At 44.5% G+C, this 72,089-nt stretch overlaps 2 protein-coding genes across 2 annotated transcripts; one reads left to right on the forward strand and one right to left on the reverse strand.

The window, feature by feature from the left end:
- Positions 1–2,309: 2,309 nt before the first annotated feature.
- Positions 2,310–20,843, forward strand: LOC132385949 (nuclear factor 7, brain-like). The gene is made up of 7 exons (XM_059958181.1): positions 2,310–2,330; positions 4,733–5,266; positions 5,910–6,005; positions 6,416–6,649; positions 8,320–8,342; positions 8,430–8,548; positions 20,129–20,843. Exons 2-7 carry the CDS (start codon positions 4,856–4,858, stop codon positions 20,686–20,688), a joined length of 1,443 nt encoding a protein of 480 aa, XP_059814164.1. The 5' UTR covers positions 2,310–2,330; positions 4,733–4,855; the 3' UTR covers positions 20,689–20,843.
- A 30,823-nt stretch (positions 20,844–51,666) lies between these two features.
- LOC132385958 (zinc-binding protein A33-like) lies at positions 51,667–71,230 on the reverse strand. The gene is made up of 6 exons (XM_059958190.1): positions 69,893–71,230; positions 69,331–69,426; positions 68,687–68,920; positions 66,863–66,885; positions 66,658–66,776; positions 51,667–56,503 (listed from the first exon to the last, which is right to left on the reverse strand). Exons 1-6 carry the CDS (start codon positions 70,301–70,303, stop codon positions 55,950–55,952), a joined length of 1,437 nt encoding a protein of 478 aa, XP_059814173.1. The 5' UTR covers positions 70,304–71,230; the 3' UTR covers positions 51,667–55,949.
- Between the last annotated feature and the right edge of the window lie 859 nt (positions 71,231–72,089).

The raw sequence follows: 72,089 nt of genomic DNA on the forward strand, positions 1-72,089 counted from the left end.
TCAGCTCAGAAAGGAAGGAGGTGAGTAGTGATAGGGGATTCGATAGTTCGGGGGACAGATTCTAGGTTCTGTGGAAGAGATCGAGAATCCCGGATGGTCTGTTGCCTCCCTGGAGCCATGGTCCGCGATATCTCGGACCGAGTTCTCAGTATTCGCAGGAGGGATGTCGAGGTCCATGTAGGGACCAATGGCGTGGATAGGAAGAAGGAGAAGGTCCTGCAAAGAGAATTTAATGAGATAGGTGCAAAGTTGAAGAACAGGACCTCCAGCGTTGCAATCTCAGGATTGTTACATCTGCCACGTGTTAGTGAGGCTAGAAATAGGAAGATAATGCTGCTAAATACTTGGCAAAGGAGTTGGTGCAGGAGGGAGGGCTTCAAGTTTCTGGATAATTGGGCCGTGTTCCAGGGAAGGTGGAACCTGTTCCGACGGGACGGGTTGCACCTGAACGGGAGGGGACTAACATCCTTACCGGAAGGCTTGTTACCTCTGCTCCGGGGAGGGGCGTTAAACTAGATTTGCAGGAGGAGGGGAACCAGAGTGTTAGAGCAGATAGTGAGGTGGAGGTGGATAAAGGTCATGTGAGAACTGCAAATATAGTGCATGGAGAAATAGCCAGATCCAACATATAAAGAAGCTTTGAGGAAAGAAAAACAGGAAAAAGGGTGTAAAGTTAGTAAGGTAGAAGGGCTAAAGTGCGTGTAATTCAATGCAAGAAGTATCGGGAACAGAGGTGATGAACTGAGAGCTTGGATACACACGTGGAATTATGATGTAGTGGCCATTATAAATACTTGACTGGCACGAGGTTCAGGAATCGATTCTCAATACTCCTGCGTTGGAGACAGCTTGGGAGATTACATCTGCTGACCCGTCTGACAGTGACTGCAGGTCAGGGTAGGAGACAGCCGGAGAGACTACATCTGCTGACCCGTCTGACAGTGACTGGTCAGGATAGGAGACAGCCGGAGAGACTACATCTGCTGACCCGTCTGACAGTGTCTGGTCAGGGTAGGAGACAGCCGGAGAGACTACATCTGCTGACCCGTCTGACAGTGACTGGTCAGGGTAGGAGACAGCCGGAGAGACTACATCTGCTGACCCGTCTGACAGTGACTGGTCAGGGTTGGAGACAGCCAGAGAGACTACATCTGCTGACCCGTCTGACAGTGACTGCAGGTCAGGGTAGGAGACAGCCGGAGAGACTACATCTGCTGACCCATCTGATAGTGACTGCAGGTCAGGGCAGGAGACAGCCGGAGAGACTACATCTGCTGACCCGTCTGACAGTGACTGGTCAGGGTAGGAGACAGCCGGAGAGACTACATCTGCTGACCCATCTGATAGTGACTGCAGGTCAGGGCAGGAGACAGCCGGAGAGACTACATCTGCTGACCCGTCTGACAGTGACTGGTCAGGGTTGGAGACAGCCGGAGAGACTACATCTGCTGACCTGTCTGACAGTGACTGGTCAGGGTAGGAGACAGCCAGAGAGACTATATCTGCTGACCCTGTCGGTATCAGCCCCAGGACACTGAAGGCCTGTGTGAGTCTGTTCTCTGGTATTTTGTCTCACCTTTACAAACTGAGACTGAGTCAGGAAAAAAATAAACGGTGCTGTGGAAGACTTCCTGCTTGGTAGCTTTGCTCAACAAGGCGACTCCATCTGAACTTAATGACGACAGACTAACTGCCCTCACATCTCATGTGATGAAGGTGACCGAGAGGCTGGTTCTGACTTACCCTGGATGCTCTAAAGTTTGCCTACCAATCTCATGCGGTTGTGGATACATAATCTACCTGTTGCAACGAGCTCACTCACATTGGTATTGTGAGAATTGCTTTTTTTTATTTCGCAAGTGCCTTCAATACGATCCAGTCGCGTCTTCAGTGCAACAAGCTGCAAAGGATGGGCGTAGAGAAACTCACTGACTCCTGGATTACTGCCTTCCTGACAGACAGAACCCAGTTTGCACACCCGGTGGTTCTCTGCCGGAAGTGGTGATGAGTGGTACTGGAGACCCACAAAGAACTGTCCTGTCCACGTTTCTGTTCACACTATCATCTCACCTTCCCTCACATTCTTACTCCCTCCCTTCCTTTCCAGTCCTGAAGAAGGGTCTCGGTCTGAAACGCCGACTGTTCTCTGCTCTCCAAAGTTGCTGTCGGCCCCTCTGATTTTCCTCCAGCATTTCCCGTCTGTTGATTTGAATTTCCACATCTGCAGATCTCCTCCTGTTTACTCGCATGCGCATGCGCGGAGGTCGGAGGCCATCCCGAATATTGCGCGTGCGCTCAGTAGACGAGAGGATCAGAAGGACCGGCCGCAGGTAGGAGGGTCTCCGGGCGGGATTTAATCTCCGGTGTCAGAAACGCGATTGAAGGGTTATTACCGTGAGCTCCTGCCGCACTGGTCCTGCATCCCAGGACAGCCCCGGTCCGTTCCCTCTTCCTCAGCCCCACGATCCGTACCCGGGTCAGCTGATGAGCGCTGGAGCCGCCGCCATCTCTGCGGCGCATGCGCATCGTAGATCTTTCGATGGCGGACTGCAGCTTTCTCGTTCGTGGAGCCTTCTGGGTAAAGAGGCAGCCATGCGTGACTCTGCGAGCGTTGTCCCGGTACAGTCAGAGGAAATGTGAGCGAACGTCTCTCTCAAACATTGCCAAGGTCCAGCTGTATACATGCAAGGATTAGAAACTCGGAACAAAAATATATTTCCGAGTTAATCTTGGATGAAAAGTCTCCCTTCCAATCAGTAAAAATGTCTTTTAGTGCTGTATGGCAAAAATAATCCTTCCGTCAGATTTAGTTCTCTCTGGGTAAAGATGGATGCAAAACAGCTTTGTCCTCGATGCCAGCTGAGTTATGGCTTTCACATCACAAAAGTGCCATTGCCATCAATGGGTTTATCATTGTCAATTAGCTAGGAGGAGGGAATCCAAGGAATTAGAACATCTCCAGAATTAGACATGTAGGAACAAGTGCTCTTTGCAGTGTTGTGGGACATGAACAGGACTTGAAATAATACCAAAGAACAAATTGAGCCAAGTCACAGGTTGATTAAAGACAGAAATTGCCCATTCTCATGCAGACAGGAATACAATCAGAGAATTTGATGGTCAGTCAGGATGCCTGATCCTTGCCTTTTTAGAAGATTAGGAGTTCATACAGAAACATAGAAATCTACAGCACATTACATTACAGACTGAACCGGGCTAATCTCTCCGGCTTCATTTCTGTTCTGCTTCTCCTTCAGCCCATCACGCCTACAGGTCGCCAACAGCAGCTCGCCAGAGACCCCAATCCAGGGCCCGGGTTGATCGGCCCTGTGGCTTCTTTTTTCACCACACGACCTCAATCGTCTTCCAGGGGATGGTCCTTCTGATCCCAGGGATGGTCCTTCTGAACCCAGGGATGGTTCGTCTGATCCCGGGGATGGTACGTCTGATCCCGGGGATGGTCCGTCTGATCCCAGGGATGGTCCTTCTGAACCCAGGGATGGTCCGTCTGATATCAGGGATGGTCCTTCTGATCCCAGGGATGGTCCGTCTGATCCCGGGGATGGTCCTTCTGAACCCAGGGATGGTCCGTCTGATCCCAGGGATGGTCCTTTTGAACCCAGGGATGGTCCGTCTGATCCCAGGGATGGTCCTTCTGATCCCAGGGATGGTCCGTCTGATCCCAGGGGATGGTCCTTCTGATCCCAGGGATGGTCCTTCTGATCCCAGGGGATGGTCCTTCTGATCCCGGGGATGGTCCGTCTGATCCCAGGGATGGTTCTTCTGATCCCGGGGATGGTCCGTCTGATCCCGGGGATGGTCCTTCTGAACCCAGGGATGGTCCGTCTGATCCCAGGGATGGTCCTTCTGATCCCAGGGATGGTCCGTCTGATCCCGGGGATGGTCCTTCTGAACCCAGGGATGGTCCGTCTGATCCCAGGGATGGTCCGTCTGATCCCGGGGATGGTCCGTCTGATCCCAGGGATGGTCCTTTTGAACCCAGGGATGGTCCGTCTGATCCCAGGGATGGTCCTTCTGATCCCAGGGATGGTCCGTCTGATCCCAGGGGATGGTCCTTCTGATCCCGGGGATGGTCCGTCTGATCCCGGGGATGGTCCTTCTGAACCCAGGGATGGTCCGTCTGATCCCAGGGATGGTCCTTTTGAACCCAGGGATGGTCCGTCTGATCCCAGAGATGGTCCTTCTGATCCCAGGGATGGTCCTTTTGAACCCAGGGATGGTCCGTCTGATCCCAGGGATGGTCCTTCTGATCCCAGGGATGGTCCGTCTGATCCCGGGGATGGTCCTTCTGATCCCAGGGATGGTCCTTCTGATCCCAGGGGATGGTCCTTCTGATCCCGGGGATGGTCCGTCTGATCCCAGGGATGGTTCTTCTGATCCCGGGGATGGTCCGTCTGATCCCAGGGATGGTCTGTCTGATCCCAGGGATGGTCCTTCTGATCCCAGGGATGGTCTATCTGATCCCAGGGATGGTCCTTCTGAACCCGGGGATGGTCCTTCTGATCCCAGGGATGGGGCCTTTGGAGATTCATTTGACATTTCTTGTCACACAGGGTTTTTATGGGATGGGGTTGCTAGCCTCATGCATGACCCTTCTACTTTCGTATCCAGGCTTAGGCAGTCTATGGCTGAGTTTTCATTCTGTTCTGACTTGCTTAATCTGTTTCTGATCCCCCACTGATCTGGAAATTACCACAATTCCTTCCCACAGAGAGCAACATAATGTTCACTCCATGAGACTACAGCGCGCGTAGTGGACAATCTCAGTGCTGCAGGGGATCATTAGCTCCCCGAAAGTGAAAGCATTCTGAATCAGGAAGTGTCGGGAGTTAACATGGCTTCGAAAGGACCGGCCGAGAGTTTGAGCGAGGAGCTAATTTGTCCTGTCTGCCTGGATTTCTTCACCGATCCGGTTACACTGGAGTGTGGACACAACTTCTGTCGCTCTTGTATCACACGGTATTGGGAAAGGGAGCGGAGAAACTCCTGCCCGGAATGTAGAGAGGTGATTGCTGACCGCACCCTCAGGGTGAATCGGGCCTTAGCAAATCTGGCTGAAAAAGCTCGAAATCTAAACCTGTATCCGAAAGGGAAGGAAAGTAAACGTCACTGCGAGGAACATGAGGAAGAACTGAAGCTGTTTTGTGTAACGGACAAGACACTGATCTGTGTGATCTGTGCAGTGGCGGAGGAACACAGAGAGCACCGCTTCAGGCCGATTAAAGAAGCTGTTAAAATCTACACGGTAAAACTAACATTAATTTAATACTTAACGCATTTCCTTTGTCCTACATACCATCACATGTTGCCATCTCCAACGGGATTCTAGCAAATCTCCATCCAACAGCCCACGTCCACACCCCAGAACTCTCCGCTCTCTATACAGATCGCGCTCTACGTACTGTATTGCCCTGATCCACTCGCTCCTCCCGACTGATCTCCCTCCTGGCAGTGACACCTGCAAGTGGGACAAGTGCTACACCTGACTCCTACCCTCCTCCCTCGTCACCATTCAGGGCCGCAAACAGCCCAGTTCCTCCCGTTTCTTCCATGCTCGATTAGATTCCTTCTTCTCCAGCCCTTTACCTCTTCCACCTGTCCCCTCTCAGCTTCTCACTTTATCACCCTCCCCCACGTTCCCCCTCACGTTGTCTCACCCGTCACCTGTCAGCCGGTTCTCATCCCCAACCTTTTCATTCTGGCTTCTGTACCATTCCTTCCCAGTCCCGATGAAGGGTCTCATCCCGAATCACTGACTGTTTATTTCCCCTGAATAGATGCTGCCTGACTCACTGAGTTCCTCCGGCATTTTGTGTGATAATCGGGTTTGATCACCTGTTTCTTTTGATGCATCTTTGTTTCTATTTCCTTCACTCTCTGACTTCCAGGATCAGCTAAAATCTTCCTTAGACTCTCTCACAAAAAAGATATTAGACTTCCAGGAAAAGGAGCAGCAACAGAAAGAGAAGATTTCCGGAGTTCAGGTGAGGCTTCCTGAGCGGAATTTCTGATTTTACTGTCGAGTTTTGCTCCCTTTAATGCAGAATAGCCGAGTATCACAGCTCCAGTGCCCTGGGTTCGATCCTGACCTCTGGTGCTGTCTGTGTGGAGTTTGCATGCTCCCCCTGTGACAACGAGAGATTCCGACACATCTCAAGAACATGCCGGATGAATGGCTAATTACTGTTAACCCTGTAAAGGTGGGGAGCATGTGCGTGAATCAGATGGGAGTTTATGGGTCAATAAGTGAGAATAGGTTTCAGGAAAACGTGAGGGAATGGTGTTGACGGGAATGCCCTCAAAAGTAGCATGGACTCTAACAGACTGAACTGAACGACAAAAGGAAACAGAGCACAGCAATGCAGTATATTAATTTTCACCTTTCATTCGACAGGAACAGTCACACAGCCTTCAGTCCCACATCACATCCCAGTTTGCTGAACTGCGCCAGATTATCACTGAGAAAGAGCAGAGCTTACTCAGGGAACTCAGGGAAGAAGAGAAGAGGATTCTCAATCCAATGGAGAAAAATCTTCGGGAGATTCAAGAGAATATAAGGATTATTCAGGAGGAAATCTCAAAGTTAAAGGAACAGATGGATCAAAAAGACAGTGTGATGTTTCTCAAGGTGAGGAACAAGGTTCTCCAATCACTCCAATAATGACATTTCAAAATGTCCAAGATACACTTTCAGTCCTTCATCAGCAAAATACAATCTTAAAGCGATGAAACTTCAGGGTAATTCATTGTGAAGTAAGCTGCAACACAGCGGTCAAGAACAGAATGACATCCGCCCGTCCCCAGCTCAAAACTGCCCAGAACAAAGTACAGATGTGTAACTTTTTCCCTTCACTTTTACCACGTCCCCACTCACGTGACGAGTTACCATAATAAACAAGTAACACAGAATACAATGCAGACAGAAAACAGATGTGTTGCCCCTACACACAGCATTTACAAATGGCAGTAAACTGTTTCTCACCAGACAATTGATGCAACTATTCAGGGTTGTTATTGTCTTATAATAATAAGATTATTAAGGTTTGGACACGCTGGAGGCAGGAAGCATGTTCCCGCTGATGGGTGACTCCAGAACCAGAGGCCACATTTTAAGAATGAGGGGTAGGCGATTTAGAACAGAGGTGTGGAAAAACTTTTTCACCCAGAGGGTGGTGGATATGTGGAATGCTCTGCCCCAGAAGGCAGTGGAGGCCAAGTCTCAGGATGCTTTCAAGTGTGAGTTAGATAGAGCTCTTATATATCCCAGGGTCAAGGGATATGGGGAGAGGGCAGGAATGGGGTACTGATTGTGTTTGATCAGCCATGATCACAGTGAATGGCAGTGCTGGCTAGAAGGGCCGAATGGCCTACTCCTGCACCTATTCTCTATTGTCTATTGTCCCAAAACTGGACTTCCACAACTTGTGTACATCCCAGGACGGAATGCACATTTCTCTGAAATTATTTACTCTGTTCATAACACAGAGCTGCTGACTATGTCCTTAATTCTACGTTTAGTGTCTTCTAAAACTCCCATTAACACCCAGTTCCAGTCACAGGCTGTGAGTGTGTTTGGTGCGGTTGGTGTGAGGGTCTCTTTGTCAATCAGTGAGAGTAAAGAATTTGACCCACACATCAGACTTATCTTCTGTATCTGGTTTCCATCAGATTAGGGAAACTATTATTGTCTCTTTACTTTTACAGATAACATTCAAATGAACATTCAATCGTTCAAAACACAACCAGGCCATTCGGCCCATTTTCTCCTCTCAATTTCCCTGCTTCACAATCCTCCTGCCACTTGCTCACCACAACCAGCAACAGTGCCCCAAAATCTCTGGTCCCTCACGTGTTTATCCAGCCTCCCCATTACATTCAATCTCTGCTGTTCCATTTCACCCACTCCTGTGGCACTGAGTTCCACATCCTCTTCACTAAATTTCTTGTGAAATGTGTTAAAATCCATCTGGAATTACATCTCCCCATAAATAGAGGTACTTTCCCCAACTGCACACAATTAAATCCATCACTGATCTTAAATTCCTCCATCCTATCATCCTGACGTCGTATCCAGATGATAATGCACAGCCAGTCCTGTCTTCCCTGTAAGTTTCATCCTCTCAGTAATGGTCTGACATTCAGAAACTTTCCCTGTCATTTACCCCATGGTTCTGTATTGTCTGTGTGTATGAGTGATTGAGGGAGTGGGAATTTTCAACACCTTGTAATGATTGGATGAAATTCAGAATGTGGACAGTAAGTCCAAGTCTAATCAGATTTGTGTTTTATTTATTTCAGGAGGAAGCTCGTCGGAACAGGAGGTAGGACATGCTATTTACTGAAACCCTGAATGGATTTGCAAAATAGTTCAGAATAGTAATTTATAACCAGCAGTTTAATATTTACAGGATTAATGATGATATCCAGGAATTATCAGTGACAGATGAGACCCTATCGGTTGAAAAATTCGATCACCTCTATTTGTTGAACACAGTGCTGAGAGAAACGCTTGATGCTATTAATCGAGGTAAAACTTACAAAGATTCATTTCTCCTTATTTATGAAGCTCAATTTAGCTCCAATTTGAGGCAAAGATTGTCTGTAATACTGGGCTGAAGGGGAACTGAAGTTTATTTCACATCAACCCCACTGGCTGGGAGGCATCACTGTCGCATGGTCAGCTGGAGATGTCAGACCCCTGAACATACCAGCACAGGGTCACAATACAACCAATACACGGGACTGGCAGATGAACCACTGTGTTCCAATCCCAGGCAAATGCACTAACACACCAGGACATGAGTTTGGATCTACCAGAGGAACTGGGAACTTAATACTGATGATAATATTGTAGGGGATAAAAGCAGGTATCAGTGTGGTGACAGGGATTGTCAGGAAAATACACAAGTCCTTCATGTGCGCTGTGAGTGCAGACTCTGACTGACACAGGTCTTTCCCCTTCCGGATCAGCATCTCTCACTGTTGTTAGAGGCAGAAGAGGGGAGTGGTCGTGATCGGGGACTGAATCGTCAGGGGAACAGACAGGACAATCTATTGATGTGAACGGGACACCCGAATGGTATGTTGCCTCCTGGGTGCCAGGGTCAGGGATGCCTCGAATCGTGTCCGCAGCATTTTAGAGAGGGAGGGAAACGAGCCAGATATCTTGGTAAATTTTGGGACAATGACATTGGAAGGAAAAGCAAAGAGGTCCTGAAAGTAGAATTTGGAGAGCTAGGTAGAAAGCTCAGAAGCAGCACCCCCAGGGTTGTAATTTCTGGATTGCTGCATGTGATACGTGCTGGTGAGGGTAGAAACAGGATAATTTGACAGATAAACATGGCTGAGAAGATGGTGCTGGGGACACGGATTCAGGTTCTTGGATCATCGGGATCTCTTCTGGTGGAGGAATCACCTGTTCAAAAGGGATGGGTCGCACCTCGACCCGAGGGAGAACAATATTCTCACAGAGAGGTTTGATAGAGCTGTTGGGGAGGGTCTGAACTAATTTGGTGGGGGGGGGGGTTCACGGGAACTGGAGTGAAAAGATAGGACTGATAGTAAAATGAAAAGATAGCATGCAGTCAGGCAGATGCGAAGAGAAAATTGCAGCCAGCAAAGTGAGTATCAGTGCATTAGGGATGCAGAATCAAAAAGGGTAGCAGATACAGTACACAAAGTGTTATATCTCAATGCATGGAGTATGAGAAATAAGGTGGATGATCTTGTTGCACTATTACAGATTGTCGTGTATGATGTTGTGGCCATCACGGAATCGTGGATGAAGGATGGTTGTAGTTGGGATCTGAATGTCCAAGGTTACACAATGTATCAGTGGTATAGGAAGGTCGGGTGAGGGGGTCGTGTGGCTCTGCTGGTAAATCAGCAGCAAGATGTGACATAGGATTGGAAGATGATGAATCTTGTGGGTTGAGGTAAGGAACTGCAAAAGTAAAAATGACATTGACAGCAGTCATATACAGGCCACCCAACAGTCAGTGGGTTGAGGCCTAGAGATTACAACTGGAAATAGAAAAGGCTGATAAAAAGGACAATGTATTGAACCAGAGGTGAGTAGTTAAAAGCAACCTTAGGAAGCAGTGCTCACAACAACACTGAGTTCAAGTTGATATTTGATAAGGAGAAATTAAAGTCTGACATTGTAGAATTTCAAAGAAGTGAAAGAAATTACAGTGGTCTGAGAGAGGAGTTGGCCAAAGCAAATTGGAAGGAGATGCTGGCAGGGATGAGAGCAGAGCAGCAATGGTGTCAGTTTCTGGGAAAATGAGAAAGGTGAAGGATAGATGTATTCCAAAAATAAATAAATACTCAAATGCCAAAATAGTAAAACCGTGGCTGACAAGCGAAGACCAGTTAATGTAAAGGCAAAAGAGAGGGCATACAACTAAACAAAAGTTAATAGGAAGATAGAGGATTGAGAAGCTTTTAAATATCTACAGAGAGGAACTAAAAGAATGATTGTGATGAAAAAAATAAACAAGAAATTGATTTGAATTGAATTGACTTTATTACTTACATCCTTCATATACATGAGGATTAAAAATCTTTATGGTACATCTCCGTCTAAATGTGAATTTTATAGTAATTAATGATGAATAATATGTCCAACGGGCTGATTAATATAACATAGAAATCCAGTTAGGTCCCCACGAGTTAATCAGTCTGATGGCCTGGTTGAAGAAGCTGTCCTGGAACCTGTTGCTCCTGGCTTCTATGCTGCGGTACCGTATCCCGGATGTTAGCAACTGGTACAGTTTGTGGTTGGGGTGACTCTGATCTCAAAAGATCCTTCAGGCCCTTTTTATACACCTGTCTTTGTAAAACAAGATAGCAAACAATATCAAATTGTTTTTCAAGTATTGTAAAAAAAATAAAACAGAGATGAGAGTGGATATAGGACCGCTAGAAAATGAGGCTGGATATATAATAACGCGGGATAAAGAGATGGCAGATGAACCAAATATTTTGCACCAGTCTTCACCATGGAAGACACCAGCGCTGTGTCCGGTGTTGAAGGGTGCGAGGGAAGAGAAGTGAGTGCAGTTACTGTTACAAGGGAGAAGGTGCTCAAAAAGATGAAAGACCTAAAGGTACATAAGTCACCCAGACCAGATGAACTGCACCCCAGTGTTCTGAAAGAGGTTGTGGTGGACATTGTGGAGGCATTTCAAATGATCTTTCAAAAATCATTAGACCCTGGCATGGTGCCAGAGGACTGGAAAATGGCAAATGTCACTTAGCCCTTTAAGTAAGGAGGAAGGCAGCATTAAGGAAATTATTGACCAATTAGCCTCACCTCTGTGGTTGGGAAGAAATTGGAGTCAATTGTTAAGTGTGAGGTTATGGAATACTTGGTGACACTGGACAAGATAGGACAAGTCAGCATGGCTGCATTAAGGGAATATCCTGCCTGACAAACCTGTTGGGATTCTTTGAGGAGATTACAAGCAGGATAGATAAAGGGGATGCAGTGTATGTTGTATATTTGGAATGTCAGAGGGCCTTTGACAAGGTGCCACACATGACGGTGGTAACCAGGTTAAGAGGCCAGGGTATTACGGAAGAGTTACAGACATGGTTAGAACATTGTCTGATTGGTAGGAAACAGCGAATGAGAGTAAAGGCATCATTTTCTGGTTGGCTGCCAGTGACTCATGTTCCACAGCAGTCAGCATTAGGACACCTTCATTTTATGCTATATATCAAGATCTAGCTGATGGAATAGACCATAAGATATTGGAGCAGAAAAAGGGCCATTCAGCCCATCGAGTCTGCTCCACCATTCAGTCATGGGCTGATCTAATTCTTCCAGTCGTCCCCACTCCCCTGCTTTCACCCTATACCCTTTGATATCCTGGCTAATCAAGAACCTGTCTATCTCTGCCTTAAATATGACTTGGCCTTAACAGCCACTGGTGGCAACAAATTCCACAGATTTTCCACACACTGACTAAAGTAATTTCTCCACATCTCAGTTCTAAAAGGACATCCTTCAATCCTGAACTCATACCCTCTTGTCCTAGAATAGATGGCTTTGTTTCCAAGTTTGCAGATGATACAGAGATTGGTGGAGGGGCCGGTAGTGTTGAGGAAACAGTTAGGCTGGACAAGGACTTGGATGAGGAGAATGGGAAGGGAAGTGGCAAATGATATACGATGTTGGAAAATGCACGGCCATGCACTGTGGTTGTAGAAATAATGTGCAGGTTTTTTTTTCAAATGGGGAGAAAACCCAAAGAGCTGAGTTCAGAATGGACTTAGCAGTCATTCTGCAGAACACAGTGGTGAGGCTGAGGCTTTGTAAGGTACTAGTGAAGCCTCACCTTGAGTATTGTGAACTTGGGCTCCTCGTCTAAGAGAAGATGTGCTGGCATTGCAGAAGGTTAATTTCATAAGGATGATTCCAGTAATGAAAGGGTTCTCATACGAGGAACGTTTGATAGCTCTGTGTCTGTACTCGCTGGAATTTAGAAAGATGAGGGGGATCTCATTGAGAACTTTCGAATGTTGAAAGTCCTAGACAGAGTAGATGTGGAAAGGATGTTTCCCATGGCGGTGGAGTTTAGCACAATAGGGCACAGCCTCAAGATAGAGGGGGGTCTATTTAAAACAGATGCGGAGAAATTTGTGCCAGCGGCTGGTGAATTTGTGGAATTTGTTGTGTGTACTTAAGGCAGAGCTTGATAGGTTCTAGATTGGACACAGTATCAAAGGTTACGGGGAGACGGCCAGGTAGAGGGGCTGAGGAGGGGAAAAAAAGGATCAGCCATGATTGAATGGCGGAGCAGACTCGATGGGCAAACGGCCTAATTCTGCTCCTATGTCTTATGGTGATCAGACCACTACATTGAAGCATTGTGATAATGAGCTCGGACACACCAACAAGCATTGACATGGGCCAAGATTTCATCTCGGGAGAAGCACACAAAACATAACCGGCCTGGCAAAGCTCCCTCACACACATACACAGGAAGGACTGGCAGATTGTAGTCAGAGCCTCAGCAATGTACGTTGTTATTTCCCTCAGTAACCTGGAAACCAATCTCTTCAGAGACAGTCATTTATTCATTAAGCAACTCAATCACGTGTGACACATTGTCAACACACACCAGACATGTTATCACACACTGTAACATACAAATTCCTCAATGTGCACACTCTCCTTCAATGTGTATACACACCACACGGATATTTACCACAATCAACACACACACACACACACACACACACACACACACACACACACACACACACACACACACACAGATATACTATCAGAGTGTGACACACGGCCACAGAAATAGGCACAAATTCCCATTTAGGATTGAAACCTGCCGTCCTTACCCAGTCTGTCTGTTCTGTGGCACTGAGCTGCCCTCTGTCGTGACGTCACATCAACACTTCACAGACAGACTCCGGGGTGAGATTCCTCAGGAGGATGATCTGGGAGGGTTTGATTGATGTTGAACTCACGGCCCACTTCATCAATCTGCAAGACTAAGATGTCTTCTTGAGCATGGCCCATTTGTGTGTGTTTGCCCCCCCCCCCATCCCTCTAACCATTTCCTATCTGTGTACCTGCCAAAATTTATTTTAAAATATTTTATCTTTACCTGTTTCTTCAGCGTTTGAGGGCAAATTCCATTTACCAACCTCCCTCTCTGTGAGAATGTTACCCGATAGACCACTCAGAAAAATTTCCCGTCTCACTTTCAATCTGAGGCATCTGGTTCTGTACTCTCATTTCTTGGAAAAAGAAACTTTATTTAAGCTCCTTATGAATTATTTACCTCAATAAGGGGTCATTCCTGAACATCCTACACTACAGCTGAATAGCCCAAGCTTATCCACTCTCTGATTTTAACCCAGGCCCCCAGTCCTGGTAACATCCTCCTGAAGCCTCCTGCCCAGTGTAATGACATCCTCCCCAAATTCGGGAACCGGAAATGCAGACAATGCTCCAAGTGTGGTTTATCATCGACATCAAAGGCCTTGCTGAATTTCATGTGGACAGTGTGGAATAGGCTGATGAATACAGGAAGGTGTGTTTTTAGATTGGGACAAGAAGGGCGGCGTGGGAGCTAAATTCTGAAGGAAGACAGTGTAAAAAAAAACTTTGCATAGAAGAACGGCGAGACTGCACAGGACAGCGCAGAGAGTTTAAAAAGATGACCACCCTATACAGCGGGCAGCGGAGTGGGTGGCAGCAGAGTGTAGGGCTTTGGCTCAACGGGCTTAGGCGGTAACGGGAAGAGGCGATAGCGAGGCACCAACTCTTTTTCTCCCCTTGGCAAATCGGCCCGGACGGACGGGGGAACAGAGGGCACATTAGCTAACGGTTTAAAAAGTTTGTGTGTTTGGTGAAGTAAGTGGGTGAGTAGACCTATCTTTCTTTGTTTCATTCCTGTAGAATTAGGTAGCATGTCTGCAGGGTTAGTGCTTTGTTCAGGGTATCAGATGTGGGAATCCTGGGAGACCTCCAGCCTCCCTGATGGCCACATCTGCACCAGGTGAACCGAGATGCAGTTCCTCGGAGACCGTGTTAGGGATCTGGAGCTGCTGCTTGATGACCTACTGCTTATTAGAGAAAATTAAGAGGTGATAGACAGGAGCTACAGGGAGGTAGTCATCCCTAGGCTACAGGGGTCAGAAAACTGCGTGACTGTCAGGAGAGGGAAGGGAAATGCCCGGATACTGGAGAGCACCCCTGTGGCTGTCCCCCTCAGCAACAAGTATATCGTTTCGGATGCTGTTGAGGGGGATGACCTGACAGGGGACGGCCACGGTGACCGGGTCTCTGGCACTGAGCCTGGCGCTGTTGTGCAGGACGGAAGGAGGGAGAAGAGGAATGCGGTAGTCATAGGGGATTCCATAGTCAGGGGAACAGACAGGAGATTCTGTGAGCCTGGTAGAGATACCCGCATGGTGTGCTGCCTCTCAGGTGCCAGGGTACGGGGTGTCTCGGATCGGGTCCAGAATATCCTGAAGGGAGAGGGCGAGCAGCCAGCTGTCTTGGTACATGTTGGTACCAATGATATAGAGAGGAAAAGGGAGGAGGTCCTGAAGAGGGATTTCCGGGAGTTAGGAATGAAGCTGAGAAGCAGGACCTCCAGGGTAGTAATCTCAGGATTGCTGCCTGTGCCACGTGCTAGCGAGGGCAAGAATAGTAGGATCAGGCTGATGAATGCGTGGCTGAGAGACTGGTGTAGGAGTCAGGGCTTCAGATTCTTGGATCATTGGGATCTCTTCCGGGGGAGCTATTACCTGTTCAAAAAGGACAGGTTACACCTGAACCATAGTGGGAATGTTTAATAGAGCTGTTAGGGAGGGTTTAATCTAATTTGGCAGGGGGGTGGTAAACTGGAATGATAGAGTAGAGGAGGGAGAAAACAGAAATAAATCTAAGATAGTGAGCAGTAAAGATGTCAGGAAGGACAGGCAGGTGATGGGGCAAATTTGCAGCCACTGGGATGAGTTGCAGTGCAATCAATGCAAAAAGTAGCAAATACTGGACTTAAGGTGTTATACTTAAATACACACAGCATAAGGAATAAGGTGGATGATCTTGTCATACAGGTACAGATTGGCAGGTATAATTTTGTGGCCATCACTGAGACGTGGCTAAAGGATGCATGTCTCTGAGAGCTGTACGTCCAAGGATACACGGTGTATCAGAAAGATAGGCAGGTAGGCATAGGGGGTGGCGTGGCTTTATTGGTATGAAATGATATTAAATCATTAGAAAGAGGTGACATAGGATCGGAAGGTGCAGAATCTTTCTGGGTTGAGCTAAGAAATAGCAGGGGTGAAAGGACCCGGATGGAGTGGAGTAAAGCAAATTACAGTGGCACGAGAGAGGAACTGACCAAATTTGACTGGAAAGGGACACTAGCGGGAGGACAGCAGAGCAGCAGTGGCTGGAGTTTATGCAAGAAGTGAGGAATGTGCAAGGATAGATATATTCCAAAAAAGAAGAATTTTTTTCAAATGGAAAATGGTTGCGACCGTGGCTGACAAGAGAAGTCAATGTCAAAGTAAAAGCAAAGGAGAGGGTATTCAAGGAAGCAAAAATTAGTGGGAAGACAGAGGATTGGGAAGATTTAAAAGCGTACAAAATGAAACTAAGAAGGCCATTAAGGGGGAAAAGATGAAGTATAAAAGGAAGCTAGCAAATAATATCAAATAAGTTACTAAAAGCTTTTCCAAGTATATAAAGAATAGAAAAATGGGTGAGAGTGGATATTGGACAGGTAGAAAATGATGCTGGAGAAATTGTAATAGGAGATAATGAGATGGCTGAGGAACTGAATCCTCACTGAGGAAGATATCAGCAGTATACCGGACACTCAAGGGTGTCAGGGAAGAGAAGTGTTCGCAGTCACAATTACGACAGAGAAAGTACTCAGGAAGCGGAATAGTCTGAGGGTAGATAAATCTCTAGGACCAGATGGAATGCAGCCTTGAGTTTTGAAGGAAGTAGCTGTGGAGATCGCGGAGGCATTAGCAATGATCGTTCAAAAGTCAATAGACTCTGGCATGGTTCCAGAGGAGGGGAAGATTGTAAATGCCACTCTGGTATTTTAGAAGGGGGCAAGGAAGCAAAAAGTGAATTATAGACCTGTTAGCTTGAGAAATGGTTGGGAAGTTTCTGAAGTCAATTGTCAAGGATGAGCTTACGGAGTACCTGGAGGCATATGACAAGATAGGCCAAACTCAGCATGGTTGCCTTAAAGGAAAATCCTGCCTGACAAACCCATTGAAATCTTTTGAGGAGATTACAACTAGGCTGGACAAGGGAGATGCAGTGGATGTTGTGTACTTGGATTTTCCGAAGGCCTTTGACAAGGTGCCACACATGAGGCTGATAAACAAGATAAGATCCCATGGAATTACGGGAAAGTTACATACGTAGATAGAGTGTTGGCTGATTGGCAGGAAACAGAGAGTGATGAATAAAGGATCCCATTCTGGTTGTCTGCCGGTTACCAGTGGTGTTCCACAGGGGTCCGTGTTGGGGCCGCTTCCTTTTATGTTGTATGTTAATGATTTGGATTATGGAATAGATGGATTTGTGGCTAAGTTTGCTGATGATACAAAGATAGGTGGAGGGGACGGTAGTGCTGAGGAAACAGAGAGTCTGCAGAGAGACTTGGATAGATTAGGAGAATTGTCAAAGAAGTGGCAAATGAAATACAATGTTGAAAAGTGTATGGTCATGCACTTCGGTAGAAGAAATAAACGGGCAGACTATTATTTAAATGGAGAGAGAATTCAAAGTTCTGAGATGCAACGAGACTTGCAAGTTCTTGTGCAGGATACCCTTAAGGTTAACCTCCAGGTTGAGTCGGTGGTGAAGAAGGCGAATGCAATGTTGGCATTCATTTCTAGAGGTATAGAGTATAGGAGCAGGGATGTGATGTTGAGGCTCTATAAGGAACTGGTAAGACCTCACTTGGAATACTGTGTGCAGTTTTGGGGACCTTATTTAAGAACGGATGTGCTGACATTGGAGAGGGTTCAGAGAAAATTCACTAGAATGATTCCGGGAATGAGAGGGTTAACATGTGAGGAATGTTTGACCGCTCTTGGACTGAACTCCGTGGAGTTTAGAATGAGGGGGAAACTCACAGAAACATGTCGAATGTTAAAAGGCATGGACAGAGTGGATGTGGCAAAGTTGTTTCCCATGGTGGGGGAGTCTAGTACGAGAGAGCATGACTTAAGGATTGAAGGGCGCCCATTCAGAACAGAGATGCGAAGAAATCTTTTTAGCCAGAGGGTGGTGAATCTGTGAATTTCTTGCGGCAGTGGAGTCCAGGTCACTGGGTATATTTAAGGCATAGATTGATCAGTATCTGAGTAGCCAGGGCATCAAAGGTCATGGTGAAAAGGCGGGGGAGTGGGACTAAATGGGAGAATGGTTCAGCTCATGATAAAATGGGGGAGCAGATTCGAAGGACCAATTGGCCGGCTTCTGCTGCTTTGTCTTATGGACTTATTTGAATGCACCGGTATACGTAATAAGGATCTTGTAGCACAGGTAGAGTTTGACAGGTACAAACTTAGGCAGGTACGATTTTGGTCAAAGGAATAAAGGCATAGACAACTTTGTAAACAGGACGAAATTCAAAAATCAGAGGTGCAAACGGATTTGGGTGTCCTTGTGCAGGATTCCCTGAAGGTTAACTTGCAGTTTGTGTCAGTGGTAAGATTGGCAAACTCAATGTTTGTTTTCATTTCGAGAGGATTAGAGTACAAGAGCAAGGATGTAATTCTGAGGATTTATAAGGCATTGGTCAGACCACACGGAGTATTGTGAGCAGTTTTGGGTCCTTTCTATTGGAAAACATGTACTGGCATTGGAGGGGGTGCGGAAAATTCACAAGAATGATACTGGGAATGAAAGAGTTAACATATGAGGAGTGTTTGATGGTTCTGGGCCTGTACTCACAGGAGTTTAGAAAAATAGCTGATTTATTATCCCTCTCAACCCTATTCTCCCGCCTCCTTCCCATAACTTTTGAGACTCTGACTAATCAAGAAGTTTAAAAATCAAATAGTAGAAAATCTGCAGATGCTGGTAATCCAAGCTACACAGGTCCTGATGAAGGGTCTCGCCAGATCTCTCTGACACCTGTCTGGAGAGAGTTGATGTTGGGAGGATGTGGGTGGGTCGAGAACGGTGAGCACAGCCTCCGACTATAGGGATGTCCATTTAGGACAGAGATGAGGAGGAATTCCTTTATCCACAGGATAGTGAATCTGCCACAGGCAGCTGTGGAGGCCAAATAATTGAGTATATTTAAAGCAGAGTAACACACACAAATTGTTGGGGGAGCAGCAGGCCGGGAAGTTTCTATGGAAAAGTGTAAACAGTCGATGGTTCAGACTGAAACACTTCATCTGGACCTGTGTTGCTTCAGGGTTCCTGCAAATTCATCCACCTGTCCTAATGAGGGGCTGTGTGGGATGGGGTTGTGGGAAAATGGACAAAGTTATCCTCATCTGCCATCTTCTCCCCCTCTAGATTCTCATTACGTCTACACACACAGTTCACGCCTCCCCCTCCTGGTTCAATCTGCCATTCATCTCTCCCCTACTGGTTCCCATTATCACCTCCTTTACTGTCTCAAACCATCACACTGCCCCACTTCACACTAACAAATAAACGTGAACATTGTATGACGGGCCTGTTTCTGTGCTGTACTGCTCTATGTTCTCTGTTCCCAGTTTCGAAGAATGAGAGGAGATCTCATGGAAACACAAAATACTTCAGGGGTCAACAGGCAGGAGTGAGGGAGGATGGTTCCCCTGTCCAGTGGAAAACCATTGGGGAGACATTAGTTGTCCATCTGCTTTCGTCTTGTCAATAGACAATAGGTGCAGGAGTAGGCCGTTCGGCCCTTCTAGCCAGCACCGCCATTCACTGCGATCATGGCTGATCATACACAATCAGTACCCCATTCCTGCCCTCTCCCCACATCCCTTGACGTCGCTATCTATTAGAATTCTATCTAACTCTCTCTTGAATGCATCCAGAGACTTGGCCTCCACTGCCTTCTGGGGCAGAGCATTCCACATATCCACCACTCTCTGGGTGAAAACGTTTTTCCGCATCTCTGTTCTAAATGGCCTACCCTTTATTCTTAAACTGTGGCCTCTAGTTCTGGACTCACCCATCAGCGGGAACATGCTTCCTGCCTCCAGTGTGTCCAATCCCTTAATAATCTTATATGTTTCATTCAGATCCCCTTTCATCCTTCTAAATTCCAGTGTATACAAGCACAGTCGCTCCAATCTTTCAACATATGACAGTCCCACCATTCCGGGAATTAACCTTGTGAACGTACGCTGCACTCCCTCAATAGCAAGAATGTCCTTCCTCAAATTTGGAGTGTTCTCACCAGGGCCCTGTCTAGCTGCAGAAGGACCTCGACCTCGACCGCGGGAAACCACGGGAAAGGTTCGTGTCGGCCACCCGACCGCGCCTGAAGCCCTGCGGCCTTTCCCTTGGTCCCCGGGGCCGCACTTCCCGAGTCTTCCCCCGATCCCCGGGGACTCTCTAATTCTCTGCTTCTCCCCCCAGTATCTGTCACCCTGGATGTGGAAACGGCGGGTCCGTATCTCGAGGTGTCTGAGGATCGGAAGAGTGTGAGATGGACCCGGACCGTGACCTGGAGGAATCTCCCTGACACCGGGAAGAGATTCACACACTGGGCTTGTGTGCTGGGATCAAAGGGATTCACATCGGGGAGACATTACTGGGAGGTGGAGGTGACGGGGAATCGGGACTGGTTTCTGGGAGTCGCTGTAGAGTCTGTGGAGAGGAAGAGAGGGGTTAGTCTGAGTACGGAGACCGGATTCTGGGTCATCAGGCGGTATTATGACGTGTTACATCGGGATTGTGACGTGTTCGGTGGTCCCCCCTCCCCTGAGTCCCGTCTCACTGCCGGTCCCATCCCCGGGAGGGTGCGAGTTTATCTCAGTTACGAGTCCGGGACAGTTTCATTTTACAACGCGGAGACCAAGTCCCATCTCCACACCTTCACTGGGAATAAATTCACGGGGAAACTTTATCCTTTCTTCGCGGCCTGGGATGAAAACCAGTGGCTGAGAATCTGCTCCGGTTCAGCTCCGGGTCTGTAAATGGGTCGGGTCCCGGGACCGGTGTCAGGAGTAAAGTCCCTGTAAATATAAATGTGCGGAGAGTGCAGCTAAATACATGGCTAAGGAGATGGTGAGGAGGGAGGGCTTCATGTTTCTGGACAATTGGGCTTTGTTCCCTGGAAGATGGGACCTGTTTCTACGGGACTGTTTGCCCCTGAACTGGAGGGGGACTAACATCATTGCGGGTGGATTTGCCAGTGCTGCTCCGGGGGTGGGGGGTGGGGGGTGGCTGTGGTTAAACTCGATTTGCAGAGGAAGGGGAACATGAGGTTGTAAATTAATTTTCAGGAGTTTAGAAATTGTAGAAAATAAAGATTTCCAAAAAGATTTTAATGAAGAACATGAAAAGAACATATGTGAAAAAGTGGCTACTTCAGTTTTACACCTATCGCAATAATTGTCTATGTTAGGAAATATTTTGGATAGTCTCTCCTTTATTAAATAGTAACAGTGAACAATTTTAAATTGAATTAAACAGTGATTGGCACATATCGAAGAAGAATTGACCATCTTCATTAACAAAGGTCATATTAAGTTCTCTCTCCCAATCTTGTTTAATTTTTAGTGATTAAGGGGATCTGTTTTCTTTTTGCAGATTTATTTTGTGATGGTCGATTGATGACTTCTGAAGGGTTAATTAGCAAATAGTCTCTCTCTCGTACACACTTTCTGCAACCTCTTCAGGTTAGACATTTTTTACAAAAATATTTATCTAAGTTTCCATATATGCAAGAATCTGATTTGTTGGATCCTATTTTGAATAATAATCCTATAGTAAGTGGTTCCATTGGTAGAATTTATAATTTATTTTTAATACATTAATACAACAAAATAACCTCCCACCTTTGGTTAATTTCAGACGTGATAGAGGGGGAGGGATGAAAGGGGGACGAGTGGCATTACTAGTCAGGGAAAATATCACAGCTGTGCGTAGACAGGACAGCCCTGAGGGCTTGTCTGCAGAGGTCATATGGGTGGAGCTGAGGAACAGGAAAGGTGTGACCACACTAAAAGGTTTCTATTATAGACCGCCCAATAGTCAGAGAGAATTGTAGGAGCAAATCTGTATAAAGATAGTGAACTGGTGTAAGAAACAGGAAGTTGTAATAGTAGGGGATTTTAACTTTCCACGTATTGACTGTAAAAGGGCTAGATGACTTGGAGTTTGTCAAATGTTTTTAGGAAAGTTTTCTAAATCAATATATGGAGGTAACTATGAGAGAAGAGGCAATACTTGCTCTCCTGTTAGGGAACCAGACAGTCAGGTGACAGAAGTATGTGTAGGCAATCATTTTGGGTCCAGTGACCATAATGTCATCAGTTTCAAGTTAATTATGGATAAGGATAGGCCTGGTCCTCGAGTTGAGGTTCTAAATAGCAGAAGGGCCAATTTTGTGGAAATGAAAAAAGATCTAGGAAGAGTGGATTGTGATAAGATTTTTTTTTCCTGACAAGGATGTGTTCAGTAAGTGGAAGGCCTTCAGAAGCTAAATCTTGAGAGTGCAGAGTTTGCATGTTCCTGCCAGGATTAAAGGCAAAGTTAACAGGCATAGGGAGCCTTGGGTTTCAAGGGATATTGGCGATCTGGTTAAGAAAAAGGGAGAAGGCCATTCGGCCCTTCGAGCCTGCACCACCATTCAGTATGATCATGGCTGATCATCCAACTCTGAACGTGCTTTCTCCATACCCCTGATCACTTTAGCCACAAGGGCCTTATCTAACTTCCTCTTAAGTATAGCCAATGAACCAGCCTCAACTGTTTCCTGTGGCAGATAATTCCACAGATTCACCACTCTATGTGTGAAGAAGTTTTTCCTCATCTTGGTCCTAAAAGGCTTCCCCTTTATCCTTAAACTGTGACCCCTCGTTCTGGACTTCCCCAAATTCAGAAACAATCTTCCTGCATCTAACCTGTCCAATCCTTTCAGAATTTTATACGTTTCAATAAGATCCCCCCTCAATTTCTAAATTCCAGTGAGTATAAGCCCAGTTGATCCAGTCTTTCTGAATATGAAAGTCCAGCCATCCCAGGAATCAATCTGGTGAACCTTCTCTGTACTCCCTGTATGGCAAGAATGTCTTTCCTCAGATTAGGGGACCAAAACTGCACACAATATTCTAGGTGCGGTCTCACCAAGGCTTTGTACAACTGCAGTAGAACCTCCCTGCTCCTGTACTCAAATCCTTTTGCTATGAATGCCAACATACCATTTGCCTTTGTCACCGCCTGCTGTACCTGCATGCCCACCTTCAATGACTGGTGTACACTGACACCCAGGTCTCGTTGCACCTCCCCTTTTCCTAATCGGTCACCGTTCAGATAATCTGTTTTCCTGTATAGGCAGCCAAGAACAAATGAGTTACTTGAAGAGTAGAGAAAATGTAAGAAAATACTAAAGAAGGAAAAAAGAGATGAGGTGGCTTTGGCAGATAATGAGAAGGTAAACCTGAAGGGTTTCTACAAGTATATTAAGAGTAAAAGGACAGTAAGGGGCAAAATTGGTCCCGTAGAAGATCAGAGTGGTCGTCTATATGTGGAGCCTCACTAGATGGCGGAGATCTTAAACAGTTTTTTTTTGTATCAGTATTTACTCAGGAAACTGGCACAGTGTATGTGGAAGGAAGGGAAACAAGCAGTAGTGTCATGGAACATTTAGAGATTAAAGAGGAGGAGGTGCTTGCTGCCTTACAGTGAATAAATGTAATTAAATCCCCCGGGCCTGACTTGATATTTCCTCGGACATTGAGAGAGGCTAGTGTAGAATTTGCAGTGGCCCTAGTAGAAATATTTAAAATGTCCTCAGCTACGGGTGCGGTGCCGGAGCATTGGAGGGTAGCTCTTGTTATTCCGTTGTTTAAAAAAAGACTCAAAATTGGCTGTGTGGGAGAAGACAGAGAGTGGTAGTGGATGTTTGCTTCTCAGACTGGAGGCCTGTGAATAGTGGTGTGCCTCAGGGATCTGTGCTGGGACCATTGTTGTTTGTTGTCCATATCAATGATATTGATCTGGTAAACTGGGTCAGCAATTTTGCTGATGACACCAAGATTGGAGGCATTGTGGACAGCGAGGAAGGCTTTCAAAGCTTGCAGAGGGATCTGGACCAACTGGAAAAATGGGCCAGAGAATGGCAGATGGAATTTAATGCAGACAAGCCTGAGGTGTTGCATTTTGGAAGGACAAATCAAGGTCGGACGTACACAGTAAATGGTAGGGCACTGAGGAGTGCAGCGGAACAAAGGGATCTGGGAGTTCAGGTACGTAATTCCCTGAAAGTGGCGTCACAGGTAGACAGGGTTGTAAAGAAGGCCTTTGGCATCCTGGCATTCATAAATCAAAATATTGAGTATAGGATTTGGGATGTTATGGCGAGATTGTACAAGGCATTGTTGAGGACAAACTAGCAGTATTATTTGCAGTTCTGGTCACCTCACTATAGGAAGTATATCAGTAAGTTTGGAAGAGTGCAGAGATTTACTAGGATGTTACCAGGTCTTTAGGAGCTAAGTTACAGGGAAAGATTGAACAGGTTAGGACTTTATACCTTGTAGTGTAGAAGAATGAGAGGAGATCTGATAGAGGTTTACAAAATTCTGTGTGGTATTGACAGAGTAAGTGCGAATAGGCTCTTTCATGTTAAATTAGGAGAGATAAATATGAGAGGACATAGCTTTCGGGTGAAACGGGCAAGGTTTGGGGGAATATTAGAGGGAACTTCTTCACAGAGAGTGACGTGGTAAATGCGGGCTCACTTTTAAATTTTAAGAATAAATTGGATGGACACGTGGATGGGAGAGGTCTGGCGGATAATGGACTGAGTGCAGGTCAATGTGACTAGCGGAATAGATAGATAGATAGATAGATAGTTACTTTATTCATCCCCAAGGGGAAATTCAACATTTTTCCAGTGTCCCATACACTTATTGTAGCAAAGCTAATTACATACAGTATTTAATTCAGTATGAATATGATCTGCATCTAAAATCACCCTCCCAAAAAGCATTCATAAATAGCTTTTAAAAAGTTCTTAAATAGTTTATTAAAGTGCATTGAGTGGTAACTTAAGCTCAGTCCTAACCCCGGCACTTTAACATGTCTTGCCCCTGGTGGTTGAATTGTAGAGCCCAATGGCGTTGGGGAGTAATGATCTCTTTTTCCTGTCTGAGGAGCATTGCATTGACAGCAACCTGCCGCTGAAGCTGCTTCTGGGTCTCTGGATGGTGCTGTGCAGAGGATGTTCAGGGTTTTCCATGATTGACCGTAGCCTACTCAGCGCCCTCCGCTCTGCCATCGATGTCATACTCTCCAGTTCTGTGCCCACGACAGAGCCCGCCTTCCTTACCAGCTTATTAAGACGTGAGGCGTCCCTCTTCTTAATGCTGCCTCCCCAGCACGCCACCACAAAGAAGAGGGCGCTCTCCACAACTGACCGATAGAACATCTTCAGCATCTCACTACAAACATTGAATGATGCCAGCCTTCTGAGGAAGTACAGTTGACTCTGTGCTTTCCTGCACAGGGCATCTGTGTTGGCAGTCCAGTCTAGCTTCTCGTCTAACTGCACTCCCAGATACTTGTAGGTCTTAACCTGCTCCACACATTCTCCATTAATGATCACTGGCTCCATATGAGGCCTAGGTCTCCTAAAGTCCACCACCATCTCCTTGGTCTTGGTGATATTGAGACGCAGGTAGTTTGAGTTGCACCATATCACAAAGTCCTGTATCAGTTTACTATACTCTTCCTCCTGACCATTCCTGACACACTCCACTATGGCCGTGTCATCAGCGAACTTCTGCACATGGCAGGATTCCGAGTTATATTGGAAGTCTGATGTGTACATGGTGAACAGGACCGGAGAGAGCACGGTCCCCTGCGCCGCTCCTGTGCTGCTGACCACCATGTCAGACCTACAGTCTAACCACCACACATACTGAGGTCTGTCTGTCAAGTAGTCCGTTATCCAAGCCACCATGTGTGAGTCTACTCCCATCTCCGTTAGTTTGTGCCTTAAGATCCTGGGCTGGATGGTGTTAAAGGCACTAGAGAAGTCCAGGAATGTAATCCTCACAGCACCACTGACCCTGTCCAGGAACAGAGGGAAGGAAGATTTGTTTCTTTTCAGTCAAGTAACGAATCTGTGGAATGTGGTGGAGATCAAGTCCATGGGTACATTTCAAGCGGAAATGGATATTTCCAGACTAGTCTGGACCTCAAAGGATATGACAAGCAAGCAGGCGTATTTTAGTTGATATGGATTTGGGATCAGCCATGAAGGACTGGCAGAACAACCTCGATGGACTGAATGGCCTAACGCTGCTCCTATGTCATGCGGTCTGATGGACAGCATCTCCTGTTGGCTACCCATTGTAATTCCACACACCATTCCCATTCCAACATGCCTGTCCATGGACTACCCTTCTGCCACGATGACCCTACTCCCCGGTTGGAGGAGCAACATCATACTCTAGCTACCTACATTACGGCATGAATATTGGTTTCCCCAACTTACAGAAAATTCTCCCCTCCTCCAGTTTGGCTTTCCTTTCACCTCCTGTCTTCTCCTCACATCTCCAGCACCTTCCTCAGATACCTCTCCTCCTTACGGTTCTGCAATTGTCCACACTCCTCTCCTCTCAGATTCCTTCTTCAGATGTTTATCTCTTCTCCCTATCACCTCCCACCTTCTTACTTCATTTCTCTTCCTTCAGCCACTTATCTATTAGCTGTCTGCTTGCATTCCTTCCCCTCCCAAACCATCCTCATTCTCCCTTCTGCCTCCCTCCTTTCCAGTCCGCAAGAATGGTCTCGACCTGAACCGGAGATTTATCATTCATCTCCATAGATGCTACCTGATCTGCTGCGATTCCCCATTCCGATTAAAACATGCCTGCCCATGGTCTCCCCAGTTGGAAGAGAAACATCATACTCCGGCTGCCAAGTCTCCAACCTTCCAGCATGAACATTAAATCATTATTCATCTCCATAGATTCTGCCTGATCTGATGAGTTCCTTCAGCTTTTTGTGTGCATTTGACCGTTATAAAGTCGCATAGAACAATTGTTCTGCTCAGATCCCTGCAGAACACCTCATGTCCCTGACCTCTGGGCAAAATACCCTCTATATGCACCCACCCTCTGCCTTCTATAAGTTAATTCTGGGAGACAAGCCAATTCTGTATCCACACAGCCTTGATTCCCTGCATCACATGCCTCCTGACTCTCTAAATACACCCATCCACTGCTCTAACTTCAATACACTTTGTCACATCCTCAAAAAATTCAATATTAGAGATGATAGATTGAGGGTGAAATGTGAAAAAATTAAAGGAACTTTTTCACTGGGGGTGTGTTGTGTGTGGAATGTGCTGCCAGCGGAAGATCAATTTCAACATTGATGAAAGGTTTGGATGACTACATGTATAGCAGGGGTATGGGCCAGTACAGGTTGGTGGGACCAGGCAAAATAATAGTTCAGTAAGGACTAGACGGGCTGAATTGCCTTTTTGTGCTGTAGAGCTCAAATAATTAGTACTGGAGTAATTTCAAAGTGTAAGTAACAGTATGTTGGAACAGTGACAACACCCAAGTTTCAGGAACTTCACTAATGACGTTATGGTGTACACCAGTTGTTGTCATAGAGAATTTGTTGCACTTTTAGACCTGTGCATACACATTTTATTCAATCATTTGGACCTAGACTATTATTTCATGAATTCTTTCTGTTATCAAAATTGAGCTCTACTGGTAATTTTGTCAAATGGGAATGTAAAAGCTGTACCAACTTCATGCTCAGGTACATCAGCTTTCACTGTTGTCCTGCTGTGCTAAGGTCTGCATGAGGGACCGTTAAGCTTCCTGTTTTCTACCAACATCATTCCTTACAGTGTCAGCAATTCCAGTTCCAAGCGCCTGTACCTCAAGTAAAGTCGGTTAGATAATTCATTTCCAGAATCAATTAGATCACTGGACCATAAGACATAGGAGCAGAATTAGGTCATTTGCTCCATCACCTCTGCTCGGCCATTCCAACATGGCTGATTTATTAACCCTCTCAGCCACATCCTCCTGCCTTCTCCCCATAATGTTCACACATTGACCAATCCAGAAACGGTCAACCTTTGCCTTAAATACACCGAGTGATGAGGCCTCCGCCACCGTCTGTAAAATGAAATGTTATAGGTTCACCACACTCTTCATAAATTCCTCCCCATTTTCATTCAAAGGGAATGTCCCTCTATTCTGAACCCGTGTCCTCTGGTCGTAGGCTGCAACACTACAAACGTCCACTCTACATCGACTTTAGGCCATTTTAATATTCAGTAGGTTTCAATTAGCACCCCTCATTCTTCTGAATTCCAGTGAATACAGGCCCAGTGTGCTCAGACACTCTTCATATAAGTCCTTCATTTCTGACTCAGTATTGTGAACCTTTATTGAACCCTCTCCAATGTTTCCTGTATTATTGGGTTTAAAACTACCTACAATTGTGCACTGATTCCTACTTTACTAATCTATCTAATTTCTTCTGCTATAACCCTGTTTCCTCAACATGACCGGCTCCTCACGCCCTCTTCCTGCCCTCGTATTGTCTGCAAACTTGGCCACCAATCCATCACTCAAATCATTGAGATGCAATATGAAAATAAACAAGCCCAACACAGCCCCATGTGGCAGCGAACTGGAAAGGGCTCCCACAATTCCCACACTTTGTCTGCTACCAGTCAGCCAATACGTTAGCCATACTGGTATCATTCCTGTAATACCCTGCACTCTTATCTTGTTTAGCAGCCTCACCTTGTCAAATCCCTTCTGAGAACCCAAATACACAACATCCACTTTGTCCATCTTGCTTGTTGTTGGCTCAACGAATTCCAATAGGTAAGCCAGGCAGGAATTTCCCTTACTCAAATGTGCGGCTATTGGCCTATTTTATAATGGGCCTCCAAGTACCCCGAAACCTTTTCCTTATTAATCAGCTCCAACACCTTCCCGACCACTGAGCTCAGGCTATTGGCTAAATCGCTTCTTGAAGAGTGGAGTGATATTTGCAATTATAGACTTTCAGACTTTTGATCAACTCCCAACTCCCTTTGCACATCTGATTCATCAATTTGTTCCACGTCCTGATATTCAGGGACAGCCTACAGTCATGTTTACTTCAGGAACCTGGTGAAGGGAATGTGATGGACAGAGGCCAGTCCATCACAGGCAAACCTCTCCACACCATTGAATACATTCAGAATGACCACTGCCTGAAGAAAGCAGCATCCATCATCAAGGACGCCCAGCATTCAGGATATGCCCTCTTATCACCACTACATATGGAGACCTTTCGGTCTGACACAACCAGGTTCAGGACCAGTCGTTATCTTACAGCCGTCAGACTTCTGAAGCAGTGTGGATAATTTAAATCATCAACAAATCTCAACTGATTCCACAACGTACAGACTCACTTTCACAGTCTATGCAGTCTTCTTATTTTTCTTTGCATCTTTTATTTTCCTTGCACATTGATTGTTTTGTCCATCTCTGTCTCTTCCTGCATCGTTTTTCATACATTCCATGAGCTTTGATTTGTTTTGTGCAAAATCCTCCAATATCTTCACATTCAGAAGTGTAGGAATCTGCCGCGGGAGAAGGAGGGTTAATGTTGAGCTGGCTCGTCTGCAGTGAGGGATGTTTACATTCCAGCAGCCTTTCCCCGACCGCTCCAAGTGATTCAGCACGCAGCTAAGATTAAAGAATAATTTTATATGCACCCACTCGAAAAACTGCCACGTCTGTCCATTCAGGATGAGGCCCGGACTGACACAAAATTCTCAGTGTTCCCGACCTAGACTTTTAGAGACCTGCAACGTAGTTCAGCCCCGACTAATGAAGGCCAGAATACCATCCGCTTTCTTCAACCCCCTACCAGCTTCGTTATAAGAATGTGATGATGCGTGCAGGGGAAAATACCACTCTAGGTTTGCCGATCTCCTAGTGGACATACCGCCTCCCTTGACCCTGCCACTTTGATTTGGACACCTCTTCATTGTCCAGATCCGCCCGCCACTTGTCTTTATTGGATTCTTCCTCCTCGTTAAATCCATTTTAAAGTTTAACATTATCAGTGGTGGGGTTATTAGTTGTGGACTGGGAGAGACTGCACTGTTTCGCTCTGTCCGGTCGCTTTCTCAAGGGAATTTCCTGTTCGCCCCTCAGACGGGCTCCGTTTTTTTGGATTCTGTGTTCGGCCCAACCCCCAACAGTCCTCGGCATTGTTTTACCAAACCTGTCTGTCTGCCTCGGCTGCAAGTCCTGGGACACCGGCCTGTGTGTTTGTTTAGTCCGCTAAACTTTAGTAAGGGGTTCTGGTTTAGAAATCCAATTAGACAGGGTGTTATCGAGGCGGCATTTTAATATTGATTATGGCTCAGTACCCACTGTACATGAATTGAACAGTACATTAACATTAAACACGCTCCAACAGATTCATTCTTTATAAACAAAAACAACTAAAACAATTTGCTCCAGATTCGTTAGTCGTCCAGAAGAAGCTTTGGCGATTTTACCGAGCGGTACAAAATCCCACTGGGACGTGAGTGCGAGTAGACAGAGTGATTCAGGTGCAGAAAGAGACAACGTGGAAATACCCCCCTGTACGATTTAGGGACCTGCACAGCGCATGGAAGACTCCTTCTCTCCCTCAGGACCCGAAATGCCGGTCAAGGACAAGTATATTCAAAAGGCTCTTTCCGCAGGGTTTTTCAGATCCTGCACTTCCCTACCGGGAGCAGGTTCTTTGTGTGATCAGAAAGATGGGCGTCTGTCACCTTGCATCCATTATAGTGGCTTCAACAAAAATAACAGTGTGTATCACTCCCACTTGTCAATAATTACCACAGTGTTTGAATCACTGCAAGGGGCAACTGTTCTCGTAAAACTGAACCTGAGGAATAACTGATGGCAGTGTACAAGATAATGAGAATCATTAATCGTGGGGTTAGTCAGAGGCTTTTTCCCCAGGGCTGAAATGGCTAGCACGAGAGGGTACAGTTTTAAGCTGCTTGGAAGTAGGTACAGAGATGTCAGGGGTAAGTTTGTTACGCAGATTGTGGTGGGTGCTTAGAATGGGCTGCCGGCGGAAACAATAGGGTATTTGAAGAGACTCTTGGATGGGTATTTGGAGCTTAGGAAAATAGAGCGCTATGGGTAAGCCTAGTTTCTTCTAAGGTAGGGACTTACTCGGCACAGCTTTGTGGGCCGAAGGGCTTGTACTGAGCTGCAGGATTTCTGTGTTTCTATGTTACATACCTCAAGCAGACTAAGCAAACACACAGGCCGGTATCCCAGCAACAGTCAGGACTTGCAGCCGAAGCAGACAGACAGGTTTGGTAAAACAATGCCGAGGACTGTTGGGGGTTGGGCAGAACACTCCGGGAGGGGGAGGCACAGAATCCCAACTTTAAACGGAGCCCGGCTGAGAGCCGAACAGCAGATTCCCTTGAGAAAGCCTCAAGACGGGGAAAGTCTGTGCAGTCTCTCCCAGCCCATCAGTAATAACCCCACCAGCTGAACAGACAGGTAACTTCAAACATTAAAACGGAGTAAACGAGGAGAAAGATCCCAATAAAGACACTTGGGGGACCTGGATAATGAAGACGTGGACCATCTCAAAGTTGGGATAGTGAAGGGACACGGTGTATCCACGAGGAGGTTGACAAACCTAGAGGGATATTTTCCCCGCTGCCCACATCATCACATCCTTACAATGAAGCTGGTCGGGTGTTTAAGAATGGGTATGGTGTGTTGGACTTCATTAGTCGGGACATTAATCTCAAGGGCCATGTTGAGCTCTCTGAAAGTCTAGTTAGACGACACTGAGAGTTTTGTGTCATTTCTGGACTCCTCCTGATAGGAAAGTCGCGGAGGTTTTAGAGAGGGAGAGTAGGAAATTTACCCAGGGCATTGTTTTGTTTCAGCCAGTATGCGGGTGTACGGCTGAATCACGGCAAACTGGAACTGGAATTTGAAACGGTCGTGGAAAGGATGCTGGAATGTAAACATCCCTCACCGTAGACGAGCCAGTTCAACATTAACCCTCCATCTCCCTCGGCAGATTCCAACACTCCTGAATGTGAGGACGTTGGAGGATTCCCTCAAAGCAGCTGCACAAGTTGATAGACCGAGAGGCCATGATAGAAAGGATCACAATGGGAACATTAGGCCCATCGAGTCTGCCTGCCATCCCCCCATGACTGATTTCTTCTTCTGTGCAAATTCTGTTTGATTTCTGATCCTCAGGGTTCTTCCGGAGCCGTGTCCATATATGGACACAGTGGGCAGAAGCTTCTGGAATGATGAGCTGGATTGTTGTTACCTGTGAGACTGGCCACACTGAGGGGGGAGGACTGATCATCAGCAGACATCCTACTATTGTGTTGTCCGAACCACGAGCCATATTTAAATGACAAAAAAGCAAATTTTAAACGAACAAATAAAAATAGCCGGATCACATCCAATTGTTGTCACTGATTCTTGTCTGCTTTACCCTGGGCAAAACAGCGTGAGGGGAGAGAAATGTGGGACACACCGTTAACTGGTCGCTTCTGACCGTGAACATAGAATTATAGAACCAAATACAGGCCATTCATCCCACCTATCAAACGCCAAACTACCGTGCTGCCTCGACCCATGGACCGTATGCGTCTCTCCCCAAATCCCAGCCCTCATTACCTGTGCAGATCACTCTTAAATGTGGAAACCGAAGCCTCATTCACCACTTGCGCTGGCAGCCCGTTCCACACTCTCACCCCCTGAGTGAATGTTCCCACCTCACCTTCCCCTTCGGCACTTCAATGAGAAAACGTCAGAAATAGCCTCTCACATTTTTGCAAGAGCAACCAGCCCTATTTATTGGGCACCAGGACACACCATCTTTAATTACCCACAAAGTTTATTGAAGACTGCACCCAAACTAGACCATGATGCACCCCACAATGTAGTTACAATCCCGTTACAAAATAAACATAGTTATCTATCTGTCTCCAGTATACAAACAACAAATACACATTTACACATCCCCATCACCAGAGACGGTGATGCCGTGTATGTTGGGAAAGGGACCTGTAAGCCGACCCGAGCGTATCAACCCGGTTTAAAACACTTTATTAAATATAACGGGGAAGACATTGAAGTGCATGTATTCAGCCAAACGACAAGACAATATTTGCATGTGTAAGGAGTGTGTTTATCGAGCGCTGCCTGTCCCAAGCCGAATGGCTGAATCCTGCTCCTGCACCTTATGGTCTCCCATCGTCATGGAGCCTCAAATGCGGCTGCACAAGTTCATAGACCGATGAGCCATGAGATAAAGGAGCAAAATTAGAACATCAGGCCCTTCCAGTCTGCCTGCCATCCCATCATGACTGATTTCTTCTCCTGTGGAAACTGTTTAATTTCTGATCCTTCGAGTTCTCCCGGGAGTTAAAAATAACGAGTGGCCTTAATTTCAAAATTTCGGTTTATCTTAGAGTACAGACAAACATACAAATTCTCAGCAAACTAAACAAAGATCTGAGAACGATGGCAAGAAGTGTAAGACAAAAAAACCCAGCGCTTCTGAAAAATATATCACTTCTCTAATAAGATAAAGGAACTTACTTCGATGATGACGAATTTTGTAACAGGATAATAAATTCTCCTGCTTCCAGCCGGGTAAAGGTGTCAATTTTAACCGATGTTTCCATTACAAACTCTGCCATCTTCATCGGGGATGATGCCCGGGCATGTCTAGTCCAGTGGTATATATATTTCCGTCAACCGCCCCGATTAGATATGCCCAGGCGTCATCCCTGACGAAGATGCAGAGTTTGGTGTTGACATGTGGATTGAAATAGATACCTGCACCCGGTTGGAAGCCTGAGAAGAGTTTAAACGTCATCAACACCGGGAAAGCACCGGGTCCTTTATTTTAAATTAATACGCTGCACAATTTCAGTAAATGCAGCACATGTGTAATGTGCACATCCTTAAACAACGAAATGTGAGGAAGGTGATATATCGGTATGGAGAGGCCGCTGCACAGGATCGGAAAATGCTGCAGAAAGTTGTAAACTCAGCCAGCTCCTTCATGGGCACTGGACTCCACAGCATCCAGGACACATTCAAAAGATGATGCCACAAAAAGGTGGCATCTATCACTAAGGACCCCCATCACCCAGGATATGCCTTCGTCTCATTCCTGCCCTCAAGGAGGACGTACACGGTCTTAAAGAGCCACTCACTGTTTCAGGTACAGCTTTTTTCCCTCGGCTATAAGATTTCTGAATGGACAATGAGCCCATGAACAGTTGCTCAGTATTTTTCCTCTCTTTTGCACTACCTTTTAAATATAATGTTGTACATATTTGTTGTAATTTATACTTCTCATTACTATGTATTGCAATGTATTGCTGTCACAAAACAACAAATTTCACACATATGCCTGTGATATTAAACCTGATTCTGATACACAAACACACACAGCTGGGCTCAGACATACAACACTCCCACATTCCTCCCTTTGTGAGACCCTGTTTGTTCCGTGGCCCCCGGTATGAAGCTCAAACTGTTGCAACACCTGCCCCTCAAATTCATGGCTGAGGCTGAGTTGTGTCTGTTCGCTGATTGAGTTTGATATTAAATGAAGAGCATTGAATGGGAAGGAAGGTTTGAATAGAAGAATAAAGATCTCCTCTGAAGGTATATGGGGTCCTGGTGAGAGCGTACATGGAACACTGTGCACAGGTCTGGTCTCCCTCCCGGAGTCAGCCTGTGGGATGAAGGGAATGAAGAGAAGGTTTCCCAGATTGATTTGGGGAGAGAGAAGGACAAGGAGATGTCTTTAGAGAGATTATACGGACAGGGTAGCGGTAGGTATGATGTTTCAGGGCTGTGGTTTGGAACCAGGGATCCAGAATCAAAATCAGAGGTCAGCTCAGCAGGACAGAGATGAGGAGAAAGTTTCTCACCCAGAGTGCGGCAAACATTTTTGAATTTTTCCCACAAGGTTTCTGAATTGAAAAGGCAAATTTGGTGTCTCAGCGATGTTGGGAACTTTGCAGGAAAGTGGCGCTGAGGTGAAAGGTCAGGCATGTTCCGAATGAGAGCACCTCAGATCCATCAGCAGCCACTGCAGTTATTTCATGTTCTCGTTATTTATTTCCCGAGAAAAATTAAAAAAAAACAAGCCGCTGGAGGAACTCAGCGGGTCAGGCAGCAATTGCAGCGATCTGTGGAGGGAAGTGGACAATCGACATTCCAGATGAAGGATCTCAACCAGGAAGGGCGACTGTACATTTCTCACCACAATTCTTTCAGGATCATGTTTCTTACTGCAGGTTCCAGCACGTGCAGTCTCTTGGGCCTCTCTTTTCAGAACTTCTCCCTTTCAGACTGAACCAGGCTCTTCTCTCTGGCTTCATTTCTGTTCTGCTTCTTCTTCAGCCCATCACGCCTACGGGTCGCCAACAGCAGCTCGCCAGAGACCCCAATCCAGGGCCTGGGTTGATCGGCCCTGTGGCTTCTTTTTTCACCACACGACTTCAATCGTCTTCCAGGGGATGGTCCGTCTGATCCCAGGGATGGTCCGTCTGACCCCAGGGATGGTCCGTCCGATCCCGGGGACGGTCCGTCTGATCCCAGGGATGGTCCTTCTGATCCCGGGGATGAGGCCTTTGGAGATTCAGTTGACGTTTCTGTCGCTCTGTTTTTTTTTCAGAAGCCCAACCCTCCTGCTTTCGCATCCGGGCTTAGGCAGTCCAGGGCCACGTTTTCTTTACTGTTCCCACATGTTTAACATTTTTCTGATCCCACCCTGATATGGAAATAGCCAAACTTTTCCCCAATGAACACATCCAGCAAAACCACGGTCAGTGCCCGACACTGCAGCGTGCAGCTGATCAGCAGCTCCCCGAAAGGGAAAGCATTCTGAATCAAGAAAGTGCTGGAGTTAACATGGCTTTGAAAGGACAGGACGACAGTTGGACCGAGGAAGCAATTTGTCCCATCTGCCTGGATTTCTTCACCAAATCGGTTATACTGGAGTGTGGACACAACTTCTGTCGCTCTTGTATCACACGGTGTTGGGAAAGGGAGCGGAGACACTCCTGCCCGGAATGTAGAGAGGAGTTTTCTGACCGCACCCTCAGGGTCAATCGGGCCTTAGCAAATCTGACACACAAAGTTCGGAATCTAAGCCTGAATGCAAAAGGGAAGGAAAGTAAACGTCACTGCAAGGAACATGAGGAAGAACTGAAGCTGTTTTGCAAAACGGAGAAGACACTGATCTGTAGAGATGCGCAGAAACACAGAGAGCACTGCTTCATGCCGATTAAAGAAGCTGTTAAAATCTACAAGGTAAAATCAACCAAGTGTATCTCCAAAGTCCGACCTACCACAACACGAGCCTCTATATCCAACTTATCCTGACATCTTTCACCATCTCCAGCCGGATTCTAACACCAAGCACATCTCTCCCTACACCCAGCCCACTCAGAATCGCTGTCTACGTAACTCCTTTATCCACTCGCTCCTCTCCCTCCTGGCACTGACACCTGTAAGCGGGACAAGCGCTACACCTGTCTCCTCCCTGTCTCCTGCTGCTGTTATGTATTGAACCAGAGGTGATTAGGTAAAATAACCCTTAGGAGACAGTGCTCACGACATGACTGAGCTCAACTTGAAATTTGATAAGGAGAATGTAAAGTCTGATGTTGTAGTATTTCACTGGAGTAAAGGAAATTACAGTGGATTGAAGAAGGAGTTGGCCAAAGCAAACTGCACGAAGATGCTGGCAATGATGACAACAGAGCAGAAATGGTGACAGTTTCTGGGAAAAATTAGGAAGGTGCAGGATCGATGAATTCCAAAAATAAATAAATACTCAAATGGCAAAATAGTACAACTGTGGCAGATAAGGGAAGACAAGCTAATGTAAAAGCAAACGAGAGGGGCAACAACAAATCAAAAATTATTAGGAAGACAGAGGATTCAGGAGCTTTAAATACCTACAGAGCAGAACTAAAATAATCATTGGGAGGAGAAGAATGAAATTTGAAACCAAGCTAGCAAACAATATCAAAGTGGATCGTAGAAGTTTTTTTTCCAAGCAGGTAAATAAAGTAAAAGAGATGAGAGTGGTAACAGGATCGCTAGATAATGAGGCTGGATATACATTAACGGAGGACAAAGAGATGGCAGATGAGCTAAATGAGTACTTTGCACCAGTCTTCACTGTGCAAAACACTAGCTCTGTGCCCGGTGTTGAAGGGTGCGAGGGAAGAGAAGTGAGTGCAGTTACTGGTACAAGGGAGAAGGTGCTCAAAACGCTGAAAGACCTAAAGGTACATAAGTCACCCGGACCAGATGAACTGCACCTTAGTGTTCTGAAAGAGGTAGCAATAGGCATTCTGGAGGCATTTGAAATGATCTTTCAAAAATCATTTGTCTCTGGCATCGTCAGAGGACCTGAAAATTTCAACTGTCGCTGCACTCTTTTAGTAAGGAGGAAAGCAGCAGAAAGGAAATTATAGACTAGTTAGCCTCACCTCTGTGGTTTCGAAGATGTTGGAGTCAGTTGTTAAGTATGCCCATATGGAATACTTCGTGACACAGGACAAGGTGGGACAAAGTCAGTATGGTTTCCTCAAGGGAAAATCTTGCCTGACAAACCTGTTGGAATTCCTTGAGGAGTTACAAGTCGTATAACGGGGATGTAGTAGATCAGGGGTGTCAAACTCATTTTAGGTCACAGGCCGGATTGGGCAAAATGCAGCTTCATGCGGGCCGGATCAACGCCTGCTCACAGAGATATCTTGTCCCGACGATGCAAAGGATCTTTGAGGCAAAGTCTGTCATCTTGGGGTACATCGGTCCAAGGTATTGATAGAATGAGTCCAGACTCACAGTCACAAATTTATATTTCAAAGCCGAGTTACACTGGATTTCAATTAGTTCCATTTTGAGTTCCTCCGGCACATCTGAAGCTGCGGTGATGGCAAACGCCGAGCAAAATGGTGAGAATTCCTTCTCGAGCTGACTGAAGACTTGAAACTGATTCTGAAACTTACTTTCCAGCTGTGATATTTTGTCCTTCTAACTCTCCATGTTGTCATTGTTACCATGAGCGACACACACAGACTGCAAAGAGGGGAAATGAGCTGGGTTGCTCCGGGATAGTTGCAGCTCCCACAGGCCTAATTCAATTTGAAAGGCACAAATGCTGTTGTAATATTCCGTAACAAGATTGTTTGGGCCTTGCATGTTAACATTAAGCATATTTAAGTGCTCTGTTATATCCACCAAAAATGCAAGATCGTGAAGCCAGTCTGGGTCATCGAACTCTGCCACTGGCTTCCCTTTCTCATTGATGAATAGTCAAATTTCCGCACGTAATTGAAAGAAAATGTTTGAGCACAACACCTCTGCTCAACCAGTAGACTTCAGTGTGGTAGGGTAGGCCGTGTCCAATATTACTTTTGGTGCCAAAAGCAGTGAAGGTCGTGTTTAACACACAACCCTCATCGGCCGGTCCGCAAGGATATTCTCAATATTAAACCGGTCCACGGTACAAAAATAGAGGGTACCTTTAGTGCTTATGCATTATTTCTACTTCTGGGTTGCGGGATTGTACTTCCGGTCTTCTCTGCCCCAGTGCACATGTGTGTGACTAATCAATTTGGAGTCGATCTCGCCTTTTACTGAGGCCGAGGTAGTAGATGTTGGGCTTATAAAGGTTGGTGACGACTACCCTAGAAAATGACACTGGAGAGGAGAGATGTGACAAAGGACATGGCAGAGGTACTTATTCAATATCGTGTGTCAATCCTCACTGTGAATGATAACAGCTGTACGTCAGAAATGTGAGAGTGTCAGGGGAGAGAAATGAGTGCTGTTGCTAATACTAAGGAGAGAGTGCATGGGAAGATCGAAGGTCTGAAGGTACCTGGACAAGGTGGACCAAACCCCAGTGTTCAGAAAGAGTTAGCTGAAGACAATATGGGGACATTATTAATGACTTATCAAGAATCACTAGATCATTCAAGATGACTGGAAATTGCAAAGGTCACTTCACTGTTTTAGAAGGCAGAGCAGCTGGGGAAAGAAAAATTATAGGTGAGTTAGTCTAGATGTTGGAGTCCAGTGGTAAGGACGCGTTTACATGGAGGCAAATGATAAAATAGAGCAAAGACAGCATGTCTTCCCTTAAGGGGAAATCTTGCCTGACGAATCTGTTGGAATTCTTTGAGGAACATAAGGCCAAGATAGACAGAAGGATGATTTGGATGACAGAATTGTTGCCTTTGTGGCAAAGCTTGCAGACGATATGAAGATAGGTGAAGGGCCAAGTAGTGCTGCAGAGGCTCGGAATCTGGGGAAGGGCAGAGACAGATCAGGAAATGGGCAAATAAGTGATAGATGGATTATTGAGTAGGGAAGTCGTGCATGCACTTTGGTAGAAGGAATAAAGGCAGAGACAATTTTGTAAACAGGGAAAAAAATTCAAAAATCAGAAGTGCAAAGGGACTTGGGTGTCCATGTGCAGGATTCCCTGAAGGTTAACTTGCAGTTTGTGTCAGTTGTAAGGTCGGCAAACTCAATGTTTGCTTTCATTTTGGGAGGATTAGAGTACAAAAGCAAGGATGAAACACTGAGGATTTATAAGACATTAATCAGACCACACTTGCAGTATTGTCATCAGTTATCGGTCCTCATATTGGATAAGATGCGCTGGCATTGGAAAGGGTCCAGGAGGCTCACAAGAATGATTCCGGGAATGAAAGAGTTAACATATGAGACATATTTGTTGATTCTGGGCCTGTACTCACTGAAGTTTAGAAGGATGTCTGAGTTATTATCCCTCTCAAACCTATTCTCCCGCCTCCTCCCCATAACTTTTGAGACTCTGACTAATCAAGAAGTTTACCTATCAACTTGTGCTTTAAAGATCACACATGAGAAAATCTGCGGATGCTGGTAATCCGAGCTACACAGGTCCTGGTGAAGGTCTTGCCTGGTCTCCTGTCTGGAGAGAGTTGATGTCTGGAGGATGTGGGAGGGTCGAGGACCAGATGGCACAGCCTCCGACTGGAGGATGAAAATCTGCGGATGCTGGTAATCCGAGCTACACAGGTCCTGATGAAGGTCTTGCCTGGTCTCCTGACTGGAGAGAGTTGATGTCTGGAGGATGTGGGTGGGTCGAGGACCAGATGGCACAGTCTCAGACTGGAGGATGAAAATCTGCGGATGCTGGTAATCCGAGCTACACAGGTCCTGGTGAAGGTCTTGCCTGGTCTCCTGTCTGGAGAGAGTTGATGTCTGGAGGATGTGGGTGGGTCGAGGACCAGATGGCACAGTCTCAGACTGGAGGATGCTCATTTCGAACAGAGACGAGGAGGAATTTCTTTCACCAGGGAATAGTGAATCTGCAGCAGGTAGCTGCGGAGGACAGATAATTGAGTATATTTAAAGTAGATTAACGCACACAAAATGCTGGAGGAACTCAGCAGGCCAGGAAGCATCTCTGGAAAAGAGTAGACAGTCGACGGTTTGGGCTGAAACCCTTCATCAGGACCTGTATTGCTTAAGGATCTATGCATTTCCATCCCATGTCCTAATGAGGGGCTGTGGGCGATTGGGTTGTGGGAAAGGGGACAAAGGAATACTCATCCAAGTCCCATCTCCACACCTTCACTGGGAATAAATTCACGGGGAAACTTTATCCTTACTTTGCGACTGGGGATGAAAACCAGTGGCTGAGGATCTGCTCCGGTTCCGCTCCGGGTCTGTAAATGGGTTGGGTCCCGGGACTGGCGTCAGGAGTAAGATCACTGTAAATGTAAATATGCAGAGAGTGAAATAATCATGAGATGAGAATTATCGATCCATTAATTTTAACTCGTTCACCGCATCCAACAACAGAATAGAATAGGGTCCTGAGCTCCCCCGGGTGCTACAGTCCACACGAACTGAAACAGGTTAAATGGGACAAGTGGTGGTGGTGCTGACTGGAAAAGACAGTGAAGATTGTTCATTAAGTTCATCTGCCATTTCTTTGTCCCCCATTACTACATCACCAGCATCATTTTCCAGTGGTCCAGAATCAACTCTCATCTCCCTTTCACTCTTCATGTAACTGAAAACTAAGCTTTTAGTATCCTGATTTATATTATTGGCTAGTTTGCCCTCTATTTCGTCTTGACCATTGTTATGGCTTTTTTCGTTGCCTTTTGTTGGATTTTAAGACGCATCCTAATAATCCAACATCCCACTCACCTTTGCTACCTTATATGCCATTTCCTTAGGCTTAACACAGTCGTTAACTTCACTTGTCAGTGACGGATTCCTACCCCTGCCATTGGAGAACTTCTTCGGTGGGACATGTCTCTCCTGCTATTCCCACATCCGTCAGCCAACTCTGTTAAGTCGTCATCCCCAGAGTAACGTCCTGATACAATTGGGACGATTCCATTATTATATGCCTTTGCCTGTTCAATACTGTGAATTAATTTAAAGTCAGTCCTATAACTTAATAAAGTTTTTATCTGAAAACTATCAACCCCTCAAAGACTGTACTGAAGGCTGCATTTGATTATTTTCACCCATATCTGCTTCACACTGAAATAGTATGTGTTTAAAAGTTCCATAATGAGAAAACTATGGAAGCAAGGTTAGCAGAGCTGGGATTTTTGTCTTTGGAGCGTAGAAGAATGAGAGGGAACTTGATAGAGGTCTGCAAGATTATGAGAGGCATAGATAGGGTAGATAGTCAGTACCTGTTTCCCAGGGCACCAATAGCAAACACCAGAGGGCGAAGGTACAAGATAAAGGGATGGAAATTTAGGGGAGACATCAGGGGTAAGTTTTTTTTACACAGAGAGTTGTGAATGCCTGGAATGACTTGCCAGGGTTGGTGGTGGAGGCTACAACATTAGGGGTATTTAAGAACCTCTTGGACAGGCACATGAATGAAAGAAAATTAGAGGGTTATGGGGTAGTGTGGGTTTAGTACTTTTTTTTAAGGATTATATGGGTCGGCACAACATGAAGGGCTGAAGGGCCTGTTCTGTGCTGTAGTGTTCTCTGGTTCTATGGTCCTGTGACACAGAATGAAGTTTTCTAATTAGATACAAGGGATAATTAAGCACAGTGTTGGCAATTCTAAGTCGTGTCAATATCATTCCTTCCCTTCCTGTTTTAAGCCCTTCTTCCAAAAACCCAACTTGTTTATGTATTCTGTAAAGGCATCAGTCCTTGTGTCAATTTTACTACAGATCTTGCCATAAGTCCTGAATTCTTAACCCTACCATCCCCTTAGCTTCTGATTTGCGAAGTGGAATGTCTATATCCACAGCTGAACTTCTAACAGGTTTTGTTCCTAAACAGTCAACTCCATCATTTCCCTCAACAGTGCGATGTGCAGGGTCCATAAGGTGCAGACATATGAACCGAACTTTGTAAATGAAATAATGCTTGATGAGTTTCCAACAGTCAATCTGACCTACTGCTAGAATGTCCTGTTTTAAGGCTCATCAGAACCGAAAGAGAATCTGAACAAATTACAAGTTTGCAAGGACCAATTTCCTCCACACACTGTAACCCTAAAATCAAAGCAAAGAATTCTGCTCCATAGACCCACAAATGGCTGGTAAGTGATTTCTTTATCATTACCTGCATGTCAGGCACACACAAAAAATGAAAACAGACACACCAACATTCCCTGTTAAATTATTTTTAATCCATCTGTAAAAATGCTGACCGTATGATAATAACTTTCATTCATATACTCATGAACCAACAGACTCTTAGGAAGAACAGAATCCAGTTGTGTAACCTAAAATTAACTACAGTCATTGGAAAAAACAACAAAGTGGGGTTACTGAGAAAGCTACAGTGGGACATACTGTATCATCCAATACACCCATATTCCCAGCGTGATAAGGAGTTTTAAGGAGTTTGACCATATCATTTGTAATCAAGTGCAGGTCTGCTAATCCATTTTGTAAAGCACATAACTTGTGTTTTTGCTACTGAAAGCTTAAATCCCATCTAGTCGCCCACTGTTCAACCTTACTAATTGCTAAAGCAACCTATATACAGTAAAAGTGAAATTTCTGCCTCTAATCCATAAACCTCCATCATCTGCATAAAGGGATTTACACAATGAAAAACCTATCTCAGAGAAAAATATTATTAATTATAATGTAAAATAATAAATACTGCCTGAGGGATCCCAGTCTCTATCTCATAACAACCTGCATATAACTTTCCCACCCATACCTGACACAAAGCGTTCAATTAAAACAACTCAAAGTTAGATAATAGCCCCTCCATCCTCATTTCCACAATTTCATAAAAATTCTTTTCTTCCATCTGCCTTTTGAATAGTAAAAATACTGCTGTTACAACATCTATATTTAACTGGCTTTACTAATACCATCTTCCAAATATAAAAATGAATTCAAGGTCATACTTGCCCATCCAGACCTTTACAAGACGTACAAATAAAAAAATCAGAAAAAATTGTACAATAGCCCTCTCAATTGCATTTCCAAAAATTAATCAAAAGTCCATCCTTCAATAAATATTATTTGCCTTTTCAATATCAAAAATATTGCTATTACATCATCTTTATTTAACTGTACTTTCCTAATATGATCTTCCAAACCCAAACTGATTCCAATGTTATTTAAGGCAGAGATTGCTAGGTATCTGAGTAGCCAGGGTATCAAAGGTTATGGTGAGAAGGCGGGGGAGTGGGACTAAATGGGAGAATGGAGCAGCTCATGACAAAAAGGCAGAGCAGACTCGATGGGCCGAATGACCGACTTCTGTTCCTTTGTCTTATCATCTTATTCTACCGTTCCAAATTCCCCTCTGATAAAACATGAAGTTACCTCTTTTATCGAAAATATAATTCAAACATTCGATTACCGTACGTTCTACAAGTTTACATAAATGAGACTTTAATGATATTGGCCTACAAGGAGGATCAGATGGGGAGATCCAGGTTTTAGAATGGGAACTACAACAACCATTTTCCATGAGAAAAGTAGATGGCCAAACCTCCAAATACGATTCAGAAAGTTAATATTTTCACAAAAGAAACTCATACACATACCTTTTGAATCAAGATTTTCTATAAGTTCACGATACATTTTATTCCCATTCACAACACTTTCCTTATAAAAGTGACACCACCACCCCTCTACCAACTAACCTGTTAAGCCAAATGACTATATAATCCTGCACAGGAATAAAACTTAAAATGTGCAGGTTTTCTGAACGGATATAACATCGGAAGAATCTGACAAATCAGAAATAAACTGCTGAAAGTGTTGACCATGTAAAATCAGGCTTCTTGCATTTCACTTCAATATTTCAATCCCATTACATATCTTCACAAGTAGACTGGGATGCAGAAACCCCCACAACTCAGAGCTTCATTTACAGCTTCCCACAAAACACCAGTTACACCAAGATACCTTTCTGCAGCTTTCACAATCATTTTAATTTCCTCAGTAGGATGAGATGCCTGATCAGTACAAATCACCCGATTGGTTATAAACTTCACAAACTTCATTTTATCCAGCAGTGAAGTATCTTTGGTGAGAGAACTGTGATGCCGGCATATATCCACTGACGTCACAGTCTGTTCTCTGAGTGGGATCACTTTATCCAGTTTACCTGCTCTGCTTGCTGTACTTGTCCTTGAACAGGCCCTTCTGCTCACTGTGTTGTTCTGAACCAATTGAACTGGTCACTTCATGCCTTACTAAACCAATCCCTTCTGCCAACACAAGGAACACATCCCTCCATTCTCCTCACACCCACGTGGTATCCAATAGCCTCTATCACATCTGCCTCCACCACCACCTGATATTCACTCCAGACACCCACCACTCTGGGAATGAAAAACAAAACTTGAACCGCAAATCTTCTTTGAACATTCTGAGTCAAGTTTTTAACATCATTGTCTTTTCTAATTGTTTTTTTTTCCAACAGCAGCTATGCAGAGAAAAAACAAAATTACACTAAATCACAAAATACTTCAATAGTGCAAAAAGGACCAATGAGGATGTGTTCCCCCTTTGTCCTGGCATTGGACATTTCCACCTTAGAGAAAAAATCCCAGCTGTCCACTCTGTCTGTGTCTCTCACATTCCTGTAAACGTCTGTCAGACCTCCCTCAGCCTCTGCCACTCCGGAGAAAATTCCCCGAGATTGTCCGGTGTCTCTTTATTCAGGCAGCATCCTGTTAAGCCTCTTCCACTCACCATCCAAAACCTCCGCATTATTCCTGTCTTCAAATGCAATTCTCCAGATGTGGATAAACTAGAGATTTATACAACTGCAACATAACTGCCTGACAATGGAACCACTATCTGGGAGTTATGATCTCGGATTCCAAGATCCCCCTGTAGATCAACACAGTCCAATCTCACCCCATGAATATAACAGCAACAAGATAATGCTGAGGCTTTATAAGACTCTAGTCAGGCCACACTTGGAGTATTGTCAACAGTGTTGGGCCCCACATCTCAGACAGGATGTGTTGTCATTGGAGAGAGTCCAGAGGAAGTTCAGAAAGATGATTTTGGGAATGAAGGGGTTAAAATATGAGGAGCACTTGGCAGCTTTGACCCTGTGCTCACTGGAACTCAGAAAAATGCGGGGCATCTCATTGAAACCTACCGAATGTTGAAAGGACTGGATAAGGTGGGAGAAGGTATTTCCTGTGGTGGGGCACAGCCACAAAGTTGAGGGGCCACCTTTTCAAACGGAGGTAAGCAGCTTATTTTTTTAATTAGCCAAGAGTATTGGATCTGTGGAATGCTCTGCCACAGACTGCGGTGGAGGCCGAGTGTGTGGGTATATTCAAGGCGGAAGTTGATCGTTTCCTGATCGGTCAGGGCATCAATGGATATGGGGGGAGGTCAGATATCTGGAATTGAGTGCGATCTGGGATCAGCCGTGATGGAAAGGTGGCTGACTCAATGGGCTGAATGGCCTAATGCTGTTCCTATGCCTTATGGACTTATGAACAGAAGCCCCCTCAATCATGATGAATCTCCTCTGCACTCTTCCAGCACAAAACATCCTTTGTACAGAATGCTAAGCGGAACTGAATGCAACTTTTCAAGAACGTTATCATGTCAGGCAGCATCTGCTGAGGGGATTAGAGTCGATGGTTGGGACAGAACCCGTCACTTACGGCACTAACACAGGCCTTTTGGCCCAACCTTTTCATGCTGTCCTCCTGTTCATTTAAACTAATCCCTCTGCCTGTCTTTGACACAGAACACAGAAATCTACAGCACATTACAGGCTCTTCAGCCCACAATGTTGTACCGACCATGTAACCTACTCTAGAGACTGCCTCGGATTTCCCGATCATATAGCCCTCTGTGTTTCTAACCTCCATGACGCTATCGAAGAGTCTATTAAAATATCCTGTTGTATCCACCTTCCATCGCTGCCGGCAGTGCATTCCATGCACCCACCACTCTGTGTGTAAGAAACTTACCCCTGACATTCCCTCAGTACCGACTTCTAAGCAGCTAAAACTACGTCCCCACGTGTTAGGCACTTCAAGCCTTGGAAAATGCCTCTGGCTATCCACATGGTCAAAGCCTCTCACCATCTTACACCTATCAGGTCACCTCTCATCCTCCGTCGCTCCAAGAAGGAAAGGCTAAGTTCACTCAATCTATTCTCATAAAGCATGCTCTCCAATCCAAGAGCAACATCCTTGTAAATCTACTCTACACTCTCTATAGTATCCACATCCTTCCTTTAGTGAGGCCACCAGAACTGAACACAGGACTCCCAAGCGGGGTCCAACTATGCCCACAGCCCTGCCGTGTTGGGGTACAATTACTTATGTACAGGTTAGGAGAAATATCGCTTCAACATCACCTCACAGCTCTTGAACTCAATCCCACGGTTGATGAAGGCCATCACACCAGACCCCTTCCTAACAACACTGCCAACCTCCACAGCAGCTTTGAGTGTCGTATGGACATGGACCGCAAGATCTCTCTGACCCTCCACACTGCCAAGAGTCTTACCATTAATATTATATTCTTTGTTCAAATTTGACCTGCAGAAATGAACCTCTTCATCTGTGTTGAACTCCATCTGCGCTTCCCAGTTCTGCATCCGAGGCAAGGAAATAGATTGCTGAGCCTCTGGCGAAGATCATTATCTCCTCATTGTCCACGGGAATGGTACCGGAGTATTGGAGGGAGGCGAATGTTGTCCCCTTGTTCAAAAAGGGTAGTAGGGATAGTCCCGATAATTATAGACCATTGAGCCTTACATCTGTGGTGGGAAAGCTGTTGGAAAAGATTCAGAAAGATAGGATTTATTGGCATTTAAAGAATCATGGTCTGATCAGTGACAGTCAGTACGGCTTTCTGAAGGACAGATCGTGTCTAAAAAGCCTGATGGAGTTCTTTTAAGAGGTGACCAGGCATATAGATGAGGGTAGTACAGTGGATGTGATCTACATGGATTTTAGTAATGCATTTGATAAAGTTACACGCAGTAGGCTTATTCATAAAGTCAGAAGGCATGGGAACCAGGAATGTTTGACCAGGTGGATTCAGAATTGGCTTGCCTGCAGAAAGCAGAGAGTTCTGGTGGAGGGAGTACATTTGGATTGGAGGGTTGTGACTAGTGGTATCCCACAAGGGTCAGTTCTGGGACCCCTACTTTTTGTGATTTTTATTAACGACCTGGATGTGGGGGTAGAAGAATGGGTTGGCAAGTTTGTAGAAGACACAAAGATTGGTGGTGTTGTGGATAATGAAGAGGATTGTCAAAGATTGCAGAGAGACATTGATAGGATGCAGGAGTGGAGTGGGCTGAGAATTGGCAGATGGAGTTCAACCCAGAGAAGTGTGAGGTGGTACACTTTGGAAGGACAAACTCCAAGGCAGAGTACAAAGTAAATGGCAGGATACTTCGCAGTGCAGAGGAGCAGAGGGATCTGGGGCTACATGTACACAGATCCCTGAAAGTTGCATCACAGGTAGACAAAGTAGTTAAGAAAGCTTATGCGGTGTTAGCTTTCATAACTCGAGGGATTGAGTTTAAAAGTCGCGATGTAATGATGCAGCTCTGTAAAACTCTGGTTGGGCCACAGGGAGTACTCTGTCCAGTTCTGGTCACCTCACTATAAGAAGGTTGTGGAAGCACTGGAAAGGGTACAGAGGAGATTTACCAGAATGCTGCCTGGTTTAGAGAGTATGGATTATGATCAGAGATTAAGGGAGCTAAGGCTTTACTCTCTGGAGAGAAGGAGGATGAGAGGAGAAATGATAGAGGTATAGTTGATATTAAGGGGAATAGACAGAGTGGACAGCCAGCGCCTCTTCCCCAGGGCACCACTGCTCAATACAAGAGGACATGGCTTTAAGGTAAGGGGAGGGAAGTTCAAGGGGGATATTAGAGGAAGATTTTATACTCAGAGAGTGGTTGGTGCGTGGAATGAACTGCCCGAGTCACTGGTGGAGGCAGATACACCGGTGAAGTTTAAGAGACTACTAGACAGATATATGGAGGAATTTAAGCTTAGGGAGGCAGAGTTTAAGGGTCGGCACAACATTGTGGGCCGAAGGGCCTGTACTGTGTTGTATTGTTCTGTTTTCTCTCTATTTCTCGCTGGAATCTCTCTTTTAGTTTAATTGTTTATTGAAGGCACGACACAGTCCAGAAAACGTAATGCATTACATTTTCCTCCATTTTGCTTTGATACCTTACCCCGAAACAACACCACAACGTCATCAGTGGGGCCTTCTGGGAGTTGTAGTCATTGGACCTCGCTCGCTCCCTGTCAAAGCATGTTTCGTCAGCCACCACAGACGGCACCGAAACAGACCCACCGGGGCGCGAAGGGGAATCACACCCGTCCTTGTGGGCGCCGAGGCCGGCGACACCGACAGAAGCGACTCGCTGATATCCGCCATGGCGATGGAGCGGAAGAGGAGGGGCTGGTCATGGGCCGATTTCCTTCAGCCTATCGTAGCTCAGACTTAACACTGACCCCTGCTGTCATTGGCTGCAGTGCCTGTCGCTCAAATGAGAACTCGGAAGGTGATTAGTTTATGTGAACGTCAGTCAGCCTTCCAGTCTTTATGAGTTTGGATTTGGCTTTATAACGGGACAGGAAGCAAATTGGGAGAAATGTGAGTTTTTATGTGATGGTGCATCAGTCTCCGAGTTACATTATTAACAATAAAAGGGCAAAGGCCGTGGTGAGGAAGTAGGTGATTTATTGGAGGTTATATGAAGGGATATCAAACTTGGAATTGTTTGGGATATGATTTAGAAAATGGGATTTGTGGGGATCATAATATTCCAGTGTTGATTATTGAGGGCAAAATGATTGTTACTGAAACATGGAAGGTTGTGTTACTGGCTGGGTCATTTGCAGAGATTCATAATCAGGATAATTTAAGTGAAGAAGTTAAACAATATAGGGATCTGTTTTTCAGTGAATACCCTGATGTGCTGGAAGTCAGCTGCAGCAATGATAGTATCACTGATGGAGAGATTTGTTTGTATGAATTTAAGAAGTCTATTAATAATGCAGGTCAGGTGTCTCCAGGAAAGAGTGATATTTGAAATTGTAATTGTATATAATTCGCATTTGTAAAATATTAAATATTTGAATTGTGCATCTACTTTCCTCATGGAAAATGGAAATAGTAGTGCCTGAAAACCTGGCAGATCCCCATTTGATCCTTCTAGTTAAGGGCCTATAGTGAAAGTCTCATTTATGTAAACTTATGGAATGTATGGTAATCAAGCGCTTGAGTTATATTTTGGAAAGAGTGGTGATAAAGTGTTTTATTAGAGTGGATTTTGGAAGTGTGAAATGACATTAGATTCAGTTTTAGGTTTGGAAGATGATATTCGGAAAGCACAATTAAATAAAGATGTTGTAATAGCAGTATTTCTTGAGACTGAAAAGGGAAATAATATGGAAGAAAGGACTTTTGATTAAATTAGGAGTAAGGGGGACATTGTATAATTTTTCTGAGTTTTTTTTTTGTATGGACTGTCCAAGTAAAGGTCGGCATGTTTGTGTCTATGAGATAGAGAATGGAATCCCACAAGGCAGTATTTGTAGCCATTCATTATTTAATATTATGATTAATGATATTTTCTCTGAGATGGGAAAATGGGATTCCCTGGGTAAATCACAATATACAGATGACTTAGCTTTATGGATTTGAGGTATTAACTGCAATTTACAATTAATGGATCAAACAGTGGGCAGATTGATGAGGATTGTAAGCTTTCAGTCGTTAAAACACATTACGTGGTTTACAAACAGCATTAATAGACTTGCAGTTGATTTTACCTTATAGGATTAATGTCTTGAGGAAGTGTCAGTGGTAAGATTTCTCAGTATGTGGATGGATAATAAGCTGACGGGGAAGCAACTATCAGTAAAATAATTGATAAATGTAAAGGAGCTTTAAATCTCCTCAGACATCTATGTGGGTATTCTTGGGTGCAACATGAAAATCTTTGTTTACCAATTATATTTGTTTAATTTGATCTGTTCTTGATTATGTCTGTGTGGCTTGTGGATCAGCTTCATCTTCAAATTAAAAGTGTTTGTATGTGATACAATTACAGACTTTTAGATTGTGTTCTGGTGCGGTAATGTTGTCTCCTGTTTTGGCTTTACTGATTGCAATGGGACAATTGCCCTCAAAGATTCAAGTTGATGTCAACATACTGGATTAATTTGCGGGTCAAGGAAATGATCATCCTGTTAAAGGTGCGCTGGAGGACGGTTGGGGACATCACTAGAAGAGTGTTTTTTGTTTTGGGTGGCTGGGTTCTTTCCACGCTGGGAATACGGGTGTATTTGATGATACAGTATGTCCCACTGTAGCTTTCTCTGTAACCCCACATTGTTTTTTCCAATGACTTCAGGTGATTTTAGTTTTTACACGATCGGATTCAGTTCTGCCTGAGAGTCTGTTGGTCATCAGTTTATTAATGAAAGTTATTATCATACAGTAACCATTTTTACAGATGAATCAAAAGATAATTTAATTGGGGATGTTGGTGTGGCTGTTTTTGTGTGCCTGAATTGCAGGTAATGATAAAGAAATGACTTATAGCCATTTATCAGCACAGAAGGCAGAATTCTTTGCCAACAGTTTAGGCTTACAGTGGATGGAAGAAAGTGGTCCTTATAATTTGCTCAGAATACATTTCGGTTTTGATGAGTCTTAAACAGGTCATTCTGGCAGTAGGTCACATTGACTGTTGGAAACTTGTCAAACGGTATTTCATATATAAAGTTTGATTTATATGTCTGCACATTATGGGGCCTGCATATCACACTGTTGAGGTAAATGATGATTTTGATTGTTTAGCTCCAAAAGCTGTTAAATGTTAAGCTGTGGATATAGACCTTCCACTTAGCAAATTAGAAGCTATAGGGTTGGTAGTGTTAAGAATTAGGGGCTTATGGCAAGACGTAGGATAATGGACGTAAAGACAGACACCTTTCCAGAATACATAAACCTGTTGGGTTTATAGAAGAAGGGCTTAAAACAAGTGAAGGAATGATATTCACATGACAGAAATATCCACACTATGCTTAATTACGCCTTGTAACTAATTGGAAAACTTCATTCTGTGTCGTGTACATTTTGTCATTATGAAACCGTCGAAACACATACTACTTCAATGTGAAGCGTACAAGGCTGAAGAAAAATCAAATGCAGTCTTAAGTACAATCTTTGCGAGGGTAGATAGTTTTCAAATAAAAGCTATTAAATTATGGGACTGACTTTAAATCAATTCACAGTTTGAGCTGGAAAAGGCACGTAATAATTGTGTTAAACGTAAGGAAATGACATAAAGGGTAGCAAAGATGAGTGGGCTGTTGGATTACTGGGATGCTCTTTTTATTTATTTATTAAATTTTTAGAAAATTACAAAGAATAAATGTAATGAAAAATTAGTAAGAAAAAGAAAAATAATATTAATCCTCCTCCCCCTCCCCACCTTAACCCTTATCTAAAGAAAGAAATAAGGAAGAAAAAGATTGCCTCGATATTGGAGGATACCCACATGCTCCATGGAGTTCAAAATAATATTTATATGTATTCTTACTTTCCCCAATTACATTATAATTTTATCTTCAAAGGACCTCTATATTTAATCCCATGTTTTGTAGGTATGGGAGCCAAATTTTGAAAAATATATCATATTCATTTCTTAGATTATATGTAATTTTTTCAAGTGGAATACAACAATATATTTCATTATTCCAATGATCCATAGTTAAATATAACTCAGATTTCCAAGTAATTGCGATAACTTTTTTAGCTACTTCCAATGCAATATTTTTCAATTTTTTCTGATACTTATTCAATTTAATTTTCGGTATTGTCCTTTCAATATCTCCTAATAAAAATAATATTGGACTATTTGGGAGTTGAACTCCAGTACTTTGTTCCAATAAAAGTCAGATATATTGAAAATGGTTGAATTTTAAAACAAGACCAAGTAGAATGTAAAAAAGTACCAATTTCTTGATTACATCGAAAGCATTGGTCAGACATATTTGAATTTAATCTATTTATTTTCTGTGGTGTTATATATAATTGATGTAAAAATTATATTGTATTAATCTAATTTGAACATTTATTGTATTTATCATACTATCAGAACATAATCTTGACCAACTTTTTCCAACAATTTTAAAATTCAAATCAGTTTCCCATTTTTGTCTTGATTTATGAATTCCAGATTCAGTCTGTTTTTGAATCAAATTGTACATACAAGATGTATTTTTTTAAATTTTTCCTTTTTGAATTAATATTTCTATTTCACTAAGTTTTGGCATCAACATTGTTTGACCCAGCTTTTCTCGTAAATTGTCCTTTAATTGAAAATAAGAGAAAAGAGTGTTGTTTAATATTTTATATTTATTTTTTCATTGATCAAACGACATCAATATACCTCCTTCAAAACAATTACGTATATATTTAATCCCCTTTTGGAACCAATTATGTAAAAGTTTATTATCCATTGTAAAAGGAATAAGCCTATTTTGAATTAAAGTTTGCTAATAAAGATTTCTTTATCTTATCGTCCATATTTACCTTATTCCATAAATCAATCAAGAGTCTTAATATAGGAGATTCTTTTTTTTCCCATATCAATTTGGATTCCCATTTGTATGTAAAATCTTCTGGTATGTTTTCTCCTATCTTATCTAATTTTATTCTAATCCATGCCGGGTTTTTTTTTCATCAAAAAAAGATGCAATAAATCTAAGTTGATTTCCTTTATCATAATTCTTAAAATTTGGAAGTTGTAACCCTCCTAAATCAAATTTACATCTCAATTTTTCCAATGATATTCTTGACATCTTTCCTTTCCAAAGAAATTTCCTTACATATTTATTTAGTTCTTGAAAAAACTTCTGCGGTAATTGTATTGGTAAAGTTTGGAATAAATATTGCAATCTATGGAATATATTCATTTTTACAGCATTAACTCTACCTATTAATGTTATTGGTAACATCATCCATTTATCAAGATCCTCTTTTATTTTTTTTAATAATGGCAAATAATTTTGTTTATATAAATTTTTACATCATTGTCAACTCTGATACCTAAATATTTTATCCCATTTATTGACCATCGAAATTGAGTTACTAATCGACATTGATTATAATTGGTAAGGGGTAAAATTTCACTTTTATCCCAATTTAATTTATACCCTGATACTTTCCCGTATTCTTCCAATTTAAAAGATAATCTTTGCAAAGATTGTAATAGGTTTGTAAAATAAATCAAAACATCATCAGCAAATAAATTAATTTTATATTCTTCTTGATTAACTCTAAAACCGCCAATATCTGAATCTGTTCTAATTAATTCAGCTAATGGTTCTTTTGCCAATACAAATAAAGCAGGTGATAACGGGCAGCCTTGTCCAGTTGACCTCGTTAAGCAAAATGGTGTTGAAATCTGAGCATTTGTAACTACTTCAGCTTGAGGATGAGTATTTAAGGTTTTAATCCATTGTATAAAAGATTTTCCTCGCTCATATTTTTCCAATACCTTAAACAAAAAAATCCCATTCCAATTTATCAAATGCTTTTTCTGCATCCAAAGCAAATGCCACACTCATTTCCTCTCTTTTTTGTGCCAGATGAATTATACTAAGTAACCAGGTTAGATTATCCATTGATTGTAATAAAATCTGTTTGATCCATATGCATTAATTTTGGTAAATATTTAGATATTCTATTAGATAAAATTTTTGCTATTATCTTATAATCTGTATTCAACAAAGAAATAGGCCTATATGATGTTGGTTTTAGAGGATCTCTTTTTTTGGCAATACAGTTATGATCGCTGTTAAAAAAGATTGTGGGAGTTTATGCATTCTTTCCACTTGGTATATTAATTCCATAAAGGGAGGAATTAATATGTCTAATTTTTTAATAAAATTCAGGAGGAAAACCATCTTCTTCTGGGGATTTGTTACTCTCAAGTGATCCTAAAGCTTCTTCAACCTCTTTTAATGTAAAGGGCATATCTAATCCTTTCTGTTCTTCCAAATTAAATTTTGGAAGGGTTATTTGTGATAAAAATTTATCCATCTCAGTAATCTTATTTTGTGATTCTGATTGATATAGTTCAGTATATAAAAAAAATAAAGTTTCATTAATTTCTAAAGGTTTATCAGCAACCTTATTTACACTTGTTCTAATTGCATTTATTGTTTTAAAAGCCTGTTCTGTTTTCAACTGCCAAGCAAGAATTTTATGTGATCTTTCACCTAATTCGTAATATTTCTGTTTAGTTCTCATAATTACTTTTTCTGTACGATATGTCTGGAGTGTATTATATTGTAGTTTTTTATTAACAAGTTGTCTTTGTTTTTGTTCTGTCATATATCTTTGAGATTCTTTTTCTAACTTTATGATATCTTTTCCCAATTTTCCTTCTTAATTTTAGATGTATAACTTATAATCTGACCCCTTAAATATGCTTTCATCGCTTCCTATAATACAATTTTACCCTCAACTGAATGTAAATTTGTATCCAAAAAAAATTGAATCTGTTTTTTCATAAAATCACAAAAATCTTGACGTTTTAATAAAATTGTATTTAATCTCCATCTAAGCTTTATGTCTATTTGAATAAAATGAATAATCTCTTTCTCTTGGATTAATTTTCCTCCATATATCAATCAGGTTTAAATCTTTCATTAATGATAAAGTTAGTTTTATTACTTTTAATTTTGTAACAACTTTAGTTGACCTATCCAAAACTGGATCTAAACAAAAATTAAAATCTCCGCCTATTAATATTTTATCATTTGCGTCAGCCAAGTTCAAAAAATCTCCTTGTATGAATTTTGCATCATTTTCATTTGGTGCATAAATGTTCATAAAATTCCATAATTCTGAAAAAATTTGACAATGTATAATCACATATCTCCCCACAGGTAAAGATTTATTAACCGAAATTGCAACTCCTCTCGATTTTGAATTAAATGAAGTTGCTATAACATTGCCAACCCAATCTCTCTTTAATTTCTTATGCCTGTGAACTTACTGAACACATCCTTGCCAGAAAAAAAAGCTTATCCCAATCCACTCTTCCTGGATCCTTTTTCATTTCCACAAAATTGGCCGTTCTCCAATTTTACCAGAACTTTGAGCTGCCAGTTCTGCCCCTCACTAATAGCAGTCATGTCGTTATCCCACGTGTCAACCCAAGCCCTGAACTCATCTGTTTTACCGACAATACTCCGTGCATTGAAATAGATGTACCTGAGAATATGTATATCATCCGCTTTTTTTTTCATTTCCGTTTATACATGCAGTCCTCTCATGTTCCTTATCCTCCTGCACCTCACTATCTGCTCTAACACTCTGGTTCCCCTCCCTCTGCAAATCTGGATTAAATTCCCCGGAGCAGCACTGGCAAATCTACCCGCAAGAATTTTATTCCTCCCCTCCCCCCCGCCCAGTTTAGGGGCAAACCGTCCCGTCGGAACAGGCCCCACCTTCCCGGGAACAAAGCCCAATTGACCAGAAACATGAAGCCCTCCCTCCTGCACCATCTCCTTAGCCACGTATTTAGCTGCACTCTCCGCACATTTATATTTACAGGGACTTTACTCCTGACGCCGGTCCCGGGACCCGACCGGTTTACAGACCCGGAGCGGAACCGGAGCAGATTCTCAGCCACTGGTTTCCATCCCCGGATGCGAGGAAAGGATAAAGTTTCCCCGTGAATTTATTCCCAGTGAAGGTGTGGAGATGGGACTTGGTCTCCGCGTTGTAAAATGAAACTGTCCCGGACTCGTAACTGAGATAAACTCCCACCCTCCCGGGGATGGGACCGGCAGCGAGACGGGACTCGGGGGAGGGGGAACCACCGGACACGTCATAATCCCGATATAACACGTCATAATCCCGCCTGATGACCCAGAATCCGGTCTCCGGACTCAGACTGAACCATCCCTTCCTCTCCACAGACTCTGCGGCGACTCCCAGACCCCAGAACCGATTCCCCGTCACCTCCACCTCCCAGTAATGTCTCCCCGATGTGAATCCCTCCGATCCCAGCACACTTTCCCGGTCTGTGAATCTCTTCCCAGAGTGAGGGAGATTCCTCCGGGTCCGGGTCCGTCTCACACTCTTCCGATCCCCAGACACCGCGAGATACGGACTCGCCGTTTCCACATCCAGGGTGACAGAGACTGGGGGGAGAAGCAGAGAATTAGAGAGTCCCCGGGGATCGGGGGGAGACTCGGACAGCGCGGCCCCGGGGATCGGGGGAGACTCTGTCCTAAATGGACATCCCTATAGTCGGAGGCTGTGCTCACCGTTCTCGACCCACCCACATCCTCCCAACATCAACTCTCTCCAGACAGGTGTCAGAGAGATCTGGCGAGACCCTTCATCAGGACCTGTGCAGCTTGGATTACCAGCATCTGTAGATTTTCTTGTGTTAGATTTTTAAAGCAGGAGTTATTTTATCATGAGCTGATCCATTTTCCCATTCTCCCATTTAGTCCCACTCTCCCACCCTCTCACCATGACCTTTGATGCCCTGTCTACTCACATACCTATCAATCTCTGTCTTAAATACACACAATGACTTGGCTTCCACTGCCGCAAGAAATACACAGATTCACCACCCTCTGGCTAAAAAAAATTCTTTGCATCTCCGTTCTGAATGGGCGCCCTTCAATCCTTAAGTCATGCTCTCGTACTAGACTCCCCCACCATGGGAAACAACTTTGCCATATCCACTCTGTCCATGCCTTTTAACATCCGAAATGCTTCTGTGAGGTTCCCCTCATTCTTCTAAACTCCACGGAGTACAGTCCAAGAGCGGTCAAACATTCCTCACATGTTAACCCTCTCATTCCCGGAATCATTCTCGTGAATCTTCTCTGAACCCTCTCCAATGTCAGCACATCCTTTCATAAATAAGGAGCCCAAAACTGCACACAGTATTCCAAGTGAGGTCTTACCAGTTCCTTATAGAGCCTCAACAACACATCCCTGCTCTTATTTTCTATTCCTCTAGAAATGAATGCCAATATTGCATTCATCTTCTTCACCACCGACTCAACCTGGAGGTTAACCTTAAGGGTATCCTGCACGAGCACTTCCAAGTACAATTGCATCTCAGAATTTTGAATTCTCTCTCCATTTCAATAATAGTCAGCCCGTTTATTTCTTCTACCAACGTGCATGACCATACACTTTTAAACATTGTATTTCATTTGCCACTTCTTTGACCATTCTCCCAATCTATCCAAGTCTCTCTGCAGACTCTCTGTTTCCTCAGCACTACCGTCCCCTCCGCTTATCTTTGTATCATCAGCAAACTTAGCCACAAAGCCATCTATTTCATAATCCAAATCGTTGATATACAATGTAAAAAGAAGTGGCCCCAACATGGAGCCCTGTGGAACACCACTGGTAACTGGCAGACAACCAGAATGGGATCCTTTAACCCACTCTCTGTTTCCTGCCAATCAGCCAACGCTCTATTCACATAAGTAAATTTCCCATAATTCCATGGGCTCTTATCTTGTTTAGCAACTTCATGTGTGGCACCTTGTCAAAAGCCTTCTGAAAATCCAAATACACAACATCCACTGCATCTCCCTTGTCTAGCCTACTTGTAATCTCCTCAAAAGATTTCAATGGGTTTGTCAGGCAGGATTTTCCTTTAAGGCAACCATGCTGAGTTTGGCCTATCTTGTCATATGCGTCCAGGTACTCCGTAACCTCATTCTTGACAATTGACTCCAGAAACTTTACAACCATTTCTCAATCTAACAGGTCTATAATTTACTTTTTGCTTCCTTGCCCCTTTCTTAAATACCAGAGTGGCATTTACAATCTTCCACTCCTCCGGAACCATGCCAGAATCTATTGACTTTTGAAAGATCATTGCTAATGTCTCCGCGATCTCCACAGCTACTTCCTTCAAAACACAAGTGTGCATTCCGTCTGGTCCTGGAGATTTATCTACCCTGAGACTATTCAGCTTCCTGAGTACTTTCTCTGTCGTAATTGTGACTGCGCACACTTCTCTTCCCTGACACCCTTGAGTGTCCGGTATACTGCTGATATCTTCCTCAGTGAGGACTGATGCAAATACTCGTTCAGTTCCTCAGCCATCTCCTTATCTCCCATTACAATTTCTCCAGCATCATTTTCTATCTGTCTAATATCCACTCTCAACCGTTTTTTATTCTTTATATACTTGACAAAGCTTTTAGTATCTTCTTTGATATAATTTGCAAGCTTCCTTTCATAGTTCATCTTTTCCCTCTTAATGGCCTTCTTAGTTTCCTTTTGTAAGCTTTTAAAATCTTCCCAATCCTCTGTCTTCCCACTAATTTTTGCTTCTTTGAATGCCCTCTCCTTTGCTTTTACTTTGGCTTTGACTTCTCTTGTCAGCCACTTTGGCTTTGACTTCTCTTTTTCCATTTGAAAAATTCTTCTTTTTTGGAATATATCTGTCTTGCACATTCCTCACTCCTCACATAAACTCCAGCCACTGCTGCTAGGCCGTCCTTCCCTCTAATGTCCCTTTCAAGTCAAATTTGGCCAGTTCCTCTCTCGTGCCACTGTAATTTCCTTTACTCTACTGCAATACCGACACATCGGATTTCGGCTTCTCTTTCTCAAATTTCACAGTGAACTCAATCATGTTACGATCACTGCCTCCTAACGGTTCCTTCACCTCAATCTCTCTAATCACCTCTGGGTCATTACACAATATCCAATCCAGTATCTCTGATCCCCTAGTGGGCTCAACAACAAGCTGTTCTGAAAAGCCATCTCGTAGACATTCTACAAATTCTCTCTCTTGAGATCCAGTGTCGACCTGATTTTCCCAATCCACTCGCATGTTAAAATCCCCACAATTATCATAACACTGCCCTTCTGGCAAGCCTTTTCTATTTTCTGTTGTAATTTGTAATCCACATCACTGCAGCTGTTAGGAGGCCTGTAGATAACTGCCATCAGGGTCCTTTTACCCCGGCGATTTCTTAGCTCAACCCAGAAAGATTCTGCACTTCCGATCCTATGTCACCTCTTTCTAATGATTTAATATCATTTCATACCAATAAAGCCACGCCACCCCCTCTGCCTACCTGCCTATCCTTCCGATACACCGTGTATCCTTGGACGTTTAGCTCTCACAGCCATGCATCCTTTAGCCACGTCTCAGTGATGGCCACAAAATTATACCTGCCAATCTGTAGCTGTACGACAAGATCATCCACCTTATGCCTTATGCTGTGTGTATTTAAGTATAACACCTTAAGTCCAGTATTTGGTCAGTTTTGCTTTGATTGCACTGCAACTCATCCCAGTGGCTGCAAATTTGCCCCATCACCTGCCTGTCCTTCCTGACATCTTTACTGCTCACTATCTTAGATTTATAGATTCCCTCTCCTCCGCTCTATCATTCCGGTTTACCATCCCCCTGCCAAATTAGTTTAAACCCTCCCTAACAGCTCTATTAAACATTCCCGCGATGATATTGATCCCCTTCGGGTTCAGGGGTAACCCGTCCTTTTTGAATAAGTAGTACTTCCCCCGAAAGAGATCCCAATGATCCAAGAATCTGAAGCCCTGCCCCCTGCACCAGTCTCTGCCTGATCCTACTATTCTTGCCCTCGCTAGCACGTGGCACAGGTAGCAATCCTGAGGTTACTACCCTGGAGGTCCTGCTTCTCAGCTTCATTCCTAACTCCCGGAAATCTCTCTTCAGGACCTCCTCCCTTTTCCTCTCTATGTCATTGGTACCAACATGTACCAAGACAGCTGGCTGCTCACCCTCTCCCTTCAGAATATTCTGGACCCGATCCGAGACATCCCGTACCCTGGCACCTGGGAGGCAGCACACCATGTGGGTATCTCTGCCAGGCGCACAGAATCTCCTGTCTGTTCCACTGACTATGGAATCCCCTATGACTACCGCATTCCTCTTCTCCCTCCTTCCCTCCTGCACAACAGCGCCAGGCTCAGTGCCAGAGACCCGGTCACCGTAGCCGTCCCCTGTCAGGTCATCCCCCTCATCAGCGTCCAAAACGATATACTTGTTGCTGAGGGGGGCAGCCACAGGGGTGCTCTCCACTATCTGGGCATTTCCCTTCCCTCTCCTGACAGTCACCCAGTTTTCTGACCCCTGTAGCCTAGGGATAACTACCGCCCTGTAGCTCCTGTCTATCACCTCTTCATTTTCTCTAATAAGCAGTAGGTCATCAAGCTGCAGCTCCAGATCCCTAACACGGTCTCCGAGGAGCTGAATCTCGGTTCACCTGGTGCAGATGTGGCTATCAGGGAGGCTGGAGGTCTTCCAGGATTCCCACATCTGACACCCTGAACAAAGCACAGACCCTGCAGACATGCTACCTAATTCTACAGGAATGACACAAAGAAAGATGGGTCTACTCACCCACTTACTTCACCAAGCACACGGACTTTTTAAACGGTTAACTAATGTGCCCTGCTGTTCCCCCGTCCGTCCAGGCCGATTTGCCAAGGGGAGAAAAAGAGTCGGTTCCTCGCTCTCAGCTCTTCCCGTTACCGCCTAAGCCCGTTGAGCCAAAGCCCTACACTCTGCTGCCACCCACTCCGCTGCCCGCTGTATAGGGTGGTCATCTTTTTAAACTCTCCGCGCTGTCCTGTGCAGTCTCGCCGTTCTTGTACACAAAGTTTTTTTTTTACACTGTCTTCCTTCAGAATTTAGCTCCCACGCCGCCCTTCTTGTCCCAATCTAAAAAAACACCTTCAGTCCTGTATTCATCAGCCTATTCCACACTGTCCACATGAACTTAAGCAAGGCCTTTGATGTCGATGACAGACCACACTTGGAGTATTGTCTGCTTTTCCGGTTCCCGAATATGGGGAGGATGTCATTACACTGGACAGGAGGCTTCAGGAGGATGTTACCAGGACTGGGGGCTTGGGTTAAAATCAGAGAGTGGGTAAGCTTGGGCTATTCAGCTGTAGTGTAGGATGTTCAGGTATGACCCCTTATGGAGGGAAATAATTCTAAGGAGCTTAAATAACGTTCTTTTTCCAAGAAATGGGAGTACAGAACCAGAGGCCTCAGATTGAAAGTGAGATGGGAAATCGGGTAACATTCTAAGAGAGGGAGGTTGGTGAACGGAATTTTCCCTCAGACGCTGTAGAAACAGGTAAAAAATAACATATTTTAAAATAAATACACAGATGGGAAATGGTTAGAGGGATGGGGGGTGTGGCAAATACACACAAATGGACCATGCTCAAGAAGACATCTTAGTCTTGCAAATTGATGAAGTGGGCCGTGAGTTCAACATCCATCAAACCCTCCGAGATCATCCTCCTGAGGAATCTCACCCCTAAGTCTGTCTGTGAAGTGTTGATGTGACGTCACGTCAGAGGGCAGCTCAGTGACACAGAACAGACAGACTGGGTAAGGACGGCAGATTTCAATCCTAAATGGGAATTTGTGCCTATTTCTGTGGCCGTGTGTCACACTCTGTTAGTGTGTGTGTGTGTGTGTGTGTGTGTGTGTGTGTGTGTGTGTTGATTGTGGTAAATATCCGTGTGGAGTGTATACACATTGAAGGAGAGTGTGCACATTGAAGAATTTGTATGTTTCAGTGTGTCATCACATGTCTGGTGTGTGTTGACAATGAGTCACACGTGATTGAGTTGTTTAAATGAATAAATGACTGTCTCTGAAGAGACTGGTTTCCAGGTTACTGAGGGAAATAACAACGTACATTGCTGAGGCTCTGACTACAATCTGCCAGTCCTTCCTGTGTATGTGTGTGAGGGAGCTTTGCCAGGCCGGTTATGCTGTGTGTGCTTCTCCCGAGATGAAATCTTGACTCATGTCAATGCTTGTTGGTGTGTCCGAGCTGATTCTCACAATGCTTCAATGAAGTGGTCTGATCACCATAAAACATAGGAGCAGAATTAGGCCATTTTCCTATCGAGTCTGCTCCGCCATTCAATAATTGATGATCCTTTTTTTCCCTCCTCAGCCCCACTACCTGGTCTTCTCCCCGTAACCTTTGATGCTGTGTCCAATCTAGAACCTATCAAGCTCTGCCTTAAATACACCCAACAGGTTCCACAAATTCACTAGCTGCTGGCACAAATTTCTCCGCATGTTTTAAATAGATTCCCCCTCTGTCTTGAGGCTGTGCCCTCTTGTCCTAAACTCCACCACCATGGGAAACATCCCTTCCACATCTACTCTGTCTGAGACTTTCAACATTCGAAAGGTTTCTAGGAATTTCAACATTTGAAAGGTTTCAATGAGATTCCCCCTCATCTTTCTAAATTCCAGCGAGTGCAGACACAGAGCTATCAAACGTTCCTCGTATGATAACCCTTTCATTCCTGGAATCATCCTTATGAAATGAACCTTCTGCAATGCCAGCACATCTTTTCTTAGACGAGGAGCCCAAAATTGTTCACAATACTCAAGGTGAGTCTTCACCAGTGCCTTATAAATCCTCAGCATCACATCCCTGCTCTTGAAATGAATGCTATTTAAACCGATTGAATTCAATGCTAACATTGGATTTGCCTTCCTCACCAGTGACTCTACCTTCAAGTTAACCTTTAGGGAGTTCTGCAGAATGACTGCTGAATCCAATTTCGGCTCAGATTTTTTGATTTTCTCCCCATTTGAAAAAAAAATCTGCACATTATTTCTACGACCAAAGTGCAGGACCATGTATTTTCCAACATTGTATATAATTTGCCAATTTCTTTCCCATTCTCCTCATCCAAGTCCTTGTCCAGCCTAACTGTTTCCTCAACACTACCGGCCCCTCCGCCAATCTTCGTATCATCTGCAAAGCCTGGAAACAAAGCCATTTACTCTAGGACAAGAGGGTATGACTTCATGATTGAAGGACGTCCTTTTAGAACTGAGATGCGGAGAAATTACTTTAGTCAGTGTGTGTGGAGAATCTGTGGAATTTGTTGCGACATGTGGCTGTGGAGGCCAAGGCATATTTAAGGCAGAGATGTACCGGTTCTCATTTAGCCAGGGCATCAAATGGTATGGGGTGAAAGCAGTGGAGTGGGGATGTCCGGAAGAATTGGGTCTTCCCATGACTGAATATTGGAGCAAACTCAATGGGCCGAATGGCCTATTTCTGCTCCTATATCTTATTGTCTATTCCATCAGCTAAATCTTGATATACAGCATAAAATGAAGGTGTCCTAACACCTGTGTCCCTGAGGAACACGAGTCACTGGCAGCCAACCAGGAAAGGTTCCGTTTACTCCCATTCGCTGTTTCCTACCAATCAGCCAATGTTCTAACCATGCCTGTAACTTTTCTGTAATACCATGGCCTCTTAACCTGGTTACCACCTTCATGCATGGCACTTTGTCAAAGGCCTTCCGAGATTCCAAGTATACAACATCCACTGCATCCCCTTTATCGATCCTGCTTGTAATCTCCTCAAAGAATCCCAACAGGTTTGTCAGGCAGAATATTCCCTAACGAAGCCATGCTGACTTGTCCTATCTTGTCCAGTGTCACCAAGTATTCCATAGCCTCATACTTAACAACTGACTCCAATTTCTTCCCAACCACAGAGGTGAGGCAAACTGGTCAATAATTTCCTTTCTGCTGCCTTCCTCCTTACTTAAAGAGTCAAGTGACATTTGCCATTTTCCAGTCCTCTGGCACCATGCCAGGGTCCAGTGATTTTGAAAGATCATTTGGAATGCCTCCATAATTTCTACTGCGACCTCTTTCAGAACACTGGGGTGCAGTTCATCTGGTCTGGGTGACTTATGTATCTTTGGGGCTTTCAGCTTTTTGAGCAGCTTGTCCCTTGTAACAGTAACTGCACTCACTTCTCTTCCCTCGCACTCTTCAACACCGGGCACAGTGCTGGTGTCTTCCACGGTGAATACTGGTGCAAAATATTTGGCTTATCTGCCATCTCTTTATCCTCTGTTATTATGCATCCAGCCTCATTTTCTAGCTGTCCTATATCCACTCTCATCTCTGTTTTATTTTTTTTACAATACTTGAAAAACAATTTGATATTGTTTGCTATCTTGTTTTCCAAAGATAGGTGTGTAAAAAGGGCCTGAAGGATCATTGGATACCAGAGTCACCCCAACCACAACCTGTACCAGTTGCTACCATCCGGGATACGGTACCGCAGCATAAAAGCCGGGAGCAACAGGCTCCGGGACAGCCTCTTCAACCAGGCCAGTTCAATTCAAATCAATTTCTTGTTTATTTTTTCCCACCTTTTAGTTCCTCTCTGTAGATATTTAAAAGCTTCCCAATCCTCTCTCTTCCGAATAATTTTTGTTTAGTTGTATGCCCTCTCCTTTGCCTTTACATTAACTTGTCAGCCATGGTTGTACTATTTCGCCATTTGAGTATTTATTTATTTTTGGAGTACATCTATCCTCATTTTCCCAGAAACTGACACCATTTCTGCTCTGCTCTCATCCCTGGCAGCATCTCCTTCCAATTTGCTTTGGCCAACTCCTCTCTCAGACCACTGTAATTTCTTTTACTCCTCTGAAATACTACAAAGTCAGACTTTACTGTCTCCTTATCAGATTTCAAGTTGAACTCAGTCATGTTGTGAGCTCTGCCTCCTAAGGTTTCTTTTAACTACTCACCTCTGGTTCAATACATAACACCCAATCCAGTAGAGCTGTTCCCCGAGTAGGCTCAACGACAAACTGCTCTAGAAAGCCATCACATTGCATTCAACAAACTCACTCTCTTGAAATCCTTTACCAACCTGATTTCCCCAATTGACCTGCATGTTGAAATCTCCCATGATTCTCATAACATTGTCCTTTTCATCAGCTTTTTCTATTTCCAGTTGTAATCTGTGGGCCTCAACCCACTGACTGTTGGGAGGCCTGTATATGACTGGTGTCAGTGTCATTTTTACTTTTGCAGTTCCTTACCTCAACCCACAAGGATTCAACATCTTCCAATCCTATGTCACATCTAGCTGCTGATTTGCCAGCAGAGCCACACCACCCCCTCACCCGACCTTCCTACACCACCGATACATTGTGTAACCTTGGACATTCAGATCCCAACTACAACCATGATTCTGTAATGGCCACAATATCACACCTGACAATCGGTAATAGTGCAACAAGATCATCCACCTTATTTCTCATACTCCATGCATTGAGATATAACACTTTGTGTACTGTATCTACTACCCTTTTTAAATCTGCATCTCTAATGCACTGACACTCACCCTGCTGGCTGACATTTTGTCCTCGCATCTGTCCGCCATATCTGACAGTCTGACTGCACGCTATCTTTGCATTTTACCATCAGTCCTATCCCTTCACTCCAGTTCCCGACCTCCCCCCCAACAAATTAGTTCAGACCCTCCCCAACAGCTCTATCAAACCTCTCTGTGAGAATATTGTTCTCCCTCGGGTCGAGGTGCGACCTATCCCTTTTGAGCAGTTCGTTCCTCCACCAGAACAGATCCCGATGATCCAAGAACCTGAATCCCTGTCCCCAGCACCATCTTCTCAGCCATGTTTCTCTGTCAGATTATCCTGTTTCTACCCTCACCAGCACGTGGCACAGGCAGCAATCCAGAAATTACAACACTGGGGGTACTGCTTCTGAGCTTTCTACCAAGCTCTCCAAATTCTATTTTCAGGACCTCTTTGCTTTTACTTCCAATGTCATTGTCAGAAATTTACCAAGATATCTGGCTCTTTGGCCTCCCTCTCTAAAATGCTGCGGACACGATTCGAGGCATCCCTGACCCTGGCACCCAGGAGGCAACATACCATTCGGGTGTCCCGTTCACATCAATAGATTCTCCTGTCTGTTCCCCTGGTGATTCAGTCCCCGATCACGACCACTCCCCTCTTCGGCCTCTAACAACAGTGAGAGTTGCTGATCCGGAAGGGGGAAGACCTGTGTCAGTCAGGGTCTGCACTCACAGGGCACATGAAGGACTTGTGTATTTTCCTGACAATCCCGGTCACCACACTGATACTCATTTTTATTCCCTACAATATTATTGTCAGTATTAAATTCCCAGTTCCTCTGGTTAGATCCAAACTTATGTACTGGCGTGTTAGTGCATTCGCCTGGGATTGGAACACAGTGGTTCATCTGCCAGTCCCGTGTATTGGTTGTATTGTGACCCTGTGCTGGTGTGTCCAGGGGTCTGACATCTCCAGCTGACCATGTGACAGTGATGCCTCCCAGTCAGTGGGGTTGATGTGGAATAAACTTCAGTTCCCCTGCACCCCAGTATTATAGACAATCTTTGCCTCAAATTGGAAGTAAATTGATCTTCATAAACAAGGAGAAATGAATCTTTGTAAGTTTTACCTCGATTAATAGCATCAAGCATTTCTCTCAGCACTGTGTTCAACAAATAGAGGTGATCGAATTTTTCAACCGGTAGGGTCTCATCTGTCACTGACAATTCCTGGACATCGTCATTAATCCTGTAAATATTAAACTGCTGGTTATAAATTGCTATTCTGAACTATTTTCAAATCCATTCAGGGTTTCAGTAAAGAGCCTGTCCTACCTTCTGTTCCGACGAGCTTCCTCCTGAAATAAATAAAACACAAATCTGATTAGACTTGGACTTACTGTCCACATCCTGAATTTCATCCAAATCATTACAAGGTGTTGAAAATTCCCACTCCCACAATCACTCAGACACACGGACAATACAGAACCATGGGGTAAATGACAGGGAAAGTTTATGAATGTCAGACCATTACTGAGAGGAAGAAACTTACAGGGAGGACAGGACAGGCTGTGCATTATCATCTGGATATGACGTCAGTGTGATAGGATGGAGGAATTTAAGATCAGTGATGTATGTGATTGTGTGCGGGTGGAGGAAGTTCCTCTATTTATGGGGAGACTCGTGGGGAGATGTAATTCCAGATGGATTTTAACAAATTCCACAAGAAATTTAGTGAGGAGGATGTGAAACTCGCTGTCACAGGAGTGGATGAAATGGAACAGCAGAGACTGACTGTAATGGGGAGGCTGGATAAACAGTTGAGGGACCAGGGAGTTCGGGGCACTGTTGCTGGGTGTGGTGAGTAGGTGGCAGGGGGCTTGTGAAGCAGGGATACTGATAGAAGATGGACCTAATGGCCTGTTTATGATAGAGAATGGGATATAATCCCATGTGAAATGTATCCAAAAAATAAAGAGACAGTGAAAGTTTCCATAATCTGATGGAAACCGGATACAGGAGATAAGTCTGATGTGTGGGTCAAATTCTTTGTTCTCACTGAGACCCTCACACCAACTGCATCAGACACACTCACAGCCTGTGACTGGAACCGGGTGTTAATGGGAGTTTTGGAGGATATTTAATGCGGTATTTAAGGAAACAGTCAGCAGCTCTGTGTTATGATCGGAGTAAATAATTTCAGAGAGATTTGCATTCTGTCCTGGGATGTACAGAAGTTGTGGAAGTCTAGTTTTGGGACAATAGACAATAGGTGCAGGAGTAGGCCATTCGGCCCTTCTAGCCAGCACGGCCATTCACTGTGATCATGGTTGATCATACACAATCAGTACCTCGTACCTGCCCTCTCCCCATATCCCTTGACCCCGCTATCTATAAGAGCTCTATCTAACTCTCTCTTGAAAGCATCCAGAGACTTGGCCTCCACTGCCTTCTGGGGCAGAGTATTCCACGTATCCACCACTCTCTGCGTGAAAAAGTTTTTCTGCATCACTGTTCTAAATGGGCTACCCCTTATTCTTAAACTGTGGCCTCTAGTTCTGGACTCACCCATCAGCGGGAACATGCTTCCTGCCTCCAGCGTGTCCAATCCCTTAATAATCTTATTATTATGGGACAACAACAACCCTGAATAGTTGTATCAGTTGTCTGGTGAGAAACAGTTTGCTGCCATTTGTAAATGCTGTGTGTAGGAGCAACACGTCTGTTTTCTGTCTGCATTGTATTCTGTGTTACGTGTTTATTATGGTAACTCGTCACGTGAGTGGGGACGTGGTAAAAGCGAAGGGAATAAGTTACGTATTCATACTTTGTTCTGCACAGTTTTGAGCTGGGGACGGGCGGATGTCATTCTGTTCTTGACCGCTGTGTTGCAGCTTACTTTACAATGAATTACCCTGAAGCTTCATCGCTTCAAGATTGTATTTTACTACTGAAGGACTGAAAGCGTATCTTGGACATTTTGAAATGTCATTATTGGAGTGATGGGAGGGCGCATCATGCAGGTATAACAACTTGTGTGAGGTCGCCAGCAGCGGCAATTGATTTGTTAGAATTGGCCGCTGTGCTGTGTTTATTTCAAATATACCATTGTTCATTCAGTGCCCTTTGACAGAAACAAATTGAAATATAATCCCTCACCTTGAGAAATATCACACCATCTTTCTGATCCATCTGTTCCTTTAACTTAGTGATTTCCTCCTGAATACTCCTTATATTCTGTTGAAGTGCTAGAAGATTTTTCTCCATTGGGTTGAGAATCCTCTTCTCTTCTTCCCTGAGATCCCTGAGTAAGCTCTGCTCTTTCTCAGTGATAATCTGGCGCAGTTCAGCAAACTGGGATGTGACGTGGGACTGAAGGCTGTGTGACTGTTCCTGTTGAATGAAAGGTGAAGATTAATATACTGCATTGCTGTGCTCTGTTTCCTTTCGTCATTCAGTTCGGTCTATTGGAGTCTATGCTACTTCTGAGAGCATTCCCGTCAACACCATTCCCTCACGTTTTCCTGAAACCTACTCTCACTTATTGACCCATAAACTCCCATCTGATTCACACACACCCTCCCCACCTTCACAGGGTTAACGGTAATTAGCCATTCATCCGGCATGTCCTTGGGATGTGTCGGAATCTCTCGTGGTCACAGGGGGAGCATGCAAACTCCACACAGACAGCAGCAGAGGTCAGGATCGAACCCAGGTCACTGGAGCTGCGATACTCGGCTACTCTGCATTAAAGGGAGCAAAACTCGACAGTAAAATCAGAAATTCCGCTCAGGAAGCCTCACCCGAACTCCGGAAATCTTCTCTTTCTGTTGCTGCTCCTTTTCCTGGAAGTCTGATTCCTTTTTTGTGAGAGAGTCTAAGGAAGATTTTAGCTGATCCTGGAAGTCAGAGAGTGAAGGAAATAGAAACAAAGATGCTTCAAAAGTAACAGGTGATCAAACCCGATTATCACACAAAATGCCGGAGGAACTCAGTGAGTCAGGCAGCATCTATTCAGGGGAAATAAACAGTCGGTGTTCCGGGATGAGACCCTTCATTAGGACTGGGAAGGAATGTGACAGGAGCCAGAATAAAATGGTTGGGGATGAGAACCAGCTGACAGGTGACGGGTGAGACAGCGTGAGGGGGACGTGGGGGAGGGTGATGAAGTGAGAAGCTGGGAGGGGACAGGTGGAAGAGGTAAAGGGCTGGAGAAGTAGGAATCTAATACGAGAGGACAATCGACCATGGAAGAAACGGGAGGAACTGGGCTGTTTGCGGCCCTGAATGGCGACGAGGGAGGAGGTTAGGAGTCAGGTGTAGCAAAGGACAAAGGAAATATGTTAAGTTAACGTTAGTTTTTACCTTGTAGATTTTAACAGCTTCTTTAATCGGCATGAAGCGGTGCTCTCTGTGTTCCTGCGCGTCTCTGCAGATCACACAGATCAGTGTCTTGTCCGTTTCACAAAACAGCTTCAATTCTTCCTCATGTTCCTCGCAGTGACGTTTACTTTCCTTCCCTTTCGGATTCAGGCTTAGATTCCGAACTTTTTGTGTCAGATTTGCTAAGGCCCGATTCACCCTGAGGGTGCGGTCAGCAAACTCCTCTCTACATTCCGGGCAGGAGTTTTTCTGCTCCCTTTCCCAACACTGTGTGATACAAGACCGACAGAAGTTGTGTCCACACTCCAGAATAACCGGATCGGTGAAGAAATCCAGACAGACCGGACAAATCACCTCCTCGCTCAAACTCTCGGTCTCTCCTTTCGAAGCCATGTTAACTCCAGCACTTCCTGATTCAGAATGCTTTCACTTTCGGGGAGTTGCTGATCCCCTGCAGTACCGGGATTGTCCACTACGCGCGCTGCAGACTCGGGGAATCACACAACACACACACAATGCTGGTGGAACACAGCAGGCCAGGCAGCATCTGTAGGGAGAAGCACTGTCGACGTTTCGGGCCGAGACCCTTCATCAGGACAGCAGTAATCGTGCTGCCCGTTGGAGAGATCTGGTGATGAGGCATTCTGCCAGATGTTCTGGAATGTCTGCTCAGGGAACCACTCCACTGTGTCCATCCAGTCCTTCTCCTGCAGTAACTGCAGGACATTCCGTGCTGACCACTGTCTGGTGTTCTTGTGGTCAAAGCTGCTGGTCTGAAAGAACTGTCACCAATTTCATTAACACAAGGTTCACATGGAGAAACTTCCTGACTGAGACAGACACAGTCTCACAGGGTATTTACAGGGTAGGGGCAGGAATGATGTTTTTCCTGGCTGGGCAGTGGAACCAGGGATCGCAGACTCAAAATCCGAGGCCACCTCAGCAGGACTGAGATGAGGAGAAATTTCCCCAACACAGTGCAGTGAATATTTGGAGTTTTCTCCACAAGTTTCCTAAAGTAAACGGACATATTTAGGAGCTCGGCGATGTTGGGAACGTTTCAGGAAAGTGGCGCTGAGGTCAAAGTTCAACATGTTCTGAGTGAGGGGCAGAACAGTGCAACGGGCCGAGTGGCAACGCCTGCTCCTGTTTCTTATTTTCTAAATCACGTTGTTATTTTATCGCTGTTCCTGTATTTGCATTCGCACAGTTTGTTACCTTCAGCACTCTGGCTGATCTTTCACTGCCTGCTTCTGTTATGTTTACTATTCTATACTTTTTCTAAGTACGTCCGCAGGAAAATGCTTCTCGGGGTTGTATGTGGTGACTTATCTGATAATAAAATTTGCTTTGAAATTTGAGTTTCGGGGATTTTCCTTTAATTCTGTGAACAAACTGTGACTGACATCTCCAGCTCCCAGTAGTAGCCCGTCCTCTCACACTCACAGCCAATCAGCGATCACCGCTGGGAGAAGGAGCTCTCATTGGCTGAGGGGTGTCAGTGGGCGGGACGCTGTTTGGACCGGGACCGAGTGGGCCGGAGACCGGGAGCTGCGCCTCGGGTTTCGGCTGCACCACCGGCGGGTCGTGAATCCTTTCGAAGGCAGAGCTGAAGCGACCGGCGGAGATTCCGTGAGATGTTTCAGCTACACGGAGGCGCCCGGCCTTTCCCCGCCGAGGATCGGGGCCTGTTGTCTGGAGTTGTCTCCCAGACGGGAGCTGCCCCGCAGCGGCTGCCGGTGGATCTCCGGAGCTCTCACCGCTCCCCTGTGCAATCCGAACGGCTGAAAACCAAGGGAGAACAAGGCGCAAAGGTAAACTCGTGCTTCAGAAAATAACGAACAGGAGCATGTCTGGCCATTCGGTCCGTTGCGCCTATTCCATCCTTTCCTCAGAATAGTCCTTTTTAAATCTTTTTATTGATTTTAAACAAACATAAATGAAACACGAATGCAAATTTGATATTCAGAACTGTTGAAATAATACCAAAAATATCTTTCCAATAATTTTGCAAGCAGGGGCAAGACCAGAACATGTGGGTTAATAAAGCGACTTCAGAATGACATCTGTCACTGGTTGGGTTAACATAAGAATAAAATAGAGCGAGTTTATCCTTGGACATGTGAGCTCTATGAACAACCTTAAATTGTATTAGGCATGTTTAGCACAAATAGAAGAA

This window comes from Hypanus sabinus, assembly GCF_030144855.1.
Source record: "Hypanus sabinus isolate sHypSab1 chromosome X2 unlocalized genomic scaffold, sHypSab1.hap1 SUPER_X2_unloc_7, whole genome shotgun sequence".
NCBI classification, from domain to species: Eukaryota; Metazoa; Chordata; class Chondrichthyes; order Myliobatiformes; family Dasyatidae; genus Hypanus; species Hypanus sabinus.

Coding starts and splice junctions, on each gene's coding strand:
- LOC132385949 (XM_059958181.1), top strand. CDS start 4,856: ATGGCTTCGAAAGGACCGGCCGAGAGTTTGAGCGAGGAGCTAATTTGT. Junction 6,006..6,415: donor AGAAGATTTCCGGAGTTCAG/GTGAGGCTTCCT, acceptor TTCATTCGACAG/GAACAGTCACACAGCCTTCA. Junction 8,343..8,429: donor GAAGCTCGTCGGAACAGGAG/GTAGGACATGCT, acceptor TAATATTTACAG/GATTAATGATGATATCCAGG.
- LOC132385958 (XM_059958190.1), bottom strand. CDS start 70,303: ATGGCTTCGAAAGGAGAGACCGAGAGTTTGAGCGAGGAGGTGATTTGT. Junction 68,921..69,330: donor AGAAGATTTCCGGAGTTCGG/GTGAGGCTTCCT, acceptor TTCATTCAACAG/GAACAGTCACACAGCCTTCA. Junction 66,886..68,686: donor ATGGTGTGATATTTCTCAAG/GTGAGGGATTAT, acceptor TATTTATTTCAG/GAGGAAGCTCGTCGGAACAG.